The 54,022-nt window shown below is 44.3% G+C and overlaps 4 protein-coding genes across 5 annotated transcripts; 2 read left to right on the top strand and 2 right to left on the bottom strand.

Annotated features, from left to right (window-relative positions):
* Positions 1 to 7,563: 7,563 nt before the first annotated feature.
* Positions 7,564 to 16,618, top strand: SRSF9 (serine and arginine rich splicing factor 9). Of its 2 annotated transcripts, XM_031948723.1 has the most exons (4): positions 7,734 to 8,418; positions 13,915 to 14,066; positions 15,235 to 15,407; positions 16,286 to 16,618. In XM_031948723.1, the coding sequence occupies exons 1-4, from the start codon at positions 8,156 to 8,158 to the stop codon at positions 16,427 to 16,429; spliced, it is 732 nt and encodes a 243-aa protein (XP_031804583.1). In that variant the 5' UTR covers positions 7,734 to 8,155; the 3' UTR covers positions 16,430 to 16,618. The 2 variants fall into 2 exon arrangements, with proteins under 2 accessions (XP_031804584.1, XP_031804583.1); XM_031948724.1 differs by lacking the exons at positions 13,915 to 14,066; positions 15,235 to 15,407; positions 16,286 to 16,618 and adding an exon at positions 9,928 to 11,418 and having other exon boundaries at positions 7,564 to 8,418.
* A 384-nt stretch (positions 16,619 to 17,002) lies between these two features.
* GATC (glutamyl-tRNA amidotransferase subunit C) lies at positions 17,003 to 19,170 on the bottom strand. Its single transcript, XM_003761112.3, has 3 exons — positions 18,852 to 19,170; positions 18,443 to 18,546; positions 17,003 to 17,530 (listed from the first exon to the last, which is right to left on the bottom strand). Exons 1-3 carry the CDS (start codon positions 19,148 to 19,150, stop codon positions 17,478 to 17,480), a joined length of 456 nt encoding a protein of 151 aa, XP_003761160.2. The 5' UTR covers positions 19,151 to 19,170; the 3' UTR covers positions 17,003 to 17,477.
* On the top strand, positions 19,171 to 20,954 carry TRIAP1 (TP53 regulated inhibitor of apoptosis 1). The gene is made up of 2 exons (XM_003761107.4): positions 19,171 to 19,358; positions 19,916 to 20,954. The coding sequence occupies exons 1-2, from the start codon at positions 19,212 to 19,214 to the stop codon at positions 19,997 to 19,999; spliced, it is 231 nt and encodes a 76-aa protein (XP_003761155.1). The 5' UTR covers positions 19,171 to 19,211; the 3' UTR covers positions 20,000 to 20,954.
* Positions 20,955 to 22,137: 1,183 nt separating this feature from the next.
* LOC111719270 (cytochrome c oxidase subunit 6A1, mitochondrial) lies at positions 22,138 to 25,156 on the bottom strand. Its single transcript, XM_031948725.1, has 3 exons — positions 25,005 to 25,156; positions 24,721 to 24,860; positions 22,138 to 22,410 (listed from the first exon to the last, which is right to left on the bottom strand). The coding sequence occupies exons 1-3, from the start codon at positions 25,105 to 25,107 to the stop codon at positions 22,327 to 22,329; spliced, it is 327 nt and encodes a 108-aa protein (XP_031804585.1). The 5' UTR covers positions 25,108 to 25,156; the 3' UTR covers positions 22,138 to 22,326.
* Positions 25,157 to 54,022: the final 28,866 nt, after the last annotated feature.

Below are 54,022 nucleotides of genomic sequence, written 5' to 3'. Positions count from 1 at the left end.
AAGCAGCTGGACCCTACTCAGTTCCTTCAAAGAAGCCTTTCCCACCCCCTAGTTCTGTGTCTTCCCTTAGGAGGGGCCTGTGATTGGAATTGTACCTATCTCATTTGAACCTGGTTACTTGCACGTGCTTCCCGCTTTAGAATGGGAGCTCCCTGTGGCCAGGGTCTCTGTTTTTGCCTTAAACTGCATCACCATTCTAAAGCATCACCATTGTCCGGCACAGCTCCCGGTCTGCTTCTGTTGTTGTTCAGTCTTATCTGACTGGGCTTTCTGCTTGAAGAAAGATACTGGAGTGGTCTGCCATTTCCTTCTCCAGCTCATTTGACAGATGAGGAAACTGAGGCAAGCAGGGTAAAGTGGCTTGTCTAGAGTCACACAATTATTAAGTGTCTGAGGCTGGATTTGAACTCGGGGAGATGCCTTCCTGACTCCCTGGGAAGTGTGCCATCCACTACACCACTGCCAGTAAGCACTTAAGAAATCCTCATTGACTTTTAGTCTTTAGTCTTAGGCTCATCTGATAACAAATCAATTAAGGGTTGTTAAGGGGTCCCCTGCACTTATCTTTTGGAGTTGCACCATTTTTCAGACCCCAGACCAAAGCATGCAAGCAGCCCTGACTAGACCAACCTATTTCCAGAAAACACAAAAGTAGATTGGATTTTTCTTCTTGTATCCCTAAGTTTGTTGCTGTTTTTTTTTTTTTTTTTTGAAAAGGGGAATCAATAAAACGTCTATGTTGGCCAACTTCTGGGGACGTGTCTGGGCAGCGAGCTGATCTCAGATGTTTTGGATGTTAAATAATTAACTAATATCTTTCCAACGATATTGGATAAACAATAAATGCCTTCAGATTGCTTTCTTAAGAGCTTATATACCATAAAAAAAATAATTAGGTGTAACTTTTTGGCAGTTGGGTCAACAAGTGGGGCCACTGAGGCTGGTGCTCCATCGCTGCAGGCAAATGACTCTGCCTATAATGACAGGGCAATTAAGCCTGTGCCAGCTTAGGGACACTGGCAGAGTAAAGTGTCTCCTCTTCACTCTACTATCTGCATCTAGCTTCACCCCCTGGGTAGCAGGAACCTCATCTGTAATAGTAGGCAGTTCTACAGCACTGGGTTTGTAAAACCCCTTTTTATACTATATCACCACCACCCCCAGGCTCAGGTACAGGTATTACTCCCATTTCACAGAGGAGGAAAATTAGGGCCCTTAGCTGGACTGGTCTTGCCCATAATCACATCCCCAGCATTAGATTAATGTCTTCTGGGCTTCGGCTCCATCAGGCTCTGCCAGGGGTTCTTCACCTGAGGTCTGTGAACTTGTTTAAATATTTTTGATAACTTATTTCAATATGATGGCCTGTTTTGATTTGGTTTTGGTAAATCTCCATATTTAATTTTATTAATTTAGTTGATTTATTCAGTTAAACTTATTTATTTAAAATATAGTTGACAATTTGGCGATAGAACGCTAACTAGATCAGAAGTCAGCAAGACCTGAATTCAAATTATCGTTCAGTAAGAAACGACCAGCAGGATGATTTCAGAAAGGCCTGGAGAGACTTACAGGAACTGATGCTGAGTGAAATGAGCAGGACCAGGAGATCATTCTATACTTCAACAACAATACTATATTGTAACGAGTGTGCTAGCACCCAGGACACCCCAGAATCAGCCAGAGTCAGGATAAGCAAAAGTCCTCGATCTTTATTCTCGGTCCTCAGATGCAGGATTGAACAGGATGGAAGCAGATTCTCCACAACCGCTTTCCCCCTCGTCTACCTCCAAGAGTGTGTCTGGCTAGCTTTATTCCACCCCCTAGTCCTTCTTACAATCCTCTATGCACCAACCATTGAGCCAGTACGGATGTGGAAAGGACCATTTTCCAAGCACATGCCCATAGAGTATCGTCCAATCAGTAGTTGGCCTCAAGCACTCAGCAGTCCTGACCTCAGTGCATTGAATCCCATAGTTTCAGCCCTCTACACTATATGATGATTAATTCTGATGGACATGACCCTCTTCAGCAATGAGATGAACCAAATCAGTTCCAATAGAGCAGCAATGAATAGAACCAGCTATACCCAACAAAAGAACTCTGGGAAATGAGTGTGAACCAGTACATAGAATTCCCAATCCCTCTATTTTTGTCCACCTGCATTTTTGATTTCCTTCACAGGCTACTTGTACACTATTTCAAAATCCGACTCTTTTTATGCAGCAAATAAACTGTTTGGACATATATACGTATATTGTATTTAACTTATACTTTAACATAAAAAAAAAAAGACCTGAATTCAAATTCACCTCAGACACTTAACTAGCTGTGTGAACCTGTCTAAGCCACTTAACTGTCTGTCTCAGTTTTGTCATCTATGAAATTCAGGATGATGATGATGTTTACCTCCCAGGGTTGTTCTAGGATCAGATGGGATATTTGCAAAGCTCTCTGCAGACTATCAAGGGCCATATTATTATTTAGTGGTTTCTGTCCTGCCCAGGTCTTGTGTTTCAAGGAGGAAGTCTGCCATTTCTCCATTTCCTTTTTACAGATGAAGAAATGGAGGGCAAGTCGGTTAAATGGCTTGTCCAGGGTCACACAGCTAGTGTTTGAGATCTGAACGCAAATCTGAGTTTCCGTCTCCAGGCTAAATAAATGACTCCAGCCCACTGGAAAGACAGACTCTGAAATTAAGAAGACACATGCTAGCTGTGTGATCCTGGGCAAATTATTCTGTTTGCCTTTGTTTCCTCCTCTGTAAAACAGGAGTAATAATAATAGTAATACCTCCCAGGGATGTTGTGAGATTAAGTGAGATATTTATAAAAAGTACCAAGCACACTTCTGGGACACAGTAGGTGTTATATAAATGCTTATTCCCGTTCTACCTTACAATTGGCTTTCCTTGTGGGCCCTCATTATCCCCACCCCATCCCGCCTTGGGCTCTGTGTAATCTGCCATTAACTAGCTTTGTGTGATCTTAAGCACAGGTTTGTTTTCTCATCTGTAAAATGGGGATAATGATACCTACTACATCTGTCTCTCAGAGTTATTCATAAAGATAAATAGATGAAATAATTTAGGTCAAACATTCTGGAAAAAGCTAAAAGCCTGGCCTAATTCTAGGGTGGCAGGCCCCCAGGGCTGTTACAAAGGACCAGGCCTTTTTATATGCCTGGACTAGGGCCAAGCAGACTGCCTTCAGAAGAACGGGTTTCCAGCAGGAAAATGGGCAGAGTCTGGGAGCTACTGGGATGAAGGTGCCAAGAGGCTGGATGGCCTCAGGGCCAAGTTCCCTCTGCAGATGAGACAAACCAGGCCAGTCACTGGACTTCAATGGGTCAACGTGAACAAGGCAGCAAGTAGCAAGTGAGGTTCAGTGGGTCGCTGCCTGGGGAGGCAGGTTAGGTGGCTTTGTAGGACTTTTGGATTTGGAAGGAGAAGATACAGGCTTATGATCCAATTCCAACAGCTAGCCCCAGACCTGGAGACCTACCTGAGTTCAAATCCAGCCTGAAATATTTATTAGCTGGGTGACCCTGGGCAGGTCACTTCACTCTAGTTGCCTCAGTTTTCTTATCTGTAAACTAAGCTGCAGAAGGACATTGCAAACCACTCTAGCATCTCTGCCAAAAAAAAAAAAACCCAAATGGAGTGAAAAAAGAGTTGGGCAGACTAAACAACAAAAACAATCTATGTTATTAAGAATAACCTCTCTGAATCTCAGTTTCTCTACCTGTAAAGTGGGAACAATTAATTAATGCTCATACTACCTGTCTTACAGGCTTAATATTTTGGAGGCATTGTGGGATTTATGGGCCAGACCCTGCAATCTCTTTTTTAATTTAATTTTTTTTTAGGTTATACATGTACATTCAATTTTTTTTATATATTTCCATGAGTCATGTTGGGAGAGAAAAATCAGAACAAAAAGAAAAAACCATGAGAAAGAAAAAAATAGGGTGTTGATCTACATTCAGTCCCCATAATTCTCTCTGAATGTGGATGGAATTTTCCACCTAAAGTTTATTGGAACTGATTTGGATCACTGAGTTGCTGAAAAGAGCCAAATTTATCATTAGTCTGTGTCCCAGGCAGGATTTGAACGCAGGTTTTCCTGATTCCAAGTCCACCATTTTATCTACTAATATAGCTGCTCATAAAAGAGAGAGAAAGAGAAAGAGAGAGAGAGAGAGAGAGAGAGAGAGAGAGAGAGAGAGAGAAATACTCATAACAAATATGCATAACCAGAAAAACAGATTCCTACATTGACCATGTCCCAAAAGCAGATTCCTAGATTGTCCATGTCCCAAAAACGTGTCTTCTTCATTTAAGGTCTATTGCTCCCCTGGTAGGAGATGAGTATGTGTTTCATCTTCAGAGCTCCTATAAAGGGGTACTTTCCTAAAGAGTTACAGGGAACTTTTGTCCTAAAAAATAATCCTCTTACTTGGTCCTCAGTTTATACCTGTGAGGCAGGTCTCGCTCCAGTATTGTCCACCCTATGAGACATGAGGAAGATGAGGCTCAGTGTGACGCACTAGTGTTCATCTGTGGTACCCAGAGTCAGAGGAAGGTATGGAACTCAGGACTCTCTCTGCCCCATCCCCACTCACAGACCATGGTTGCATCTCATCGGCTGGTCAGACTCAGGAGGCCACTCTGACAGAGGCTTGCATTGCTAAATGCCTCTGCACAAAACCAGTCCTCATTAGACTAGAAGATCCAATTGTCTCCTCCTCAATGAGTAGAAAACTGCACCAGAATGCATCATCTCTGTTCTGGGACCCAACATTTCTAGAGTCCCAGGCTGGGCATCTCGGTGTTCTCCTCACTCATCACTTTCCAAGGGACTGTTTCCATAGGTACCTCAATGGTCTCCCTGCCCCAACTCTCCCCCCTCTAATCTATCCTCACACAGCTACCCAAAGTTGTCTCCCAGGGCCCCAGGTCTGATGTCACTTCCCCTCTTCACCTAAATGAATTCTGGTGGCTCCAGAACCCTCCTCCTCCAGGATCAGATAGAAACATTTGGCATTTAAAGCCTTTCTCTTTCTGCAGTCTTCTTCTAGTCCTTCCCATTTCTCTCATGGGCTGCTCCAGGCCCCACTCCTGGAATGTTGTCCCCTATCTTCTTGGAGATTGCCGCCAGGCCTAAACTCAATCTGACCCCCTAACAAGGCTAACAGTCCCCCAAGCACAAGCTCTCAACACCCTCTCCCCTGCCTTTCCTAGACTCAGGTTCACCTCCCCTCATTTCTTCCCCTGCTGGGATTTTCTGCTTCCTCCAAAGCCCAGATCAGAGATCACCTCCTCCTGGAAAGAAACCTTCCCCTGATGCCCTCTTCCCTAGGGAGAGGGCACTCGCTCTCCCTTTTCAAATGTGTCCAGGACATTTATCTGGCTTTTCCCTCTGTCTTCACCTCTTCTACCTTGCAGTCTACTTCTCTATCTACATCCACAGAAGAGCCTGTTAGACTGTAAGCTCCACGATGTTGAGGACTTGCCTTTCTATAGCTCAGCCGAGTTCACTAATGATGTATTTTCTAACAGGACTGAAAACTCACTCCTCTGAGCAGTCCTAGGGCCTACTGGCTTTGCAGTTTCAGTTTCTAGATCCCCAAATTAAAGCCATTAGACTAGGGGTCCTCAAACTACAGCCTGTGGGCCAGATGCGGCAGCTGAGGACGTTTATCCCCCTCACCCAGGGCTATAAAGTGTCTTTATTTAAAGGCCCACAAAACAGTTTTTGTTTTTACTATAATCCGGCCCTCCAACAGTCTGAGGGACAGTGAACTGGCCCCCTATTTAAAAAGTTTGAGGACCTCTGCATTAGACTGACTCCAAGTCCATGACTCTTTAGTAAGTAGTGACTATGAGCAAAGCCCCGAAATGAGGCTGGGCAGGCAGGGAAAAACTCCAAGTAGCAGCAGGACCACAGGATCACAGATTTCCAGGGGAGAAGCAGCTCAAAGGCCTTCTCCTAGCCACCCCTCCCTCCGGACCTCTAGCCTCTGAACCCCAGGCATCTGGAATGCTGTGTCCCAGCCTTTCTTCAATGTCTTTCTCTGCCTCCCCAGCTGCCAGAGCCTTCCCTTCTATGGCCCCCTAGTCCAAGCCCCTCCTGCAGATGGGAAAATGGAATATACTTAACCAAAGAGCGGCAGAGCACAAATCCCAAATCCATTACTGTTGCCCCTATTACACAGCACCCTCCTCTTCGAGTCCATTAGTGGGGTACTGGATAGGTTGAGAGAACTGGTTTCCTGTGTAACTCCCCGTTATTTTATCTGATGCATTAAAAATGTGATTGTGACAAAGGGGCTCAGTGGTACAGGGTTAGAACATGAGATCAGGAGTCAACCTGAGTTCAAATCCAGTCTGTCACTGTGAGATCACTTCACCCAGGTTTGTCTTGATGACTGTTTCCTCATCTGTAAAATGGGGATAACAACCCCCTACCTCTAATAAACTGTACCTACCTCATTGTCAGGAAAATAAAATGTGATATAATATATATAAAGTGCTTAACACCATCGGTAGAGCCTGAAGTCAGACTATCCTCTAGTTCAATTCAGGGCTTAGATACTCAGCTGTGCGACCTTGGGCATACTATTGTCAACATATTCGGAGGCCCCGTTTCCCAGGGCTAAGGGCCAGCAAGGAGGCTGTGCCCTGAACTTGGCATAACAATAATCCTTTGCGTTCTGTATGACCTCATCCTCTGGCAAAACGGATTGCTTTGATCAGCACCTACTGTTCACTGAGGGATTTATGATTTTCCCATTAATAACTCTTTGGATTTGTTGGAGCGCCCCCTATTTCCCAAGGATCTGAAAGTCAAGGTACTGCAGGCTACACGCCATTGGGTGTGCCCACGTAGGTGCCGAGTGAACCCAGGCAGGTACCGTGCCCCCGCTTCCGCCACACTCCGGGAGGCTGTTCGCAGAGATCCCCAAATGCTGGCGTCGTCCCAAGGAACGCCAGCCACGAGAACTGCTCGTCAAGACCTAGAAGTGACTGTGTCACGGCAGCTCACTTGCGGTATTTCACGGCTATAAGCCCTCCCTGGCAGGAGGGGGCGTGGGCCGCAAGCGGTCTTCCTCACTCTGACATAAACTGGACTTCTGCTTCTCCCCCGGCCTCGCGGTCTCCAGCTGGCTATATCCGGCCCGGGCCAAGCACAGGCGAGAGGTGGCACCTTGTACGCAAAGCGGCCGGAGCTTGATTAACAATTGCTTATTCGCTTCCTCCGCTCCGTGCAGGGCAGAAAGAGCGCGGGGCTGGCGCCCCTGACGCCTTCATCGGAAGGCAGGCGGGCAGAAGCCCCAGCTCAGCTCCTTCCGACCCCCTGTTGTCTCCTTCCTGTAACAAACGAAGGAAAAACCTACGTCCCCGACGGCTTTCCCTCCCAAGTTCTCTCCCCTAAAGCAGCAGAGGGACCAGCGCTCAGAAGGGGCAGAGAGCAGTTAGTTGTTCGGGCGGAGCCCGGCACTGACCCGGCCCCGCCCACTAGCGGGCGCTTCAGGCCTCACGCCCCCCCCCCCCCCCCGCGGAGCCCGACCCCCAACGCCAGGTGCACGGCGTCCCGAGGAACCCCGCGGCGTCCCGAGGCGCGGCTTTAAACGCCAGCTCGGCAGCGGGGCCCCGATTAACGCGGCCACTAATCGGGGCGGGTCCCTTCCAGCTCCACAGCCCAGGACCTTTTTTAAAAGTTAACACAAGAACGTATTTTCTCTCCTTCCCGCCGCCCGTAACGAGCCCGCAGACTCGGAAAGCGCAACCAAAGCTGCTTTGTCTTTCTTTTGCACCCAGGGGCGGGCGGAAGAAAAAAGCGCATTGTGCTTCGTTGGCGGAGGAGGGATTTTAACTAAAAGGTGCATCGTTAGGGAAAACAAATCCTGACGTCAGCCAGAACCACCCCCCCAACCGGGGAGTCCGCTAGGGGTCGCGCCCCAGCGCCCGCGGCTCCCACGCCGCAACCGCCGGGAAAAGCCGCCGAGGGAGGCGGAGAAGACGGCGGTCTTGCCGCGGCGCAGACTCAGTGGAGCGTCGGGCGGGGGGCGGGGAGGAGAGAGCCCTTCTGGCGATTTCCCCTTTAAGAAACCTTTTAGAACCTCCGACCCACTTCCGCTCTGGGTTCCCACAATGCGCCGCGGCAGAGAGCGGCCTGGGCTGCGGGAAGCGGCTGAGGGGGTGTCTGGGATGATGTCAGGGATGTCGGGCTGGGGGGAGGAAGATGACCGGGGCAGCGACAACGACGGGAGGATCTACGTGGGGAATCTTCCGGCAGACGTGAGGGAGAAAGACCTGGAGGACCTGTTCTACAAGTACGGCCGCATCCGGGACATCGAGCTCAAGAACCGCCGGGGACTGGCGCCCTTCGCCTTCGTGCGCTTCGAGGATCCCAGGTGAGGCCCGGCCCCCGCCTCCTCCGCCTGCTCTTCTCCCCTCCTCCCGCCCTCAGCTTTCCCCCGCCCGCCTTCCCTCCGGAACCTCTAGCGACCCCCGCTTCCCTGCCCTCGTCCGCTTCGCTGTCTCAGCCTCCGCCCCCTCCCCTCCGGGCCTCCGCGCTCTCCCTCCTCATCCCCCGGTGCATCCTCTCCCTCCCCGCTTCTCTTTTCTGCACGTGCCCGCCTCCTCCCCTCTCCTCTGCTCGGCGCGCGCCCTTCTCCCCTCTCTGCCTCCCGCGCGCCCTCCCCCTCCCCCTCCCTCTCGAGCCGCGCCCTCCCCGCCCGCCGCGCTTCCCGCCTCTGCCCCCCCGCCAGTGCTTCCCGCCTCTGCCCACCCCTCCCCCGCCCCGCGCTTCCCGCCTCTGTCCGCCCCTCCGCCCCGCGCTTCCCCTCGCCCCCGCTCTTGCGCCGGCCCGCGCTCGGAGCTCGGAGGCCGGGACTCGGGGGTCCCCGGAGGCGCCTGGTCAGCCTCGCCTTTTTGGGGTGAGCCCAGTTGCCCCGAGTGGAAGCGCCTTCCTCCTGACGCCGAGCACCCGAAACGCCTTGTACGTGGAACGGGACGCTTGTGTGACGGCGTTGGTTTTACATTAAATTTGACGAGACGGTGACCAGACTGCCCGAGCGCGTCCCTTTGAGCTTCTGGTTTCTCGTGTGTGGTTTGTTTTGGTTGCTGCGGCCCCTTTGCATGATGTCACCCTCCGGAAACCGAGGGGCCCGGCCAGCCAATGAGTTGGGCGCAGCCGGGAGGGGCGGACCCTGCAGCAGGGAGGGAGGGAGCCCGGGCCGACCCCGCGTTGGGGCCCTCGGAGGAAAGCCCCTGAGGAACGGGGCAAGGTAACCCTCCCTGGTGCAGGGTCTTTCTGGAGAGGCTTCCCGAGCCGCCACGGACGCTGGGCCACTTCTGCGCCCCCAACCCAGAGTGGGGAGGGACCCTAGAAGTCGTTGAGGTCCAGAGAAGGCGCTAGCGGAGGGGGATTTCTTCGACATCCTCAGAGTCCTTGCTGAAAGGAAGGGGGTGCTTTTCCTGCGTCCCCCGGCTCCACTCCCACTTAGCCCAGAGTGACTCCTGGAAGGTGGAAGGGGACACAGCGCTTGTTGCCGGCCTCCTGACCTTGCTTGTACCCTTCGCCCCGAGGGCTCAGGGCTCTTGGACTAAGCAAGCAGGCACTCAGCTGTCCCTGATGGTGCCTGGCCCCCAAGAGGACCTTCCCTGAAGGGGTCTTGAGACCCTCCCCACAAAAGCTATCAAGTGATCCAGGTTGGCGCCACTATGCAGAGACCCCAAAACAGGCTGCCTCTCACTCCCCCCACCTTTTTATTTTTAACATGTTGTTTTATGAATCATGTTGGGAAAGAAAAATCAGAAGAAAAGGGAAAACTATGGGAGAGGTGAAAAAAACAAAAAAGTAGTAGGCAAAGCATGCCTCGATTTACGCTGCAGCCTCCAGAGGGCTTTTTCTGATGCAGGTGGCATCTTCCATCCAAAGCCTATCGGGATTGCCTTGGACCTTCCCTCGCTCTTGCAGAGCTTCTCCTAGCAGGGAATCTTGCAACTACTGGATCCTCTCCTCAGAACCCAGAAGGAGCGTTAGGGCTGGAGTTGGAGCTCAGCGGTGGCTTGATCTCCTCCACACTCGTGGCCCAGCGCCCCGAGCCCCAGTCTAGACATTCCTTCCAAAGAAAAACTTGTCCCAAGCTCCTCTCCCCAGCCTCCGGCCCTGGGTGGGAGACTTTCCCCACGAGAATTCCTCCAGCCCCCATGAATTGCCTTCTGGGGTGCCCTCTACCGGTGCCGATGGTGCATTAAAAGAAAAAAAGCATTAGATGAACGAAAAACTTTAATTATTAGATAAGAAAGGATCTTAAGGTTGCTTTATTATATTCCACAAGTTATCGGTAGTTAGAACTTCAGGAAATCTAATTTTGGTGTTTATGAATTTTTTTTTTAAGATTTAATTAATTTTATGTCAATGTAATTAGTTTGCTTTTTATTTTATTTTGTGCTGAACCATAAGCTTTATTTACTAGGAAGACTCTAGAAATCCTGCATTAGATACTGTACTTAAGAGTCCCCAAAGAAACACCTTTGGAACCTGTAAGAAACCAAATAACTTCAAAATAGCTTTTTGCAAATCATCAGACAAGTTGCCAGTAGTTCATCTTGTGTAATTGAATAGCTTCCTTGTCCTCCAATACAATGTGAACCAGCCCAAGTTACTGATTGGGTAATTCATCTTGAGTGGTGGGTTGAGTTACTCCCAAGAAACCGCAGAGTGGGTCTCTAGAAAGAATTCAGATGTTGTATGGCCTGGAGGAAGAAGGGAAACCCATTTTATCCTGTAACCCCTTTCCTTGAGCAAGCCACACATGATGATAATTGAAGATTTTTATTGCTGACTCAGTTCTAATGCTGTAATACTTAACCAAAACTATGGAACATGACAGTTTTCTGTAGCTAATTTTAGTAAACTTGGAGAATCTGAAAAACAATGTCTCGATGCTTGATCTATCCTAGCCCAGTCTTGTGCCCCCATTCCCTCATTGTTTTCTTTTTATGGAAGTGATCCGTTCATTTTCTGAACTCCTTTTGTGGGGATGGCCTTGAGTGCCAACTGTATGCTTGGCATCTTACCAAGTTTGGTTTGTGACTCCATTAATGGTAGTCTACACATGCATATTTATTAGGGGTAGCTGCCTCAAGAAAGGTTGTTTCAAAGATGTGGAATCCAGGGAAAGTACCCTGCTTGCCCTCCAAGGCCAATAAGCCCCCTAGAGGATTTTTTATAATCTTCATGTATCCCTGAGGTTTTAGTACTTCCTATGAGAGGGAGAGATGTTTTGCATTGAGTTCATTATTTAATGATCAAATCAGAACTTTATAACTTGGGTACTTTTTAAACCTTTATGAAACCATTTTTATTTATTTATTTATTTTTGCTGAGGCAATTGGGGTTAAGTGACTTGCCCAAGGTTATATAGCTAGGCCCAGTTAAGTGGCTGAGGTCAGATTTGAACTCGGGGCTTCCTGACTTCAGGACTGGTGCTCTATCCACTGTGCCACCTAGCTGCACCCATTTATATTTATTTAAAGAAGTGGTTTTCCGAAGATTTCTTGATTAGCTGGTTCTCTGGAGCCTACAAAAGGATTTTTGAAAAACTTTCCGAAAGACATTGAGATCTTTTGTCTTTTAAATCAAATTCTCTATTTTTTACAGTTTTTCCTTTACAGTCTTGGGTCTAGTAAGACGATATAAAATGCAAGGTTGCTGATTCCAGTTATTAAGGTAATAGATATCAAGAGGGAGAAACTCGTCAGCCAAGTTATGAGGTGTTTTCTAATCTGTCTTTTTCCAGATTGGATTTGTAGTCACATAGTTTTTCATAGTTTGGGCTACGTAGTATGTCAACCATTCATAAAGTCATCTTTTCATCAACTCAGTACATGGTAACTTTAAAAATCCTGAAACTTGGATGTTACTAACGGATCATATTTTTAGGACTCCAGATACCTCAGATGTCATCCAGTCTAACTTTATTTCACAAATGAGGAAAAGTCACCTAGCTAGACCCTGTTTCTTTGACCTCAAGTCTAGTCCTTTTTCCAATCAACTAGCACTTCGTAAGCACCTACCAGCAAGTGTTGTGCTGTGTTCTGGAGCTAAAAATACAAAGAGTAAAATAAGCCCTTCCTAAAAGGGCTTACATTCTAAGGAGGAAGATTAATGTGAAGAAAACAGGGATAGACCCTGGGCCTATGATAATAAAGAGAACTTCTTGGGTAAGGAAACTCCCTTTACCACTCCACTACATCATTGCCTTCTCTGCAGCCAGCTGTCTTAGAAAGCTATCCAGATCAGTACCATCAAGTTAAGGGTCACACATCAAATGTGTTTCAGAGAGGTCTTAAGCTCTCTATTAATAGTACCAAAGTAAGTAGAGGGGAGGAGGGGGGAATACTAGCTATGCAGAAGATTAGGAAAGATGTTGTGTAGAAGATGGGAGCTTGAGCTGTGCTCCAAAGGAAGAGAGGGAACCTGAGGCAGAAATAAGGAGAGATTATGACTGTTTGTGAATGACGATGAGTGGTTGAACATCTACATCACCGAGTAGGGAAGGATAGTAGTATTTGATGTTCATTTCTTATTCTCCGAACAACAGGGGGCAGCTGGAGTTGATTGAATGTTGTGGTCAGATCTGCACTTAAGGAAAATCATTTTGGCAGCAGTACAGAAGATGGCCTTGAAACATGGTGACCAAGTATAGGCCCTTGAAATGTCTAGTGGAGAGATGATGTGAACCATGGTAGTCAGATGGGAGACACTTTTTTTAAGTAGAAACAAATATATAGCACCTGATTAAATACATGGGGTGAAGGTGAGTGAGGACTCAAGGATAATGATGAGTTTAAAAATCTGGGACAGGATAATGGTGCCGTTGGTAGTATTTAGGAGGAAAGATGATAGTTTCAGTTCTGAACCCATGATTGATAGGGTTAGTTTGGGATAGACTTCAGTCCCATATCACCTTTAAGAAGTGAAGCTCAGTACTGAATCTGAGTGGCTTGTACAGAGAGGATAGTTAAAGCCAGGAGATCTGATGAAATTATGTGGTGTGTGGGAAGAGGAGGTCCATGTAAGACTGAACTTGGGGAACATTCACAATTATAGGACATAATATAGATAGGAGAAGAGATAAGGAATAAACACAATTAAGAGGCAAGAGAGATTAGTGCTGTAGAAGATCAGAAAGGAGAGAGCATCTGGAGAGAGATAGTAGCCAACAGTATGAAATCCAGGCAGGTCAAAAAGATGAACTTTGAAAAAAGACCATCAATTTGGCAAGAAGGCAACTGGTATAGTTAAGAAAGATGGGTAACTCTGGGGAGAGCATAGTTTCAATTGAATAATGGGATTAGAAGTGAGATTGGAAAAGTTTAGGGAGTGAAGAAGTGGGGGCAGTGAGTGAAGACACCTTTTCCCCCACAAAATTTAAAAAAGGAAGAAAGGTATAAGGCAATAACTTGAAGGATTGGTTTAGTCTGGTGATAGTTTTTAAGCTTGCAAGAAACTTGGGTATATTTTGAAGGCAGAAAGGAAGGAGCTAGTCGCTAGATTTGAAGGAAGGAACAATTTAAGGTAAAGTTTGCTGGAGAATACAAGTGAATAGGATTAAGAGGTTGGCCTTGGCAAGGAAAAGGGCTGCTGGTTGGGAAAATGGGGGGAAAAGAGAATTGAGGAGTAAGTGTTGAGGGATTCTGAGATGAAGAGGGAACAAATATCCCACGGCCTCAGTAAAGTAAGAGGTACGGCTTCCTGGACCTTCAAGCCAAAGCATTAGTTAATCAAGACTGGACGTCTTCCATCTTCATAGCTGGACACCACCATCGACTTACATCTCACAGAAAGGACAGAATCTGCTGCCTGAACATCAATAACTACTAGCTCTTATTTGCAGGGATGCAGAAGATGCTATTTATGGAAGGAATGGTTATGATTATGGCCAGTGTCGGCTTCGTGTGGAATTACCCAGGAATCCTGGGGGTGGAGGGCCCCGTGGGAGGACTGGACCACCATCAAGAAGATCTGAATATCGCGTTCTCGTCTCAGGTATGTTACTCTCGGCACTTAAGACTATCTAGGGTGGTAGTACACTGAATATTAACTTTGGATAGTGCTGATTCAGTACATAGCTCTACCAGGTATGCATGGCTTATGAAGACGAAATGGTGCTTTTGTTACAGGAGAAGGGTAATATCCCTTTAGAACATAAAGCAGCTTCCTATGAGAGATTTCTAGCAGTTGAAAAAATTCTTGGATGATCTTCTCTCTTCTGGAATCCATACCTGGTATAAAATTAGTTAGAAAGGAATCAAAACAGCCACATTTGAACAGACAACTTGCTCTCTAACCTTGGATCCTGGAAAAAGTGGTTGTGCTGGGATTGTTAAATTGGAGTCTCCTGGACTGCTTTTTCGAAGCACAGCATGTGTTCTGGTAACTGTCATGACAGATAACCAATTCTAATGCCCAAGGTGTGTGCATCAATCAATGCTCTGCAGAAGAATGACCCTAAGAACCTTGGATCTTCTTTTGTGTCTCCAGGTATGACTTTCCTGTGACCCTGGACCTAACTAGAATGCATACAAGAGCCTGGTTCCTTTCCAAAGAGGAATTAAAACTAAATCACATGAAACCCCAGGGTGGGAAAATGTGGTTCCAGTCTAGCTGTAGCATTCAGGTCTTACCTGGTTCTTAAGAGAATGAATGTGTCAGTCACTCAAACCACCAACCAACCAAGCCTAAGTTTTTTTATTGCCTGAAGTCTAAATTCCTTCCCCTAAATTCTGGTCCTAGTGCTTTGGGGAACAGTATAAGTGATCTTCTACTCTATGAGGGGCAGATGATTCTGATAACAAGTAAATTTCAAATGGGGGAATCAAAAGCCACAGGACTGTTTTTGAAGGACCTGGAAACAACAGAGAACAAATTATCTGAATTCTCAGGACTCCAAAGGACCAGCTTCTTGCTCTAACTACAGGCAGAGATTTAAGTCCTCTGTGGAAGACTGACATAGGACTAGCTCTCTGGAATGGCAAACAGTATATACCTTGTGGTCAGTGTCTCTGGAACCCCTTTATGACTTATTAATGTTTTAGGGCTTTGGGACAGAGTGGTGACCGAGCCTGTCACTGGACTATATGTGGGGGAGGAGCCCTGGCCCATCTGGAATGTTGAGACCTTTCACACTATCTTGTTTTGTGTTCTTCATGCCCAGGCCTTCCTCCCTCAGGCAGCTGGCAGGATTTGAAGGATCACATGCGAGAAGCTGGGGGTGTGTGTTATGCAGATGTGCAGAAAGATGGCATGGGGGTAGTTGAGTTCCTCCGCAAGGAAGATATGGAATATGCCCTGCGTAGACTGGACGACTCCAAATTCCGTTCTCATGAGGTGGGTTACCACCTTTTGTGGAAGGTCTTCTATAATCCCATGGCACTTGGGCCTGCAGCTGTCCTCTCTGCACAAAAAGCTGGTAGATAACGTGTTAAATAATTAACAGTAAGGAACCTTCTTAAGTGGACAAGCCAACATCCTCCGAGCCCAAGTCTACAGGGCCCTAGAATGGTCCTTTATAATTCCTGGAAAGAATCAGCAAGTAGGTCACCATGAATGTAACTCTTCCTTACCTGCCAGCCCTTCACTATTAAGTGATGGGGTGGTGACCATTTTTTACCAGAGCTTTTGTGTATCAGGCTTTTGGCAGCTAAACTTCCAGCTTTTACAAATTCATTAAGCTGTCATCTCATTGTAGTTGCCTTCTTCAAGTGGCTTAAGGGCCTGATAACATTGTGAGTGAATAAGACCACAAGCTGTTTGCTTCTTGATACCTTGGGGACCTAAAGGAGAGACCTCTCGGACCTTCCTTCCCGTTGTCCTGATTTCCTTCAACATACAACGGTGCTTTAAAAAAGTTCTGGGTTCTTACGTACCACTTTTTTTTTTTTTTTTTTTTTTTTTCTTAAAAGTGGCTAACTCACCTGGCAACCGATACCTATCTGGGGCTAAGATGGTTCAACTGTGCCATTGCCCAAATCACCTTACACGTCGAGAGCAAGGTGGTCACAGCTGTAAATGAACTTGGAATCATGAAGTCTTCTACTTAAGTTTAGGATAACACTTGGGACACTTGGAGAGCTTCTTCCACTTCCACTTAACCGCCCTTTTTATCTACTCAGAATAGACTGGATATGAGTCTTTGTTCTTCCCCCCATCCCCCTTCTTCATCCCTCACTTTTTTTCCTTCCTTTTGTTTTTTGTTTGAATTTCAGGGTGAAACTTCCTATATCAGAGTTTATCCAGAAAGAAGCACCAGCTATGGCTACTCGAGGTCCCGGTCAGGGTCAAGGGGCCGTGATTCTCCATACCAAAGCAGGGGCTCCCCATACTATACCTCTCCCTATGCACCATATTGAAACAGCGTATTGGGGGGTGGGGTTTGGTTCTTTTTTTGTTGTTGTTATTTTTTTAGTGTGAACTGAGTTGCTCTCTGCTCGGAATCTACATTCCAAATTGACTTAGTGTCTTAGGAATTTTTTTTAATAACTTTTTTTAAAGGAAAAACTACATAAAATTTCTACCAGGACCATATTGGCAGTGAAATATTTTGAACTGTTGAAATTGTGGTTTTGGTTGCCTATCTCCCCTCTCTCCCCCAATTATGGAGAAAAATCAGTGCTGTGTCACGGTGGATTACTCTGCAGACACTCTAAATAGGAATCAGCCCATTCTGTTTAGAAATATATTTCTAAAATTTAATAATTTACAAGTCGTGGTTATTTTAATTGTGCAAGCTCATTTTTTTTTTTTCTGTATCAGGCAAATAATAAGCATAAAGGAGTAAAAGAAATATGGACAAAACTTCCATGTCCAGAAGGGGCTTGAGCAGGATGCTATATTAGAGGAAAGGAATAGAAACTTGAACTTATGATGGTTTGACCTTAGATGAAACCCTGTGCTGAATGGAAGCTTCAGCAATAGAGAAATCATTGATAAATAAAAAGACTTTATGAAAAGATTAGGGAATAATGAAGGAGAAAGCAGGAATAATCCCAATTCCATACAGTCTCATGATCAGGAAGAAATAAATTCTTGGGGGAAAGTACATTTTGGTTAGAAATTCACGATTTAATCCAGTACAGAAACCCTGAACCCAAGGTTATCTTACAGTTAACCACAGGATACTTCCAGCATGTGACCCAGGTATTAAATGAATACTCGATCCATTCATTTCCTGGGAAATTTTTCCAAGTCCACAGTCCCTCCCTTGGCCTATGTAGGCCAAGAAAAAAAGCCAAAACAACTTCAGCAGTGCCCTATTCTCACCCCGTCTTCTTGAGAAAGGAGGAAAAAGGTCAGAGGCTGGCTATGTTGAGGAAGTTCATGGGAGTTTCTTCGATTTAATCTTTCCCAAGACTCCTCCACATTGTTTTCTGTCGTGAGCATTGTTCTCCAGAGCAGTGTTTAATTCTGTGTAACTGGATCTTGTTCACTTTGTTTTGGAAGAGTGATGTTACCTGTTTCAAACCAAAAAAGGAAAGCATTACAGCTAAGCCTGCTAACTTTTCTCTTGCTTTAGAAACCAGTTAGCTTCTCACAAAAAGTCAGTCTCACCCTCTTGCCTTGGCTGGGAATATCTGAATTTCTACCTTATCTGCTATACATTTGTTAGGAAATTTATATAAAAGGGAGATGAGTGTCCACCAATATGGAGTTAGCTTAAACATCCAAAGTCAGTGGGGGTTGCAACCTGCATTCACAGGAGCTCCACATCAAAGTAATCACAACTTGAAATACTGAAGATGTGCATAGCGGGGAGTGAAATGAAAACTACTCGACTTAGTTGTTATGTATGAATCCACGTAGCCATTTGACACATCCCAAGAAAATAATGAATCCATATTCTCCACCACAAAACTACTTTTATCTGGCTCAAGAGTATTCCCTCTGTATTCCAGCAACTATTTGAGTAAGAGTGTGTAGTTCACAGAACTAGAGGCACCCTCCTTGAGGATCTACACCAAATTGGGAATCTCTGCCCTTCCACCTGCTTTGTGAAGTGGCAGCTAAACTGGGCACGAGGTGGCCCTCGGCTTCCGAACCTTTTGTGTCAGACAAGGAATACAAGAAGAGTTAGTGTCCGATACGGTATGAAGCTCAGAAAGTCCAAAACATACGCCTACAATTCAAAAATAGTCTCCTGAAGTTGCAGGGTTCATTGGGCTGGAAATCATAGATTGAAAACGTTTCCAATGCATTAGGCGACGTTGTCCTTTGTGCCTTCCACCAGAGAAGGGGGGCCAGTACCCCCCGCCTTGGATTCAAACAGCGCTTTCTACTCTAGGAATCACTTTTAATGCACCAGTCCCCGGGCCCCCCAACCTTCCCTCTCAGCTGCAACATGCCTGGGACCCCAATGTAGCACCTACCTGGGGGGGCCACAAAGTACTCCTCGACAGTCTGGCGAGAGTTCTGGAGCAGGTCTTCCACACAGTTGCCTTCCACCACGCGGTCCGCTCGTAGGTACAGACACCTGCGACAGACCAGAAGCACGAAAGTTCGGGACCCTCAAGTGGGGAAAGGGACTAAGTGGCCTTGGAGCGCCCCCCAGCCCCGGGGTGGGAAGCCCAACTCAGCTGTCGCGGAACAGGGAGACGCGCATCTCTGGGGGGAGGGGAAGGAAGAGACGCCCACCCGCTTTAGGAGAGATGACGTCCCGCATCTAGCTGGTTACGTCATTAGGAGGGAAACGTCAAGACGCACACAGCGACCGGGGAGCCGCAGGGCGGGTGGGCGGCGCCCACGCTTTCAGGGTAGAGGCGGCCCGGCTGTGCCTACCGGTCTTCCAGCACCGACTCCATGGGCGCCACGCCAGTCGTGTCCACGGCGCGGAGCCGGTCCGCGAACTCGATGGCCGCTCGTAGCCGCTCCACGCCTTCCCGGTTTCGGAAATCTACCAGGGCCAGGCGCTCCAGGTGCTCGATCAGCTCGGCGCTCACGCGGCTCCCGGCCTTCCCCGAGTCGCTCCCCGCGTTCCGGCAGCCGCCGACTCCGGCTCCCCCCGCCCGCAGCGCCGCCCGCAGGGTCGGACGCCACATCTCCGCTTCCCAGCTTGCGCGGGCGCTCCCACGTGACATACGCGGCGCGCCGCGATGACGTGGAGGCGGCGCCGCACCTTCCACTGCCGGGCTGGTCGCCATGAACAGCGTGGGGGAGGCCTGCACCGATATGAAGCGCGAGTACGACCAATGCTTCAACCGCTGGTTTGCCGAGAAATTCCTCAAGGGCGACGGCTCCGGGGACCCCTGCACCGACCTCTTCAAGCGCTACCAGCAGTGCGTGCAGGTGAGCTCCGCTCGGGGAGGGGCGCGGGTGCACGTCCTGGGGCCGGGGCCGGGGAAGTGGGCCCTGCGGGCCCGGCGCTCTCCCTCCCCCGGGGCCCTGGCTCCCCGGGCGCGCTGTACGGATGGGTTTCGGGAAGAGGTCCCTCGTCCCCCGCCCCGTGTGTTCCCTGAAGGCGGGTGCGCGCCTGAGTCTTCGGCCGCCGCCGCGCTGTGATGACCCCTGAGACGGCAGAGGGATCGGGGCTGCGGAAGCTCCGAACGAGGGGGCTGTGCCGGGAGCTCCCCCAAGGAGGGGACCCTTGTTCGTTCCGCTCCCCGGGGCCAGGACCACAGGGCCGGGGGACATCGAACTTTGTTCTGGGGGGACGGACTGAGCTGCTGAGTAAGTCCCCAAATACCGGCCCTGGCAGAAACAAAGGTGGGCTGGGCCAGCCTTTACCGAGGGTGCGGTCATCTCGTGTACCTTAGACTCGTCAGACGTTCCTTACTGTATATAGGTAGCTTTCGCAGCAGGAACCCGTGTCAATGTCAATTAAAATGTAATTTCTCAATCTACAGAAAGCCATAAAGGAGAAGGAGATTCCTATAGAAGGACTGGAGTTCATGGGCCACAGCAAAGAGAAGTCTGAAAGCTCTTCTTGACCTCGCCAGCATCCTTCAGGATGACCTTTTCAACTACAAACATTGAGACATTACGGACTGTACTGTGGTCCCTGAAGATGACCGCTGGTTTTACCAGCTTTTTAGAGGAGAGTTCCATTAAGTTTCTTTTCAGAAGGTCTGTATGACCTTTAGATTATCCGCTTCCAGGTGGTGGTAGAAGACACCTAGCTGGTGTGGCATCTTACAGTATCAAACATGACATAAGAGAACGCTTCTTCAGATGATCAGAATGTTACTTGGTCTGCTGCTCTTCTAATACAGTTTGCGTTTAAGTAATCAATACAGGAGTCAGGATGGCTAGGTCGTCCTGAATGCTGAATCCATGCTGCTAAAAATTAAAGTTTTGGGTTTGTTTGTTTTTTCCCCCTGGAAGCACTGCTCCAGGAGCGACTCCAGTATTTAAAGGGCAACCATTTCATTTGGATAAAGACTGAATAATGGTTAAAGGAGTGGAGTGAGCCAAAAAGGGATCTGCCTTTTCAGAGACAACTACCTGCTTTTAAAGAAGAGGATTCAGATGGAATAAAAAACAAACCATTTTGAACTCCCAAAGTTTGGTACTAAGTCCACAAATTAAGGTGACTTCTAGTTTCCTCTAAATCTTGTCAATTTAGCTATGAAGGTACTAAAACATACAGAAATCTGATTTTCCTGATTCTCGGGTTGTTTCATGAATGGTAATAGTGACCATAAGAAATCCTAATGGAAAAAGCATCTCCTACAGCTGAACTATAGATTGTTCAGGGTGGGTTGGGGAAAGAGGGTTGTTTATAGGGCCTCTTGAATACTATAATACTTGCACTAGTTAATTGGGATGAAGGGCATAATTTGCTTTATTTGCCTTATTTGTCCATCATGTTCTGTAACATTTCAAATCAGAGATGGAATAAATAACTGCTTTTTGGCTTAATTTACTTTCTCATCGACCTCAGCACTTTTTATGGAATGAGTCTTTTCTTTGGGGGTAGTTTGTATTTTGGCCATTTAAAACAGGTGCATACCTGAGAAGTCAGTGAGCCCAGACTTTGTTATGGCAGTCCACCAATTAGATAAAATTTGAGTGTGTCAAGAATCTTACCTGCACACTTTATGTTTTATCTGTGGAATTGGGAGTACTTTCCATACCTGGTCATTTTGACAAGACTACATTGTAGTTCTACTCACTCGTATAGTTAAGTAGACAAAAGATTAAAAAAAAAAACATGGTAGGGTTTCTAAAAATCGGCAATGGTTCAGCAAAATGCTTCAACAAAGAATTGTAACTTTCATTCTTGGTGAACTGAATTGGGCAGAAGTATTTTATAATTAATGAAGTTTCAGGGAGATGACTATAATAGCATTTTTATTGCCTTTTAAGGGTTTGCAAAGCAACTGACCTCTCGTCTGGTCCTCCCAATACTGAGGCAGATGCTACTGTGAGCGACTTATTCATGTTCACAAAGCTAAATACCTGGGGAAATTTGAACACGGGTCCTCTTGACTCCAATTCCAACACTTTTGTAAGGGCAGAGAATAATAAACTAATAGGCTCTTTATATGGAGACTGCTAAGCACTTATTGTTATCCCCATTTATAGATGAGGAAACTGGGACATCTTTTATGCTTCACTGACTTCAGGGTTACACATCTAATAAATGTCTGAAGCCACATTTGAACAAAGGTTTTCCTGACTCCAGGTACAACTTTATTCACTTATGCTGGTATGAGCTGCCTTGTAAAAAAAGCAATTATTTAACGTATGAGAAAATAACAGCCTTAAACTTAAATTGGAAAATTCTTTTTATTAATGAGCAGAGCACAGCAGATAAGGTATGGAGGTAGATTAAAAACAATTTTGCAGACACTAATCTAATATTTTCATGCTTTGTGCTCCTTAAGCTTTCATACCCCACAGGGTTAGCCTTGGCTGTATCAGTCAGGGGCATCAATGAGATGATATATAGGAGAAAAGATTTCTTATTTGTGACATTGATGTCATAAGCCAAGTAGCAGTCTTGTAGCAGCTCTTTGAGGTTAATGTACTATTAAGAATAAACTCCTGAAACTCGGCTAGGTCACCTAAAGCTCAGAAATCATTATGTATGTGTTAATTTGGTGACAAAGACAAAATTCAACAGTTCACCATAGAATTATTTATTTAAGCTGTCCCAATCACAAGCAAAATGAAAAAGGTCAGCATGTTTGTCACTGTGTGATGCAAGTTAACTTAAGGTCCCATGTAATTTTCTGATCCACATAAAGAGAAAAGGATGGTCCAACAGCTGCTGTGGTCCCCCGGTGCTTGATTAGTATGGTCCGAATTTTCTTTATTCGTCCTCATACCCAGTTGGGAGAGGATTGAGGTGATGGTTATGAAATAGAGTATGGTTTCCATCTCCCCATGGGAAGGGCTGTGGAGAAAAATGCCAACCACCATTAATTCCAGTTAACAAACTTTAAACCATGACCCTGCACTTGCACATGTATTCTTTCAGCTCTTGAGATGATATAAAGCTGCAAAGTGCCCTGTGCTTACAACTGTGGATAAAAGGTGCTTTTATCTATCCTATTTTAGAAAAAAAGGGGATTGATGAATATACAAATAAAATGATTTGCCCAAGATCACATCTCTACTACATGTCAGAGGCCAGATCTAAACTCCAATCTTTTCTGTCTGAGCCCAGTTCAACGTCTGATAGAGATGAAAGGTGTCAAACATGGAAAACCAGGCTAAAATTGGGTATTTTTGAACAAAAATACAAGAAACCATAGATAATCTGTGGTTTTCTAACCCAATATACAGCTGACAAAGATCCTTATGTATGGTTTAATGAATACTGTTTCTATCTTAATGATACTGTGAATATTAAAACATTACCATGAAGGGATAAGGGGAAAGTCTATATGCATAACCAAAAATACCATTCAGTCAACTCTTGCACTATTCACTCAATGAATTCTTTCAAGTAAAAGTCAAACTACAGAAATCAATTTCAGAGGCGGATATGACACCTTTAATTATGGCAATATTTTGGTCCTGAAAGTTTCATCAAAGCAAGGCAGTGTGTCTCAATACCATTTTCACACAGGTTTTTTGGCTTTAAGAGCAATCCCCAGATAAATAGTGAATCAAGTAGGCAAGGGAGGAGGGGGTCTGCTACCTAACACCAATAGCTATAAAGTTTAAGTGTCCCAATTTACAAAGAGCAGTGAAAAAAAGAATGCAAATAAGTAGTTCCCCTTTAACAATGAGGAAACGGGCAAATAACTTATAACTTTCCTAGGGCGATAGCAAAGTTCACAAAAGCACAAGTACAGTAGAACTGGCAAAGTTTGAAATCAAAATCCACCTCTGAAAATTTGGGCAAATCTAACTCTATGGCCATTTATTAGAGACCCACAATTAACAAGGCTCTGTATCTGGAGACATTAAGAGGACATCTACCCTGGATGAGGAGTAGCTAAGTAGCACAGTGGATAGTGCACCAGGCCTGGAATTTGATAGACTCATCTTCCTGAGTTCAAATCTAGCCCCAGACTAACCAGCTAGGTGACCCTAGATGAGGCACTTAAACAGCAAACCGTTTATTTGCCAAGAAAATCCCAAATGAGGTCACAGAATTGGATATGACTGAATACTACTTTCTATTAGCGACAGTTGTATGGCTCTGTGTAAAAGTCACCTTCTCAAAGCCTCTATAATCAGAGATAAAAGCAGCTACCTCCCATAGTTGTGAGGATCAAATGAGATAACTTAAATAAACCATTCTGCAAACTTTAACTACACACGCCTTAGGAAAGCCTACGTGATGTTCCATTCAATATAATGGAGGCAAAGGGAAGACACAAAATCCTATCACCCAGGAAGAGGATGGTGGAAATCCAGTGGTAATGAGAAAGCACTGGACCTGGAATCAAAACGACCTGAATTCAAATCAGAAACTTAACTAATTGTGGGCCCTTGAATCTCTGTTTACTTCAAGTTTCCTTGCCTGTAAAATAGATAATAAGAGCACCTACTTTTCTCAGGGTTCTTAAGAGGATCAAATGAAATAATAATTGTAAAGTGATTAGGACAGTGTCCAGCACGGAGTGAACACTATGTAAATGTTAGTTATTATTATTACTCCATAGGATTGTGGGTATCAAATTAATTGAACATCAATTGCACTTAAGGTTTTGTACTTACAATATGTCAGCCACAAAACTTTCAAGAAAACGTTCGTGAAACAGAAATAAACCAACATGTATGAAAGCACACAAACCATCAGGCAAACTTCAAGAATAAGACAGTAAGTTCCTGGAGGTCAGGCCCTATTCTGGGCCCAAGTTGTTCCAGGTAGCTGAATTACTTCGAGTAACTTAAGTTTAAGGCGACTAGTTAATTATTCCGTAGGAAAGGGCTTTGGGAGGACTCCCTGCTCTGTGCATCCGAGGACGGAAAAAAGCAGTCCTACCTACCGCGCGGTACCTGGCCTGGGAGCTGGAAGTGGGCTTCCCCTTACCGACGCAGGCCCACACGGGCACTATGTGACCGCACAGCCCGGGCCTGAAAGGGGCCGAGCCCGGCCCTCCGGGAGGTCCCAGGCCAACCCCCAAGCGCGCCGCCTCCCGCAAACCCCGCAAAGGGAAGAGTGGCGGAGCCGACGCCTCCCGGAAGCCGGGGAGGGAGCTGAGGCAGGTGCCCGGCGAGCCCTCCGACACCCCGACCCAGCACTCACCTTGGTCCGGATGCGGAGGTGGGGGTAGGGGACGAAGGAGGGCCGCTCGTGGTGCTCCAGCGATTTCAGGTACGCGTGCAGCATGCTGACGGCCACCCCGGGGAGCGCCACGAAGAGGGTCAGCGACTTCCACACGCGGCCTACGGGGAAGGGAAGCCATGAGCCCGCCGCGCCCCCCCGCCCCCCGCCAGGCTCGGGCCCTGCGCCCGGAGGTCAAGGTCACCCGGTCACGCCGCCGGGCCCGCACGGCCGGCCTCTCCGCGGGTCGGGCCGCCGCCGCTCACCTGTGCCCTCCGCGCCGTGGGCGGCGCTGGCGAAAGCCCGTCTCGCCGGAGCGCGGGCCGGGGCCAGCAGCGCCAGCAGCCGACCGCTCGCCGTTACAGCCATCTTCCAACAATAGCGGCCCCGGAAGCGGAACGAGGGACGGCGCCGGCGAGGCGGGTCCCCGGCGCTCCAGGAGGCTCGCTATTGGACGGCTTATTGTCTACGCCTCTTCTCGCCGAGACGGAGCCAATCCCGTCTTTGGGTCCCGGGCATGCGCAGCAGGCGCGCAAAGCTTCCGCTTGCCCTAAATTCCCGGAGCCGCAGTGCAGGAGGACGCGTGCGCCTTCGCCCCCTGCTTACCTGCAGGCCTTCAGCTCCCGTGGCGCATGCGCCGTACCGCGGAACCTCGCCCTCGTCCCTCTCCTCTCGGCGCCATGTTGAGGCGCATGCGCGCTTCTCAGATCTGGCGGGTGTCGGGCTTTCTGCTTTTGCCTTTGCCGCCGATTTTCCCGCATGCGCCTTTGGGGCTCGGGCTTCTAACGTTCCAGAGGACCCTCGGGTTCGTTCCTTCCTCTTATGACTTGACGTGGATTGGAGACTTTACCCAATTCAGCTAAAGGGCAAGGGGATCCCCGGGGCCCGACACCTCTTTGGACAGTCTGTCTATCGATAAGCATTTATTAAACACCGACTGTGTACCAGGCACCGGTCTAAGGAGTAAGCCAAGAACCGCCGGGCGCTGTCCCTGCATCTGAGAGCGGCCAAGCGCGGGGGAAACTGATGAATATTTATTCACCTCACAACTGCACCGTGGGCCGCCCTGGAGGGGACTGGGGGGCTCTTCCAGCCCCTTCGTGTATTTTCACAATGAGAAGAGCTTCCTGGCGGTGGAAGCAAGATCCTTTCTAGCCCATCTCCTTGGGGTGCGCAAGAAAGAGGCCTGGGTTTGCAGTCACGGAATCCGAGTTCAAATCCATCTGGGCCACTTACTGCCTTCGCCTGGACAAGTCATGCTCAACCCCCACCCCCTCCACCCCGGGACTGCCAGAGTTGCGATTGTAGGCAGACGACGCTTGGGGAAGGGGAGAAGGTCTCACTCCGCTCTAAATTTGCCATCTGCTCTTCTCCCAGGATCTGCTGGAGGGCAAGGATTGAAGAAATCACAGGTTTTTAAAAACCTGCCTTCACAGAAAATTGGGAAGAAATTTTTACATCCAAGGTCTCTGATAAAGAACCATTTCTAAAATTTTCATTTCATTTCTAAAATACGTAATTGGCTCAATTCGTAAGAATATAAGCCGTTCTCCGGTTGATAATTGATCGAAGGAGAGGATGATTTTCAGTGAAGAGATTAAAACCATTTCTAGTCATAAGAAAAAATATTCTAAGTCACTCTTGATTAGAGAAATGTAAATTAAGACAATTCTGAGGAACCATTACACACCTCTCAGAGTGGCTAAGATGACAGGAAAAGAAAATGATAAATGTTGGAAGGGATGGGAAAACTGGGACACTAATATATTGTTGACAGAGTTGAGCAATTTGGAACGATGCTCAAAGAGATAAAACTTAGAGATAAAATTGAGGAGTGATCTTAGTATTGAATTCTGTGCTTAGAGGTGGAGTTGAGGAGCGGTCTGCTATGCACCTCATTATTGTTTCAGAAATTACTGACAACAGATTATTATCTGACAACCAACCTTGTGGAACTACAACATTCCCAAGGCCAGGTGACCTTAGAGTTATTGCTATGTCCTCCCTTGAAGTTAAACTACATCAACCTTGAAAAAGTCATCACCCCTCCTCCCCTTCCTCTCTCTCTCTCTCTCTCTCTCTCTCTCTCTCTTTCCCTTCCTGGGCCCCTCCATGTGTCTCTTGTGTCTCTCAGGCTGTCTCTCTCTCCCTCTCTCTGTGTCTGTCTCTATCTCAGTTTCCTCCTTTCCTTGTTAGTTTCTGCCAAATGAGCCCGTTAGTCTAAATGATTTTCAAGAGTCCTCCAGCTCTCAGCACTTGTAATAGAACACAGTTAAAGTGCTCTATCAATTCAAGCTGTTATTAATAAGACCAACTCATTTCTACAAGTCTCTAAGATACACAGAATTCTTTACTTAAAATGATATCTCTGGCAGACAGAGAAAGGAGAGAGTAGAGGACTACATGCTGAGCATCAGCTAGGAAGTTCTAGACAATATCTGAATGGGTTTGCAGCTTATATCCTGACCTTTAAATCCTACCTGTGAGCTGGCAGAGCACCTATTTGGGGGCAGGTGTGGAGAATTGTGGCCCACTAATCAACTCCATGAGAAGAAAAAAAGAGAATGCCATCCCCAGGATCACTTTCTGTTCCAGGAGTCAATGGATCTATCTATACCCACAACATTCTTTTTTCTGCCTGTCTGGCCTTGTTGCAGGCTCACAAGTCTCTGTGCTTTTTCATTTTGGACAGTCTTGGCCCTCATTACAGACAGAAATCTGGAGTCCTGAGCTTTAGAGATGGCATGGAGAAAAACTTAGAGAACGATAGATTTGGCAAGGTCCTAAATGGTGTGTAGAACAGTGAGAAACTCAAGGAGTGATCCCTGAGGCAAGCAGAAAGAAGGCACTGATAGAGATCAGTTTAGCTTCATGCTCTTCCCCTTTGGGGAGGTTGTCCAGTTATATCCAAGTTATATCAAACCCTCAAGACCCACCTTCTGCAGAGGTCGCTAACTCACTCTTTTAGGGTGCTAAGTCCCTTTCAGGATTTAGTTTGCCAGTTAAGAATATGCTCCAACTTTTTCTACTGGGTAATCATGAATTCCACCGAGGAACTTGTCTTTCGCATGCTCTTCAAACGGGGTCTATTGTACCCCTTCATTTTGTCTGTAATATATCCCCTAAATAACTCTACCCTCTGCCAAAGAGAATGGCTACTGTGAATTCTTCACTTGACCAAACCCCAGCTTTTGGTGCCTGCCACCATCTGGTGTCTACAGCACATCATTTTGGTCCTCAAACCACATCATTTGGTGCCAAACTCCACATTATAAACCACATCAGATTGACAAAAGCCAGCCAGATAGATATCAGCAACAGCTGTGAAAAAATTCTGTCCTAACACATAGAAAGAAAGCAGAAGGACTTTTGAACACAAATAAGCACACACCAGGTTTTATTTCCTTACTGAAACAGGCAAAGGATAGAGTGAATGTCACCCGTGTGATCCTGGGCAAGGTCATGATATTCATAGAAGAGCACCTGACTCAGAGTCTGAGGACCTGGGTCCAAATCCCAGTGGTCAATAAGCATTTATTAAGCAACCACTATATGCCAGGAACTGTGCGGAATGTAGTAGATACAAAAATAGGCAAGCCACAATAAGCATTTTTGAACAATTTTTAACATTGAATTTAAATGCTGACTTTTTTTCTTCTAAGTACCATTTGTCAGGAGATGCTTCTCTGAGAGAGTAAAGGAAAGGATATATGTGCTATATGGTGAGGTTAAAAACAAAATCTCTAAAAAAACTTAAGAACAGAAAGATGATTCCCTGATCTCAAGGAGCTCTGTCATTTGTTCACTCTGAAACTTCCTTTTTGTGGGCTTGTTTCCTTCACCTTAAATCAATTAATCGACAAACATTTATTAAGCACTTACTACATTCCAGACACTGTTTTAAGCACTGGGAATACAAAAGACAATAAGTCCTTCCCCAGGAGGAGCTGACAACCTATCAAGGGAGACAACATGCAAATAAATACATAAGAAGCAAGCTACAGGATATATAGGATAAAGAGGAAATAATTAACAGAGGAAAAGCACTTGAATTAAGAGGAATAGGGGAAGGCTTCCTGTAGAAGGTGGTGTTTTTGTGGAACTTAAAAGATGCCAGGGAGGTCAGTAGTTGCTGTGGGAGATGGAGAATGTTCCAGGGCTGGGAGACAACCAGAGAGAATGTCAGAAATGAGAGATGGGGGATCTTGTTCATGGAAAAGCCGGGAGGCTGGTGTCACGGATGAGGAATGAGGTGTGAGAAGGCTGGAAAGCTAGGAAGGGGCTGGGTTACAAAGGGTTTTGATTGCCAAATAGCATTTGATCCTGGTGGCTATAGGGAAGACGCCCGAGTTTATTGAGTAGGGGATGCCATGATTAGACCTCTGCTTGGAAAATCACTTAGAGGTGGCTGAATGGAGGATGGGTTAAAATGGGAGAGGCTGGGGGCAGCTATTGCACTATTCCAGATGTGAGGTACCAGAAGAGAGAAGAGCATGTTTGACAGATGGGAGAAATGAAATTTACTGCACATGTGGCAAAGGCAAAATGGATAAGAGATGCTGGATGAGTGAAATTGACTAGCGATGGCACAGAGGTGAAATGCACAAGAGATGCTGGATGAGTGAAATCGACTAGAGATGGCACAAAAGTGAAATGGACAAGAGATGCTGTAGAAGTGAAATGGACCAGAAAAGGTGCAAAGGTGGAATGGACCAGAGATGCTGCAGAGGTGAAATCTACAGGCCTTGGCCTGCGATGTGGGGGAGGGGTGGGGCAAGGCTGGTGAGAGACAATGAGGAGTCCAGGATGACCCCTGGCTCAGGAGCCTGAAGGACCAGAATGACCGTGTAGAAAAATGAGGGGAACAGAAAAAAATTCGGAAAGAAGCACAGACAAGCAGGACAACTGTGAAAAAATTGTGTGGGATCCATTATATACTTTAAAAAAAGGGAGACCTGGTTTCTCATATATACATATACATAACATATATGTACAACATATATACACACATAAATACATATAGAAAAGTATGCACACATATATATACTTTTTTATGTATATTTTGTGTATATATGTATTTATATATATTATATATTTACATATATATGATATTCCTCTTTTTGTGTTCTGCTGTGTATACATTGAAATGCTTGTTTTTTGAGGAGTTTAAGTTTGGAAATTTTTTTTAAGTGTGGGGTTTGGCATAGATATTTCCTTTTGTAAAGTCCTTTAAGGGCAACTAGGTGATGCAGTGGATAGGGTACCAGCCCTGAAGTCAGAAGGACCTTAGACATTTAACACTTCCTAGCTGTGTGACCCTGGGCAAGTCACTTAATCTCAATTGCCTCAGCAAAAAAAAAAAAAAGGTGTCTATTAAATATAACAAGATAGTAACACAATTTCCTTGCTTATGTCTTATTCTGAAATTCTTCTAGTTTTCTTGTGTATTTTTTGTTTTACTGATGCTCTTTTCCAACTTTTCCCCACACTAACCCTTCAAGTAGAAACTGTCCCTTGTAACAAGTCACTCAACTAAAAAAAAAAAAAAAAAGCCCAAAAAACAGTGACTTTGAAAAGATTCTTCTAGGGCCAACACTTTGTGTTCTTTTTTTTTTTTAATTAGTATTTTTTACAAATACATGCAAAGATAGCTTTCACCATTCATCTTTGCAAAACCTTGGGTTCCAAATTTTTCTCCCTCCCTTTCCCCCCTCCCCCTCCCTAGAGAGCAAGCAATCCAACTCGATTAAACATGTACAATTCTTCTAAACATATTTCCATATGTATTCATTATGCTGTGCAAGAAAAATCAGATCAAAAAGGAAAAAAATGAGAAAGAAAAAAAGGAAGCAACAACAACAAAAGTGAAAACATTTTGTTGTGATCCACATTCAGTTCCCATAGTCCTTTCTCTGATACAGATGGTTCTTTCCTCACAAATTTATTGAATTGTTTTGAATCATCTCATTGTTGAAAAGAGCCCCATCCATCACAGTTGATCATCACATAATCTCGTAGTTGTTGTTCTGTACAAAGTTCTCTTGGTTCTGCTCACTTCACTTAGCATTAGATCATGTTTTTCCTGTTTTTCTGAAATCAGCCTGTTCATCATTTCTTACAGAACAATATATTCCATAACATTCATATACCACAACTTATTCAGCCATTCTCCAATTGATGGGCATCCACTCAGTTTCCAATTTCTGGCCACTACAAACAGGGCTGCCACAAACATTTTTGCACATGTGGGTCCTTTTCCCTTTGTTATGATCTCTTTAGGACACAGACCCAGTAGAGACACTGCTGGATCAAAGGGTGCGCAAACCTTTGTTTTGTTGATAACCCTTTGGGCATAATTCCAGATTACTCTCCAGAGTGGTTGGATCATTAAAAAATTCCACCAGTGATGCTTAGTGTCCCAGTTTTCCCACACTCCCTCCAACATTTATCATTATCCTTTTTTTTTGTTTGTTTTCTTAGCCAGTCTGTGAAGTGTGAAGCAACACTTTGTGTTCTATGTTCTGATATAACTCCCATTGCTTAACATTCCATGTTCTAAGAGTTCTCTCTTTCCACATTCTGTGTTCACAGGGTCGTAAGATCTAAAAATAGCAAACCCCAAAGGTTACCTAGTCTAACCTCCTCATTTTTGGGGGGTGCTGAGGCAATTGGGGTTAAATGACTTGCCCAGGGTCACACAGCTAGGCAGTTTTAAGTGTCTGAGGCCAGATTTGAACTAAGGTCCTCCTGACTTCAGGGCCGGTGCTCTATCCACTGTACCACCAGCTGCCCCACATAATAGGTTCTTAATAAATGTTCATTGACTGATGACAATTGCTTCCTCCTCTACCATCCGGTGTCCTATATCCTAAGGCCTTTTCCATCTCTGAATATCTGTATATTCCGTGTTCTAGGATCGCTCTTGTCCATGTCAGTCTGGGCCGAGTGTACAGGAAAAGGCAGAATTTTTGTTTTTCTCTTGCTGGAAGAACTGACCTAGGATTAGGATTCCTCCTCCCACTGTGTGGCATCTGGGACTTCCCATGTGGACTGAGCAGGGAGAGCAATGGTGTTCAGAGGTTTAAAGGCTCCTGGGGCAGCTGACCTCAGAGTAATCCTCCTCTGTCAGCTTGCCGGGCTTATCTGTCCCTGGAGGCTGTACAAGGCCAAGCTGTTCTGGGCTAAGAGTTTGACGCAGCTGGAGATGTTTACTTTTCTCCTGTGGTGGCTAAGCCTCCCTCCTGGTGACTCTTGTCCCCAAATCAGAGAGCGGGGGACACTGATGGAAATATTAGCTGCCTAGAGGATCCTGCCTTGGGAGTGTGACCTGGGCTTTCCTGAATGAGGAGAGAAAACACAGATTGGGGCAGGGAGGTGGCTCAGTGGGTAGAGCACCAGCCCTCAAGTCAGGAGGATTTGAGTTCAAATCCAGCCTCAGACACTTAACACTTCCTGGCTGTGTGACCCTGGGCAAGTCACTTAACTCCAATTGCCTCAGCCAAAAAAGAAGAGAAACAAAAGGAAAGGTAGTCAGGATGGCTCCCAAGCAGCTCATTCTGCTTCTCCTCCCTTTTTCAGAGAAAAACAATCTCCCATTTCCAGAATAATCTAAGGTTAACCGGGCACTTTCCTTACTAGGGCCATTTTACAGATGAGGAAAATGAAGTTCAGTAGTGATGTGGCTGATGCAGCAAATGATATGGCCCCACACGCTTTAGGAGAGACACCAAATGTTGGGGTTCCATCACGTGAAGAATTCACCAAGGCCATTCTGTTTTATGTAGGAGAAGAGGTTACAGACAGAAGGCGAGATAAGACACCAGGAAGGGTAAATATGATTTGGAGTGGGAGAGCATGTAGTTAGCAAGAAAGAAATTTTAGCAATTAATGAGGGAAAGGGCAAGTTACCCAGTGGAACCCCCAGTTAGCCCGGAGAAAGGAAGCACTCCATGAGGTCAGGGTACCCTTAGCCGGCAGGCTGGACCCTAAACAGGGACATAGCACCCTAAGAGTGAGTTAGCTGTTAGGAGGAGAAGTGGGGTTTTCGAAGAGAGAGACCCCAAGGCATGATGGGAGTAGGAGAGACACCACGTGGCATGGGGGAGGGGGAAGGGGAAGACACTGTGAGACAGAGTCATGGCAGGCTGGCCCAAAAGAGGATTGACAAAGATGGCATGGGCCCTAAGCAGATTTATAGGGAAAATTTAAGCTCAGAGACACAGCTGGAATTTTTGACAGGACATAGCTGGGCTGCCCCTGACCTCCACAAGAGGTGGGCCCACGGAGCTAAAGTGACCTCCATCAAAGTCTCTCCTCTGACTGCTCCAGTTCTATCCAGTTTCTCTCTGCCAACACTCCCACTCATTCAGGACCTCATCACGGTCTAGCGGAAACAGTGCTACTAGATTTGGAATCAAAGCCTCCAGTTTGAATTCTAGCTTTGCCTTTTACTTCCTGGGTAAACCTGGATAATTCACTCTCTCTCTCTAGCCCTCAGTTTCCTCACCTATTGGGTTAGATGACCTCTGAAGGCTACTCTTAATTCTCTGACCATATTCCGCAAGGAGAAATGACTTGCCCACAGTCATGTCAACAAGCATTTATTAAGCATCCACTAATGCCAGACACTGTGCTAAATCAATGAACTCCCGCAGATGATAAGTGGTTGATAAAGCCCGGCTTCCGAAAATCACAGAATTTTAGAACTAGAAGAACCTCAAAGAGAATGTAGACAAGAGGCTAGGCTAGTGAAGTTTATTGACTCCCTCCCCAGAATCATGTTGTTTTTTTTTTTTCCCCTGAGGCAATTGGGATTAAGTGACTTGCCCAAGGTCCCACAGCTAGGAAATGTCTAAGGTCAGATTAGAATGTCTAAGGTGCCACTGAGCTGCCCCAGAATCATGTTTTTAACTGCATAAAATAAAATACATAGGATTACAAAAGAGATGCATTCTACCAGAATGCAATCAACAGACAATTTTTTAAAAACGTGTTCATAGACCTCACATCTAGAGTAACTCCATTTTTTTTTTAATAGATGAGAAAAATGAGACATACAAAGGGTATATAAAGGCATCTTTTTCTGGGTGGGGGAAAGGGAGAAATCAAACATTTATTAACTCTATGTGAGGCACTTTAAAAAAAACCAAGTTCTTTTATTTGGTCTTCACAACACTCTCACAAGGTAAATACGATTATCTCCATTTTATATTTGGGGAAGTGCGGTAGAGAGACTTGACAAAGTCACAGTAAATGTCGAGGCTACCCTTGAATTCAAGTCTTCCTGACTCCAGACCTAGCTTCTAGCCATTGTACCACCTGACTGCTCAGGGTGGGCAACAACTTCAGAGAGGAAATGGGGGATTTACCCCAACATCACGAGGGGAATAATGGTAGCCGTGCTGGGACACAGTTCCCAGATCTCCCAAGGTCAGCTTCAAATCATATTCTCCCGCCTGCCTGGTGACCTTTCCTTAGAGACTGAAGAAAACCATAGGAGGCCTGAGTTCTGGGGAATCTTGTTTCCAGGATCACAGATTGAAGAATCTCAAAGCTGAAAACTTTTACCCTTCATCTGAGGGAATGTTCATCTGGATTGTGCTAGAGAACCTCTAGGAAAAAGCTACCCATCATTTCCTGAGCCAGATAGTGGAATGACCCTCACTAACATTTGATCTTTCTCTCTCTCTCTCTCTCTCTGTTTCTCTCTCTCTCTCTCTCTCTCTCTCTCTCTCTCTCTCTCTCTCTCCCTCTTTTTTCTTTCTTCCTTTTCTTTTCTTTCTTCCTTCTTTGCTTCCCTCCCTCCCTCCTTCCTTTCTTTTTCCTTTTCTCCTTTTTTTGCCTTCTTTTTCATTTCTTCCTTTTTTCTTCCTTCCTTTCTCTTTTTTATAGTATTTTTTCGTATACATGCAAAGATAGTTTTCAACATTCACCTTTGTAAAATCTCATGTTCCAAATTTTTCTCCTCCTCCCCAAGACAGCAAGCAATCCATCATAGGTTAACAGGTGCGATTCTTCTATTTCCATATTCATCATGATAGGGCAAGAAAAATCAGACCAAAACAGGAAAAAAAAAACAAGCATACAAATAACAGCAAAGTGAAAATATTGTGCCTAAACTACATTCAGTCTCCATAGTTCTTTCTCTCTGGATGTGGTTGGTACTTTTCATCACAAGTCTACTGGAATAGTCTTGGATCACCTCATTGTTGAAAAAAGTCAAGTCCATCACAGTTTATCTTCACAGAATCTTGTTAATGTGTACATTGTTCTCTTGTCAACCTCAATTTTCATCTGTAAAATGGACACAAAAATAACATCTCCATCCCAGGGTTGCTGTGAGGATCATAATGGATATAAAGCATTTTGGAGATCTTAAAGCAATGAAAAACTTATAATATTATTATAAAAAATAACTGACTAGAGTCAGTTAGCTATTACTGACTCTAATCTGATTCTTCCAACTTCTCCCCATAGGTCATAGTTTTGCCCTCAGGGACCAAGAAGAACAAGATGAATCACTTTTCCTTGTGACAGCCCTTCAGTAACATATCATATCATATCATATCATAAATATATGTCCTCAAAGATTTTTGAAACATTTTTATTGAGCTTTTGTTTTTTAATCTCACTTTCATTTTAAATTGTATTCCTCCTTTCTTCTTCAGAGTGATTCCTTGTAATAAATAATAAAATGAGAGAAAAGGAGTTCAACAAAACTAACCAACATATCAGTTGAATCTGACTACGGGTTTCTCTTCTCCAAGAATAATAATACTATTGTATTGGGCCTTTAAGTGTTTTCCATGATATCCAATTTGATCCTCACACGAATTTTGAAAGGTAGCTGGTTTTATCATCCCCATTTTACAGTTGAGGAAAATAAAGAAAAATAACTTTGCCCAAAGTCATGAACGTCTGAGGTCAGATTCCAACTCAAGTCTTTTTGACTTCCAGTCCGGTTGCCTGATCACTGAACACTCCAACCACCTGGCTAACCATCCCTGTTGCTTCAGACAGTTCATACGTAGCATGTGTTTCACCATCCTGGTTGCCATAAATCAAAGTCCTTTCTAAAACATGGTGTCTAGAACTTAACACAGACACAGATCTTAACACAAATCTGATCGGGGCAGAGGACATTGGGATATCTCCAGACACCCTATCCATTCTTTTTTTTTTTTTTTTTTTCTTCTGAGGCAATTTAGGTTAAGTGACTTGCCCAGGGTCACACAACTGGGAAATGTTAAGTCTCTGAGGTCTGATCTGAACTCAGATCCTCCTGACTTCAGGGCTGGTGCTCCATCCACTGCACCACCTAGCTGCCCTTACCATGTCCATTCTTGTCAGTCTACAGTGGAATTACCTTCCTCAGCTTCCTCAACTGTAAAATGGGGATAACAATAACATCTACCATTCAACAGTGATCAAGTGAGACCTTATTTGTTAAAGCAGGTAGAGCAGTGCCTGGCACACAGTAGGTGCTCTGTAATGCTTATTCTCTTCCCTTTCTTTTGCCTGCCACACGATGCTATTTATCCACATTGATCATGTAACCCAGCAAAACTGCCAGATCTTTTCCAGACAAACCATTTTCTAACAGTCTCCCCCAAGTCTTATACTTTTGAAGGTTAGTTTTTTGGAACCCAAGATTTCCATTTACTACGGTTAACTTTCAGCCTTTCATTGAACTCCTAAATCTTCTGCATCTTTTTTCAATCTGCAGACACCCTGTGTGACCAACCAGATCTAACTTCTGGAGAGCAGAGATTGTTCCTGGTGCTTTTTGGGTTTTTTAATCCTACCTTTTCTCCTCAGCCCCTCACCACCACCCATATATCCATACACATCCCAGCAGCTCACTTTGCATAGTGTAAATGGGCAACGAGTATTTATTGAACAAACGCTTTGGCGTCCTGGGAACATGTCCAGCTTCCTTTGTGTCTGTGATCCCATCCAGCCCAGAATCATCACTGCCCTCATCAAATAGTACTTATTAAGCAGCCCAGCTCCCAATGTTGGGCTCTGGAGGCCGGGACAAGTGAGCCAGGGCCAAAGTCTGAACTAGCCCTTGGTCAAAATGGGAACTGTTCATGACGAGGAGCTGAAAGACCTAGATCCTCCTGCTTTGTGCGACTTCAGGCAAATCCCTTTCCCTTATCTATAAAAGGAACTAGATAATCTCTAAGACCCCTTCCAGCTCAATGGATGTGATCCTATGATCTAAACTAAGAGTGAGGGATTCGAAGATTTTATCTTGAAGGCCCGTTGAGTCAACGCCAACAGCTGAGGGTTCAGACCCCTTCCAGGGTTTATAGGGATCATGGGTCTGGAGGTCGAAAGTATCTCAGAAGCCACAGAATTCAATCCCCTCATTTTACAGATGAATAATAATAATAAAAGCTAACATTTCTATGGTACCTGCTCTATATGCCGGGCAGCCAAGTGCACATCTGTGAAAATGAAGGGATTGGAATAGTTTGAGCTTCGTAGCCTCTCCATGCTCTAACAACTGCTGATTCTTTGCCTTTCCTTTTCCTGACCCGTTTGTAGTTGTCCAGGAGCAGCAAAGTGGCTCAGTGGATAGAGTACTGGGTCTGGAGTCGAGATGACTCTTTTTCCTGAGTTCAAATCCAGATTCAGACCCTCACTAGTTGTGACCCTGGGCAAGTCACTTCATCCTGTTTGCCTCAGTTTCCTCATCTGTAAAATGATCTGGAGAAGAAAATGGCAAATCCTAAAACCCCCAATGGATTGGACATAACTGAAAATAACTGAACAGCTAGATGGCTCTCCACGACTTGCAGTACCGATGTCCTCCAGGGGATGGCAGGCTCCCCCCAGCAGCGCCCAGGCGGCCGCTCGACCTTCAACGTGGCTGTCTGGGTCAAGCGGGCCTTGGGGGAGGGTGGCAAGTCCAGGGGAAGGCTTAGGAGGCAGGAGCTCTCCAGCAGTGTCTGACCGAGCTTGTCTTTCCCATCACCCTCTTCCTACCCGGTCTGGGCCAACCCCATCGGACCCAGCTGCCCCTTTCCCCAGGCAGGGACACCGACTGACCTGGCCCCTGGGGGCAGATGCTGGGTGGGAGGCAGGGCAGCCGATGCCCTGAGTACGCAGGCTCCTGGGCAAGGTAAATAGACCCATTACCCGCGGCTGAAAGCCCTCAAAAGCAGGGAGGAATAAAGAGGGATGGATTGGTGGCGACTGGGAGGAGAGCCCAAGGGGAAGTCAGAGAGCGTTAGGTTTGGGGACAGTTGCACGATGCTTTCTCACTCAGCCGGGAGGGACGGAGATAAAGAGTCACGGAAAGTCCGAGCTGGGAGGGGCCCTAGAATATGGATGGTCAGAGCTGGGGGGGCCTGAGAACACAATGTCAGGCCTGGGATGGACCTTAGAACAGGGGAGGTCAGAGCTGGGAGAGACCTTATATCATAAAATGTAGGAGCTGGAAGCAAGGAGCTAGAGCCCAGGGAAAGGATTCAAAGTCCTAGATCTGGCAAGGGGCAGTTAGCTAAAATCAATGGAACCCAGACTGGCTGCCAGTGCTCAGTGCTCCTCCATTTTGCTGCTTTCCACACGCCTGAAGAGCTAGAAACAAAAGTGATGCTCACAGCTTGGGAAATGGCCAAATCGGGGCACATGAATGTCGTTGTTTGTCACGGGGCTGTGAGGAACAACCAATGTGATGAATACAGAGAAGTATAGGAAGGTTTATATGAACTGATACAAAGTAAAGTAAACGGAACTAGGAAAACGGGATACCAGATCAATTTTTAAAATTTTTTTTAATTAAATTTTTTTTATTTAATAGCCTTTTATTTACAGGTTATATGCATGGGTAACTTTACAGCATTAACAATTGCCAAACCTCTTGTTCCAATTTTTCACCTCTTACCCCCCCCCACCCCTCCCCCAGATGGCAGGATGACCAGTAGATGTTAAATATATTAAAATATAAATTAGATACACAATAAGTATACATGACCAAAACGTTATTTTGCTGTACAAAAAGAATCAGACTCTGAAATATTGTACAATTAGCTTGTGAAGGAAATCAAAAATGCAGGTGGGCATAAATATAGGGATTGGGAATTCAATGTAATGGTTTTTAGTCATCTCCCAGAGTTCTTTTTCTGGGCATAGCTGATTCAGTTCATTACTCCTCCTTGGAAATGATTTGGTTGATCTCATTGCTGAGGATGGCCAGGGCCATCAGAACTACCAGATCAATGTTAATGAAAAAAGGGAGAGAAAGAGAGAGAGAGAGAGAGACAGAGAGAGACAGAGAAACAGAGAGACAGAGAGACAGAAACAGAGACAAAGATAGAGAGACAAAGATAGAGAGAGAGAGACCTTTACAAAACTACCAAAATTAAATGTTGCAAAGTTATAAAGAATAGGCTTGTCCCAATGGAAGATATTAGGAGAAAACTGTTCTCGTTCCATTGACCCATGGAGCAATATCCCACTAGTACCTCAGTCTTCTGGTTCCTAGCCATCATTCCTCATTTCTTCTGTACCCAAACTCTTGACAACTGAAAAGAGCAAGATTGAGCAGGGTCATGGAGTCTGATAGACACAGTCAGAATATCCATAACTATGCTTTCATTTTCCTTGGACCAAATTCATCTCTATTATATCTGTCTAAATGCTACCCATCCTTCTGTGCTCACTTCCACCTTGAAAACTTCCTTATTTACTCTAGCCTCCATTAATCTTCCTCTCCTAAGAATTCCTATTCACTTAAGACTACATAGTCACAATTTGACATTCAGCTATTTGGGGGGGGCCACCTTGCTTGCTACTCTTTCTCTCATCTTTTCATGTCTTAGAGGAATATAAGCAGGGACTATTTTGTTTTTGTTTTTTGTCTTTGGGATTCTAGCACTTAGTAGAGTGCCTGGCATGCAATGTGTGCATAATAAGGAAGTTCAATTAAATCAAATTGCTATTTTATATTATAGCTTCAGTCAAGTTTTCTCTCCCTATGAGACTGTAGGAAGACAAGGAAAAGCAGTCTTACCTAAACCCTGAATCTCCTTCCTTTTTGATATTATATCTATAATGTGCATACCAGTGTACTAAAATCGACTTATAGGATTGACAGTAAAGCTTGGAAATGAAAGATTCCCCACTCTACTGGATAGTAGCTCCCAGGTAACCTCCATGTTCCAATGTTCCTAGGAAAAATAATGGAGGAAAATTCCATTGAAACCTATGAAAAAGTTAGGAATCTTATAGGTTCCTTAAACTTTTCCCACTCATGACCTCTTTTCTTTTCTTTTCTTTTTTAAAATATTTTTATTTTTCAAAATGTGCAAAAGAGCACATTTCCTTTTATATAAATGCCTTCAAAAAAAAGTCTAAAGCAAAAACAAAAACGGTTAAAACACACATCATGACCTCTTTTCACTGGAGAAATTTTTACATGGCCCTGGGCATATCAACACACACAGTAGGTCTACAAATCAAACACTTAATGATAATGAATCATAAGTTCATGATCCCCACATTCAGTTAGGAAACCCATATGTGGTTGGGACCTATGATTTAAGAAGCTGGAGAATGACAAGGACTCTCCGTCTTTAGCCCACATCCCAGTGAGTTTGCTGTGGTCTTCCAAAGAAGTTGTGGGTGTTCATAGAGAAGGACATACCTTGGCTAAACCAGAGAACATCCCAGGCAAGTTAGCTTCGCTGAGGACCAATGAATACCAGGTTATTCGAGATAATAATAGCCCCCACCTCCCAGAGTTGTTGTGAGGATCAAATGAGATAATAATTTGCTGAGCACTTTGCAAACCTTAAAGGGAGATAGAACTGCTGTCTATTATCTGAGTGTAACCAGGGACCCAAAATTCATTTGCATAAGAATGTGCTCCTTGGGAGACACGGGAGGAATTGGCCAGAGCCTGGAATAAGAAAGATCCTGATCTTCTGGCCTCCCGCTTCTGGCGAGGAGACTCAAGCGTTAACAAATTCTCCTGAGAGAGAGGTACCTCCAGGGGGACAAAGGCTGACCTGAGGGAGATTCTCGCTCCTCCATGGGGTGTCCTCTTCCAAGCATCGAGCACTGAATAATCAGGCTCTCCCTAAGAGGAGCCTTCTGTACCCCAGGATTTAGGAGACATTTTGACTTTCTCCATAGTTGTGCATTCAAACATTCAAAAGACAGAAACATTCGAAAAGACAGAAGCCACATTACTCGTAGAGGACTGATTTCTCTAAAGTAGGAACAGATCCGGAGAAGTGTTACTCTGGTAAGTCCCTGATGCCTGGAGAGTGAAGGATTGGGAAAGGGGTCTTCTCAGTAAGAGGACTAAGGTAGTTCAACATCTGCTTCATGAACCCTAGATCATTAACAAGGAAGAGAGCTGGAACCATCTGAGAGAAACTAGCAGTCAACAGTATCATAGTGTAGATAGCTTGGCCATCTCTGCGCACTTTTTTAATAATGGCATCAAAGACTGGAAAGAAGAAGCAAATGTGTGTGGATTATCAACTTTCAACAAGCTGCACACCAGGATCCTGCCAAAAACTCAGAATGCCTCAGGTGGATTATTCTCAATGTGAGGTTTACACTGTGGATAGTCTCAGGAGCACTGTCACCTTTCTTTCTTTCTTTCTTTCTTTCTTTCTTTCTTTCTTTCTTTCTTTCTTTCTTTCTTTCTTTCTTTCTTTCTTTCTTTCTTCTTTCCTTCTCTCTTTCTTTCTTCTTTTCTTCCTTCCTTCCTTCCTTCCTTCTTTCCTTTCTTCCTTCCTTCCTTCCTTCCTTCCTTCCTTCCTTCCTTCCTTCCTTCCTTCCTTTCTCCCTTCTCTCTCCCTCCCTTCTTCTCTTTCTCTTTCTTCCTTCCTTCCTTTCTTTTCTTTCTTTTTTCTTCCTTTATTTTTCTTTCTTTCTTTTTTTCTTTTTCTTCCTTTCTCTCTTTCCTTCCTTTTTCTTCCTTCCATCTTTCTCTCTTTCCTTCCTTCCTTTATTTCTTTTCTTCCTTTCCTTCTTTTTTTCTTTCTTTCCCTTTTTCCTTCCTTCTTTCTTCCTTTCTGTCTTCCATCCTTTCTCTTTCTTTCTTTTCCAACAGTATTTTATTTTTCCAAATATATGCAAAGATAGTTTTTTAACATTCTTCTATAAAACCTTGTTTTCCAAATTTTTTCTCCTTCCCTGCCCTCCACCTTCCTCCCTTAGACAGCAAGCAAACCAATACAGGTTAAATATGTGCATTTCTTCTAAATATATATCCAAATGCAAGAAAGCTCAGATCAAAAGGAGGGGGGTGTGTGGAGAAACCCAAAGGGGAAAAAACAAGCAAACAAACAATGACAACAATAAAAAAAAAAAAAAGGTGAAAATACTATGCTTTGATCTACATTCAGTCTCCATGGCACTTTCCATTCCAAATCTATTGGAATTGTCTTGAATCACCTAATTGAAAAGAGCCGAGTTGATCATTACATAATCTGATGTTACTATGTAGGAGGTTCTGCTCATTTCACTCAGCATCATTTCATGTAAGTCTTTCGGAAATCAGCCTGCTCAACATTTCTTATAGAATTATAATATTCCATTACATTCATAACTATAACTTATTCAGCCATTCTCCAACTGTCACTTTTCAATAACTTCTGGAGAAGATAGATGGGATATGAACGAAACTGGAAGTATTAGAATACTGAGATGATTTGGAGGACTTCATTATCTTTGAAAAGACCCTAGATGAACATAAGGAAAGACTGATGACACGTTTGACCAGCTACAGGAAGATAATCTGAAGTTGTTCATTGATAAATGTTTTTTGCAAAGCCTCTGTCCAAGTCAATGGGTCACACAGCATCTGTACAAGGAGCGAGTCCTGATCGAGTGAAAAAATTAGCCTAACTCCTCAACTGGTCAAGTTCAAAGAATCCATGAGAATGAAAGCTTTTTGTTTTTTGGTTTTTTTTTTTTGGATTCAATAGTTACTATGACAAATCTGTGAAGAATTATCCTGCTATCGCTAATTCTCTCATTGATCCCTGTTTTTACTGGAATATCAATGATTAGAAAGAACCAGAAGCAAGTTGTCACCAAACATCATTGGTTTATTAAGCACCTTCTGTGTACCAGGTACTATGCTAAATACTGTCTATATAAAGACCAAAAAAAACTGTTCTAAAAAGAATTACACTTTAAAGCAGAACAGGCAGCTAGGAGGTACAGTAGATAGAGCATACTGTGACTGATTTCAGGAAGGCCTGAGTTCAAATCCATCCACAAACACTAATTGTAGGATCCTGTCTGTCTGCCTTAGTTTTCCCATCTATAAAACTGGGATAATAATAGCTCATAACTCCCAGAATTTTTGTCAGAAAAAATAAGATGTTTGCAAAGCATTTTGCAGACCCTCGAGTTTATATTTCTATAGAACAATAAAGTGCTATAGTAATAGCTATTCTCATCATTTTGGCAGCTAGGTGGCACAGTAGATAAAGCATTGGACTTGGAATCAAGAAGACTCATCTTCATGAGTTCAAATCTAGCCTCAGACACTTACTAGCTATGTGATCCTGAGCAGATCACTTAACGCTGTTTGCCTCAGTTTTCTCATCTGTAAAATGGGCTGGAGAGGGAAATGGCAATCATTCCAGTAACAATTCAGCAATAGCATCGTCATTTTAGAAAAATAAAACAAAATAAAAGTCAGCTGCCTTAAAGCCATGGAAGCCATTTGGAGACACTTGATATGAAAAATGTGGACAGCTCTTTAACTATCTGGACACTTGACTGAGACATGCATCCGTACTGGCCTGGGCAAACCTGAGAAAACCCCTAATGGTAGCCTGAAAGACTTGGGAGCATTTCCATACAGAAACAATGCTGGACCCCTAAAACCTACTGCCTTTACTATTAGAAGTTAGGAAGTAGAATGTTCAAAGACTGCATAAGGAGCTGATTTTCACAATAAATTGTGAATGGATAATAATTCACTGACATATTTTGACCCCTGCTGAGTTGGATGCTGCCTGCCAGAACTGCAGCACTAACTATGAATTCAGTGCACAATACTGGCCAAAAAAGACTAATATGGATGAACTCTGTCAGGTAGGGTCATGACATTGACATTATGGTGAAGTCTCCAAAAAGACATAACGAACTACCTGGGATACCCAGTGGTAGTTTGAAATCAAATTGAAGGGACATTTGAGGGGGCAGCTAGGTGGTGCAGTGGATAAAGCACCAGCCCTGAAGTCAAGAGGACCCGAGTTCAAATTTGACCTCAGACACTTAACACTTCCTAGCTGTGTGACCCTGGGCAAGTCACTTAACCCCAATTGCCTCAGGGGGAAAAAAGTACATTTGAGCATTTGGAATATCTACCCAAAGGGATATCACCAATATGTGGGAATTTTGTTGCATCAAACCAATTCTTTTGGCCTCAGTTGTCCTTGGTTGATTGGTAATGGGCAGAAATGTGAGATGAAGGAACACAAGAAGTAACAGAAGCAATACAGGAAAGGGCTGGCCCTTAAGACCTCAAGTTTTATTCACTGAAGGAAATTAAGACAATGATGGGAGCGGATCCTTGCAATGGTATAACTCTATTGGATTATAATTGACCTCAAACTGCAAATGACCTCAAATGGCCAGGAAAGAACTGGTGCTACCCCAAGACTCTCATGCTATGACCTTGAAGGCATTACATGATGACCTTGGGCAACCGAGTCAAGAGATGATTTTTAAATTAGAGAGAATGAGATTTCACTGACCACAGATAATGCAAGACATGTTTAAGAAGTGTGGTACTCGTTCTCATGTCTAATTAATTCATGTGCTATTAATTTTTGCTGTATCCTAGGAGAGTAGAAGTACCAGCAAAGTGTTGGAGCTTATGTCACTCAGTAATCATTTATTAAGCACCTGCCATATACAGGGCACTGTGCTCTGAAGATACAAAACAAAACAAGGCAAAAACCATTCTCTGCTCTTAAGAAGCTCAATGTCTAATGGGAGAACAACAAGCTAACAACTGCATACAAACAAGATACAGAGAGGACAAATTAGAGATAATCATTAGAGGGAAAGTATTAAAATTTAGGGGGATTAAGAAAGGTTTCCTGGGATTGTAGCTAAGACTTGAAGGAAGCCAAGAGATGAGAAAGGAGAGAATTCCAGAACTGGGCCACCAAGGCCAATGGTTAGAATCAGGAGATAGAATGTCTTATTCAAGGAATAGTAAAGTGTACATTCGCAAAAATATTGAAAGCATTTTTTGTCTTTGGAAGGAGATAATGAAAAAAGGAGACACATTCAAGTGGTTATGTGTTAAGGACCATGCCTAGGTGAAGGGGCAGGTCAATTCCCCAAAAGCTTTCACAGCTGTGGATCACAGCGTCTGAAGGAGCTGCGGGGCAGCCTTTGCCGACACAGGTGTTGCGGACTGGGAATGACATAAATTGGAGGCAAAGGGAAGAGGAGAGAGGTCAGAGAACAATGGCCTCTCAGGCTCCTTGTATCATCCTCTCACAAGAGGAGATCCATTTTGCAGGTCTGGGTTGGATCTCCAGCAGCCACTGGCAGGTGGCTCCCATATCCCAACAGTTACACACAATCCTAGCCAAAAAGGAACCAGATACAAAGTCTCATGTGGGGGAAAAAACATCTATTTGCTTCTCTTTGAAAAAGAAGGAAAAAAAAAAAAGACTCTTTATAGCAAATATACATAGTCAAGTAAAACAAATTTCTCTATCGGCTATGTCCAAAAATACAGGTGTGTGTCCCAGAAGTTTTGTTGCCTTTTAAAGCAACTCTGTTACAAGTGCTATTTGATTTTATATATATAGTCAATCTTATAAATAAGGTGTATTATACTTTGTACTGACTCTATATCAACTATATGAACTTAGAAATGCTAATATCACACAGTAGGTGCTAAATAAATGTTTATTGATTAATGTCTGTATGTTATTTTGAACATCTAAGTGATTTGCAGGGACTATAAACTTTTCATTGAGGGGAAGATATCAAGATGTGGCTCATTTCCACTTCAGAAAAATTGAAGGTCATAGGGGACAAAGAGAGACAATAAATTGTGAGGATGAGGTCCCATCAAGAAAAGATTCCACACCTTGGAGAGATTCAAAGGTTCCTGATTAGCTCAATTCCAAATAAAGAGGCCAGTAAAGGCAATTAATTCACCCCAAAGCATAGACTGCCCTAAATTTTGTTTCTAGATCCTCATTTACCCAAGATTCCAAAAGGAATCCCCCAATCCCAGACCATACAAACCTTGCTTTCAGCTTGGTTCCCACAGACAGTATCCAGAGAAGTAGACCCCGTGGAGAAGTCCATCATCCCTGCTACCCCTGCCCCCAACTACAGACTAGCTGTTCCTGAGAGACAGGAAAGCCAGCTTAGCTGAAGCAGCAAGGCACCCTGAGGGAGAGGCAGGAGACAGCATAAGCCAGCTAGGAAACACCACCATTACCTCCCCTCCAGCCTAGGACAGACACTGAGCCCAGGAGACCCAGCAAGAGCAGTGCTCTTCCCTCCCCCAGGTCATGATACTTGCCACTGCACCATGAGGATCATGGGGATTTCCCAGCAGACTTGGAGCTGAACTCTTCCATATGCGTTGTCTCTTCCAATTAGAATGGGAAAGAACTGATGGACAAAATACAAAGAATGAAAAGTATTTTTGAACATGAACCACGTGAAAATATATTTTGCTTGACTATGCTTATGTTATAAGGATTTTCCTTGGGCAGAGAGAAGAGGAGGAATTAGAGAAAATAAATGCTTGTTAGTTTTAAAAAAAATTATTTAAAAAAGGATTATGACTTCCTTGAAGGCAGATCTGTCTTGCTTTTACATTTGTTTGCTCAGAGCTTCACCTGGTGCTTTGTAAATAGTAAATGCTTAAAAATGAAATTTTCAATTCACTCCTTCATTTGTTTATTCATTCATTTCCTCCTTAAAGCCTTCCCCATCACACTGGTTAATACTCCCTTCCTTTTCAATTGTCTTATATTTTCTTATTTGTTTCCATTACTGGATGCCCCTAAGTTCCTGTAAGTTCCTTGAGGTCAGGGACTGTTTGATATTTGAACTTGTCCCTCCTAAGCACCTAGCATAGTGCCTGGCACATAACCTGTACTTAGTAAGTGCTTATTGAACTGTTTGTTGTTTAACAAACTTTAATGACTGTAGCAGAGAAAATTAATTTCAAAATGCATGAATCAGAGTACTGTTTAACCTTTTATTAAACAGGATAATTATTTGGTACCTAAAGCAAGACTCTGTGCCCTGATTATAGTAGTCTCTTTGTAGAAATGTTATTGGAGCATAGGTCCTCGTCATGAGAAACACGAGTTCTCAAATTCAGCTTTATATGTATGTATATGTTTGTGTTTGTGTGTGTGTGTGTGTGTGTGTGTGTGTGTGTGTGTGTGTGTGAATAAACACTAAGACCCATTTTAAAGTGACTTAAGCCTTCCACAATATAGTTACATGGAGAATCTTGTTGTGTTGCTCACATGCTCAGAGATGTGTCTCTGTCACTATAATAGGTTAGGTCAAAAAAAACCCAGTGTCCCATCAAAGAAGAGATGGTTCTCTCTAAATAGAATATATATCCTATATTCTCAAGTAATTCTGGCCAAAATGACTCCTCTCAAGGTACTAGGTTTAGTTTGAAAACCAAATTAGTAGATCTGACAACAGAATTGTTGTGAATTCAAGACTCTAATGAATAGGTTTGATATGGAAAGATTGGTCAGAACCAAAAGGGAAGCCTGGCTCAAATTCAGAAGATCTGCGTTCTGTTGTTTACTGGATACCTGGCGCTTGGGCAAATTGCTGTTTTTCTTTCATTCTAGAAGAGGGTCGACTCGGGCAAATTAAATTCCCTCTCTGAGACTCAGTTTCCTTATCTGCCTCCAGAGAGAAGACGATGGGTACTGAGTGTGGATCTCAACATTTTGTTGTCATTTGCTAGCTTTTTCTTTTCTTTCTCATTTTTTCTCCTTTTTATTCTGTGCAGCAAGATAATTGTGGTAATATGTATAGAAGAACTGCACACATTTAACATACTGGATCACTTGCTGTCTAAAGTAGGGGATGGGGGACGAGAAGGGAAAAATCTGGAACACAAGATTTTGCAAGGGTGAATGCTGAAAACTATCTATGCATATATCTTTTTTTAATAGCTTTTTATTTACAAATATATGCATAGGTAATTTTTCAGCATTGACAGTTGCAAATCCTTTTGTTCCAACTTTTTCCCTCCTTCCCCTCACCCCCTCCCCCAGATGGCAGGTTGACCAATACATGTTAAATATGTTAAAGTATAAGTTAAATACAATATATGTATACACGTTCAAAAAGTTATTTTTATGCATATATCTTGAAAATAAAAAAGGGGAGTTCTAATACCTGCACTGGACAACTGCCCACTATCCCCAGGTGATACAGTGGATAGAGTGCCAGGCCCAGAGTCAGGAAAACAGGAGTTCAGATTCAGCCTCAGGCACTTACTAGCCGTGTGACCCCCCCCCCCAAGGGAATCACTTCATCCTGTTTGCCTCAGTTTCCCTCATCTGGAAAAGTGAGCTGGAAAAGGAATGGCAAATCATGCCAGGTTCTTTGCCAAGAAAATACCAAATGGGACTAGGAGGGGTCAGACATGATCAAAATGACTCAATAACAACAAATTTCACTGCCTACCTCAAAGGTGACAATTGTCTGAATCAAATTGTCTGGATCAAAAATTGTCTGGAAGTACTTTGAAACAGTGAAGGGCTTTATAAATAAATAGATTTTTTTTAATAATAGTTTTTTATTTTCAAAACACATAATTTTCAGCATTCACCTTTTCAAAACCAATTTTTTCTCCTTCCCTTTCCCTCACCCCCTTCCCTAGACAAGAACTAATCCAATATAGGTTAAACATGTGCAATTCTTCTAAACATATTAAATGTATTCTTATGAGGTCCAAATGAGATAGGAATAGGACCTAGACCTATGTAAGGACCTCTCTCTACCAATATAGCTCAGTACCTTCTGTAGCATCTTATAATCTCTCTATATTACTATGTATATCTATATATTATATAAATATTATAATTGATGGAGCTCTAGAGCAGAGGTGTCAGACAAGTGGCTCCCACACTCCCAAAGTACATTAAAATAGAATTGGGAGGGCAGTTACATGGCTCAGGGAGAGAGCATCAGCCTTGGAGTCAAGAAAACTTTAGTTCAAATCCAGCCTCAGACACTTAGTAGCTGTGTGATTCTGGCAAGTCACTTAGCCCTGATTTTTCCAAAGAAAAAAGAATAGAAATATAATTAGGAAATATTTAACAGAATAATAAAAATACTACAGAACACAAATGATTTTATATTGGTTTTCTAAGTCAACAATTTAGTGAGCTTGCCACCATGATATGAGTTTAACACGCCTCGCCTTTAGTTCTTAGAAGTTAACTGATTTTTCCATGGTCACACAGCCAGTGTTTGTCAGAGGCTGGATTTGAATCCAGATCTTTGGGGCTCTAAAGGCAGCTCTTCGTCTACTATACTGGGCTTCCATGCATTGGGGGCCATCTTCAGTCATCCTGATCTAGATCCAGATGACTCTGGAGGGGAAATGAGGCAGGTGCCCTTGCCCAGCCTCCCTCACTTAAATCCAACTCACTTGCATGTCATGGCATCACCTCCCTGATGTCATGGTCTTCTTTGAGAAGGAAGGACAAACAACCACCACCATCAGGCTGCCTCTAACTAAAGGATAATAGATATGAAATGCTTTGCAGACCTTAAAGGGTCATATCCAGGTCAAACCACTGTCTGTTATAATTATCTTCTTCTCATCTTTTTCTAAAGAGTAGAAACCACTAAGGGACAAGTCTCTATCGTTCTCTTGTTCTTTCATATTTGCTCTTCTATGGGCCATTGCCCAAGTGGAGAAAATAATTGCTTTTTTGGATAACTGAGTGGGAGTATTGAGATCTAAGCTCGTCTTCCCTAAACTTAAATTCTTGAAAAGAGCATCCTCAGAAGATTCTCCTTTCATTGGAGGACAAGAATAACAGGGATCCCAATTTGTTCCTGATTTCTTATTCTTTCTTTCCTGATACCGACCCATTAAAAACACCTTTAGCCAAAAGTTCCCAGGGAATAAAGAATAACAGGGGCAGCTAGATGGTGCAGTGGAGTCAGGAGGACCTGAGTTCAAATGTTGTGACTTCAGACATTTAACACTTATTTGCTGTGTGACCCTGGATAAGTCACTTAACCGCAATTACAAAAAGAAAAGAAAAGAAAAATAACATAATATTGTAGCACATGCAAAGAACACTAGATTTGTAGTAAGAGGATTTGGTTTCAACCCTGGCTCTGCTACTTGTATGACCTTGGACAGGAGACTTTACCTCCTAGACCTCCGTTTCCTCATCTGTAAAACGAAATTATAGCCCTTTTCAGCTTTCAGTGTCCGATTCTCACCAATCTTTTCTGAAATCGGATCATGTCAGAGGTCCGGGGCAGCTAGGGGGCACCATAGTGCATGGAAGTCCTAGTCTGGAGTCAGAAGACTCATCTTCCTGAGTTCAAATCCAGCCTCAGACATTTCTTTGCTGTGAGATTATGGACAAGTCATTTCACCCTGCCTGCCTCAGTTTCCTCATCTGTACAGTGAGCAGGAGCAGGAAATGGTGAAACACTCCAGCATCTTTGCTAAGAAAACCCAAATGGCGTCATGAAGAGTTGAACACAAATGAAAGATGATAACAACAATAACAACAAAGATCCAGAGCTGGAAGAGAGGGATTTCGGAAAATTTCCAATCCAATTCTCTCCTACTAGAGGAGGAAACTGAAATCTAGAGCGTTTGCGTGACTTCCTGAGGCCACACAGCTGGTAAAGGTCAGAGGCAGGATTTAAATCTAAGTCTCCTTCATCCTGAAGGTCTCTTCCAGCTATAATTAATAATAATCATTAGCAATTATGTAGCCCTTAAAGGTTGTTGTCTATTCTCATTCGATGCTCACAACAACCCCATGCGGCAAATTCTATTATTAGCTCCATTGTACAGATGAGGAAACTGAGGCAGACAGAGGTTAAGTGATTTGCCCAGGATCACATAGCTAGATAAGTGTCTGAGTCGGTGTGAGTCGGAGAACTCAGATCCTCATGATTTCAAGTTCAGCACTCTCCCCACAGCACCCAGTAGCCACATCAAAATCTCCAAATATCCTGATACAGAGATCGAAGAGGTCGCCAGTGTGTGACATGCTCACTCAGGAAGTACAAGGCCTTCCCTCCCTGCTGAGGAGTAGCCTGATTTTTTTTTTCTTTTCTTTTTCTTTTTTTTTTTTTTTTTTTTCATTTCTCCAACATGTGTTCTCCAGCAATATGAACCAACTCCAGGGGCAACGGCAACACTCCCATTGTGACCTCCCATAATGCTACCTGCCTGTGTGTTTACTGACTGTTTTTCTCCACTCCCCCCATCAAGTCCCTGGAAATATTAACTGGAGACTTATTCCCTTGGGGTGCTTCAGGGGTAGGTAGGGAAGGGTGGGTGGGCCAGGAAAGCATCTCTCTGGAACAGAACATCTAACATTGTCCTAAAGGCTGGCTCGTTAAGCCATTTGCACTCCCTGCCCTCCCTCTGGGGCCCCAGCCTCAGCTTTCTCAGGAGAGAGCCTTTCTTTCTTTTGATGGTCCTCATCATTCACTTATTGAGAGCACACACACACACACACACACACACACACAGGCCAGCCCACAGCATCATGCTCTTTCCCATGCACTGTCTAACAGCTAGTTCCACCAAACTCACAATTCCAAGCAGCCCAACACATCTGTTCACATCCTTTCCCTGGATACTTTCATTCTCATACTTTTTTTCCTCTCCCCCTCGCTTCATTTCCCAAGCAAACAAACCCACATCTTATTTTCTTTTATACTAAGCCCTTCTGGTGTAGTGAAAAGCATGCTGGCTCTGGAATTGGGACCAGGGTTCAAATTCTGCTTCTGATGTTTGCTACATGTATAAGGAATAAGCATCTTAACCAGTTAAGGCAAGTTGTTGTTAAGGCAAATCACTTGACATCCCAGACCCATATTTCCCATTTTCAAAATGAAGGTGGTGGGTAAACAAAGAGATAAAGAGAGAGAGAGAGAGAGAGAGAGAGAGAGAGAGAGAGAGAGAGAGAGAGAGAGAGAGAGAGATTCCTCAAATTCAAAAATATTTTGTAGTGACAAAGAATTGGAAACCAAGGGGTTGACCATTAATTGAGGAATGATTAAAGTTTTGGTATATGAATGTGATGGAATATCATTGTGCTATAAAAAAATGAAGGGTTCCAAAACATCAAATAAATAAAATTACATTTTAACCAGGCATCTAAAAGAAAGGAAGGAAGGAAGAAAAGAAGGTTAAGAAATAGAAAACAAAGAAGGAAACAAGAAAGGAAGAGGGGAAAATGAAGGAAAGAAGAAGGAAAGAAAGAAAAGAAGGAAGGAAGGAAGAAAAAAGAAAGAAAAGAATGAAAAAGAGGAAGGAAGGGAGGAAGGGAGGGAAGGAGGAAGGAAGAAAGAAAGGAAAAAGGAACGAAGAAAACAAGGAAGAGAGAAGGAGGGAGGGAGGGCAGAAGGAAGAAAAGAAGGAAGGATGAAAGAAAAAAGAAGGAAAGAAAAGGAAAAAAGAAAGAAAGAAAAAGAAACGAGAAAGGAAGGAAGGAAGAAAGGAAAAAAGGAAGGAAGAAAAAGGAAAGAAGAGAGAGGAAGGACAGAAGAAAGAAGGAAAGGAGGAAGAAAGGAGGGAAGGAAAAAAGAAAGGAAGGAAGAAAACAAGGAAGAGAGGAGAGAGGGAGGACAGAAGGAAGGAAGAAAAGAGGGAGAGAGGACTAGTCCAGAGAATTGTGGGAAGATTTGTTTCAACTGCTGTTTTAAGAAGTAAATGAAACCAGAACAACATAAGATACAATAATAACAATATTGTAACAGTAACTAACTTTGAAAGACTTAAAAACCCTTATCAACGCATGTTACTCACATGTTACAAACACATGTTACTCACCTCCTCACAGAGAAACCATGGCCTCACAGGGTGCACTGAGGCATTTTGGGGAAATGGCCAACTCCAAATCTGTTTTGCTTGATTATATACATTTGTAGCCAGAGGTTTTTATTTCCCTTTTGTTTCTCAGCAGGGAATAGGAAAAGGAGAAAGAGAAAGCAAATTTTATTGGTTAGAAAAATAAATTTTAATTTAAAAATATGAGGGGGGGAATTAGATGGTCTTTGAGGTCCCTTCTAACTCTTGACCCCAGTAGTTAATCAGCTCTACTCTCTATTGAATTCTACCCTCAACTCTGGGCAGCTAGGTGGCGCCGTAGTGCACAGAGCTATTGATATGAGCAGTCGCAGCATCTCGGCAACTAAGTGGCCCAGGGGGTAGAGCTCTGGGTCTGGGAATCGGGAGGATGACTCTTCACATGTTCAAATCTGACCTCAGACGCTTCCTAGCGATGTAACTTCTGGGGAAGTCATTTAACTCCGTTTCCCCTTCTGGAAAAGGAAGGGCAAAATCACTCCAGTATCTTTGCCAAGAAAATGGGGTCACAGAGAGTCAGCCATAATATTGACCCTTAAATCTACTGATGAGTATATGCTCCTCGCTAAGTACTGACTCAGGTTACTCCCCCCACCCCCCACCTGCTTCTAGTGCTTCTCCTGTATTTCTGTGTTTATAGGGTGTCTACAGGTTTCCGTTTGACTGAGGCAACACCCATTCAGTGTTTAGCAACCCAGACAAAGAAAGACATCTTTCACCTAGTCCCGCCTCCCCCAATACACACACACACACACACACTATATATAATCTCTTTGAGGTCTGGGGCTATTTCTCCTCCGTCTTTACCTGCTGTAAACAGCTCCCGACACACACTAGGTGCTTAACACCGGCTGACTGATCAAATCTCTGTCCTTACACTCTACGGGCTGGCTGAAAGCTGAAGCGAAGGGGAGTCTGGGGGCTTAAGTCAAGTCGGAGAGCTGGTTGTATGAGCTTGGACTGGTCACCTCTCAGTTTTCTCATCTGTAAAATGGGGCTGGATTTGAGAGCCTCTAAGCACTCGTACCCTAGGACTGTACACGGCCCTGAATGGCCCCTCAGTGGCCCCTTTGTAAGATGGGCGTGATACGATTTGCATTCATTGGGTTGTTTCCCCAGCATTTTTCGAGCCCCTTTTAGGAGCCAGTTCCGCGCTAAAGCTGAGGGGACGAGGACGAAAATAAGACTTGG

The sequence above is a fragment of the Sarcophilus harrisii genome, chromosome 1, assembly GCF_902635505.1.
Source record: "Sarcophilus harrisii chromosome 1, mSarHar1.11, whole genome shotgun sequence".
Classification (NCBI taxonomy): Eukaryota; Metazoa; Chordata; class Mammalia; order Dasyuromorphia; family Dasyuridae; genus Sarcophilus; species Sarcophilus harrisii.
The sequence above is the reverse complement of the archived record's forward strand: the minus strand, read 5'-3'. Positions and strand labels throughout refer to the sequence as shown.

What these genes read in the sequence shown, in the direction of transcription:
- LOC111719270 (XM_031948725.1), bottom strand. Translation starts at nt 25,107, where the DNA reads ATGGCTGTAACGGCGAGCGGTCGGCTGCTGGCGCTGCTGGCCCCGGCC. An exon ending in CCACGGCGCGGAGGGCACAG is followed by an intron (nt 24,861 to 25,004) that starts GTGAGCGGCGGC and finishes CCTTCCCCGTAG; the next exon opens with GCCGCGTGTGGAAGTCGCTG. An exon ending in ACCTCCGCATCCGGACCAAG is followed by an intron (nt 22,411 to 24,720) that starts GTGAGTGCTGGG and finishes TTTTCTCCACAG; the next exon opens with CCCTTCCCATGGGGAGATGG.
- TRIAP1 (XM_003761107.4), top strand. Translation starts at nt 19,212, where the DNA reads ATGAACAGCGTGGGGGAGGCCTGCACCGATATGAAGCGCGAGTACGAC. An exon ending in GCTACCAGCAGTGCGTGCAG is followed by an intron (nt 19,359 to 19,915) that starts GTGAGCTCCGCT and finishes CTCAATCTACAG; the next exon opens with AAAGCCATAAAGGAGAAGGA.
- GATC (XM_003761112.3), bottom strand. Translation starts at nt 19,150, where the DNA reads ATGTCACGTGGGAGCGCCCGCGCAAGCTGGGAAGCGGAGATGTGGCGT. An exon ending in GAGTCGGTGCTGGAAGACCG is followed by an intron (nt 18,547 to 18,851) that starts GTAGGCACAGCC and finishes GGTCTGTCGCAG; the next exon opens with GTGTCTGTACCTACGAGCGG. An exon ending in GTACTTTGTGGCCCCCCCAG is followed by an intron (nt 17,531 to 18,442) that starts GTAGGTGCTACA and finishes GGTTTGAAACAG; the next exon opens with GTAACATCACTCTTCCAAAA.
- SRSF9 (XM_031948723.1), top strand. Translation starts at nt 8,156, where the DNA reads ATGCGCCGCGGCAGAGAGCGGCCTGGGCTGCGGGAAGCGGCTGAGGGG. An exon ending in ATATCGCGTTCTCGTCTCAG is followed by an intron (nt 14,067 to 15,234) that starts GTATGTTACTCT and finishes CTTCATGCCCAG; the next exon opens with GCCTTCCTCCCTCAGGCAGC. An exon ending in CCAAATTCCGTTCTCATGAG is followed by an intron (nt 15,408 to 16,285) that starts GTGGGTTACCAC and finishes TTTGAATTTCAG; the next exon opens with GGTGAAACTTCCTATATCAG.